Genomic DNA, 56,957 nt, shown 5'->3' with positions numbered 1-56,957 from the left:
TACTGTCTATGGTTGTAGTTTAAGGAACAGAAGCTAATGGTATTCTATCTAGAAATCAGTTGGAGGCTTTAGCCTCTAATGTAAATTAAGGAATAAGAAATTACTTACACTAAAATGAGAAATACAATAAAATAGGGGTAATTCCTGTAACTTACCCTTTTAACTAGCAGGTTTACTCAGAATGTATTTGTTTTGTGGACACTATCTTTTGGGTGGCCTCATCTGCTCCTCAGACAAAGTGGTGTTAGAGTTCCCTCAGGCACCCACTGCCAGAGAGATCCAGGCTTCACCACGTGTGTTTTGCTGTGGAAGATAAACCTGACAGGGCACAGTACTGAGAGACAGGCTCAATCAAGCAAAGTGTTTAACGCAGGTTGATTATCCCATGTAACATTCACCATCAATTTAAACGCTTCTTGTGACAGGCTTCTTTATGAACCTGAATCAAATGGTTTGGTCCCTTTCTTTAAGTCTGTTTCTGACATGCAGGAGGGTGTCTATCAGCACTGAGTTAAGGCAAGGAAAATCCTTTAAGAAAAATGTTTGTGGTTGTGGAACAGGCCAGGCTGTGCAGGACTGACTAGTGGCAAAGGCTCTCCTGAAGCTCAGGAAACGCTGTTGTGACCTGGCCTGTGAAAACTTGGCTTTTCTGGGAACTGATGGGATTCTTAACGCTCAGTTCAAGAAACTCACCAAGTCAGAAACATTAATGCTTACTCCAAACCAAGCACCGAACTTCAGTGGCCTTTTTGCAAATACTGCTCTGAGTGACTTTTGTATGGCTCTTCCTTAAGTCAGCAACAAAACTTTAAGTCAGCTCAGAAGCCTCTGTTCACTTCTGTGCTCCTGGTCGTCATGTATCATCCGTACCACCCCACTCCAAGGAGCATCAGCTGGAGTGTCAGCTCCTGCAAATGAGCACAGCCACACCAGTTCAAATAGAAACCTATCAGCTCAGCCTCTGAGGCCAGCTTTGCAAAGATGTTTAGCAGCTTAAAGACGTTGATGGAGTTATTGGGAATTAGGCACTTAACCTACTTAGATGCTGCTATAAATGCTGCTAGGCATGTTTAGGTACCTAAATACCTTAGTAAATCTTTCCCCTTACTGCTTGCAATGATAGCATACCAAAAATCAAATACTAATGAATAAAGCCTAACCTCTGTCTTCTGTAACCAGCTTTGCATTTCCCTGGGGATTGTTTTCATGTAATACTAAAAATACTAGCCATCTCACAGGTTGTATCATCCAGATTCTGTTCATATTTTTTTGTGGCTTGATTATTTTTTGCTCATTCTAGATTTTTTTTCCCCCAAACAGTGGATGATGTTGCCATGGATTTAATAGGTTGATATTTTCATAACACTCTTTTAAGATAAGTTATTTTATTATCAAGATAATAGCACTGAATTCTCTTCCCACAAAGATGCAATGAATTCTGTATCATTCATCATTAAGTCATAAAGCTGAAAAAAATTGAATGGTCTGAAATCTGTTACAAGTAGAGCCTCGTGTTTCCAAATATGAAGATGGGAAGTTGAAATCTAATAACCAATACTGATTCTGTCCCCATGGTACAGCATCTAAGTCAAACCCAAATTAGTTAAAGCTGTTCATTTAAAGAGAGTAGATGAACAAAAATTCTCATCCCTCCTGCTCCCAGTTGTTTTGGGAAATTGGTGTATCCCCTGCAAATTCTGTCCCTGAAGCCATAAGGCCATGTTTGATCTGATGTATACAATTTCCCTTTACAACTTCCAGGATTAGCTAAGCTTAAATATGTATAGGGTTAACCACTAAGGATATTTTCTTGCATTAGAGCATATATGAGCATATATAGAGATATATATATCTTCCAGGTTCAGCTACTCTCGGCATAATAGAAAGGACGATGATCTGTTCAGTAGTTACAGTGGTGCTCAAGACTCACAGAACTTAGTCCAGCATCTTTTCCAAAACATACATAAACTATGTTCTTCCTTCAAGTTATGAAGGATATCGAACACAGTTACTGAACTGCAACTATACGATGCCTTAGTACTCACTGGAGGCAGCAAACACGAGAATTTGCTGAAGTCATCACTCATCTTGACGAGGAAGAATCCAGTTTCTCAAGACAGTCATTACAGGGAGTATCAGTTTGATTGCTAGGCTTCTTGGCTAAAAGCAAACCATGAAAAATCAGTAGTTTTGACACTGCTTCAAATACGGCACGATTTTACCCTGACCCCCAAAAGCCACAGACCAATCAGAAATGTCTTAACCTCTTTTTAAATACCTGCTCTTTAGCTATTAAACAGTCAGTATTTCCCTGTGGCCCAATTATTATTATCATCAAGAACAATCCTTGCTCTTGTACATGAAGAGAACTCATTAAAACCTATGACTAAAATGGAAAAGAAATAAAATTATGTTTGTGGTCTAAATTAAAAATATAACAATAATAGCACTGATATGGGAAAGCCAAAGTATTTTAGGAAAGGTAAAGCATTGGGGTTCCTTCTAATGTTTTAATTTTTACTCCAAAGCCTGGTAATGCATCACCGTTCTTGCCCAATGCCAATGGCCTGAGAAAACCAAGAGCTCGCAGCTCTCCAGGGATGGGGAAGCTTTCAGTCCCCAAATAGCATGCTGAACTGCATTTTTTAATCTCTTGTCTGTGCCACTGGGGACCCTAAGGTTAGGTACTGTAATTAGTCACCATGGGGGTTACACGGTCCAAGTCAAAGACAGCTGTACATAATTGATGTCATGGCATGAGCAGGAGCAGAGAAGCCCATTAAGAAAGCTGTCTGTCACTCTCAGATCATATTATTTCTTCAAATTAAACACAGAAGTGTTGTAAATAATAAAGATACAGAGGAACAGGAAATAGGACACCAACAGCGTTAAAGTATGACGCTCTTGTTATTTGGCTATTTGAAAGATGCAACCAAAAGGAATCATTTTGTTATTAAACAAAAATGTGTAAATGCAATTAATCTCAACTTATTAATTGCTCTGTCTGCTCATCTTTGGGAATGTAGTCTAGTCACTTGAGCCTAAACTCTCTATGTATGTGCTTAACCCATTCTGATTTAGATGCTGAAGTAGCACTGTAATATAGGCTCTGATGTAATATAGACTCTAAATAACCATTTAGAGTCCTGCAGTGAATGATATTAAAAAAAAAAAAAAAATCAAAACAAAAAATCAAATCAATAGTAAATGTATGCTAACAGTAAAGTCCTGTGACTGGCTGAAGGTAATGGAAAAGTCAGTTTTACTGCTGTGCTCGCAGGTTGTTTGGTACAAAACTCTAAAGTCTCTTTCAGTCCAGGTTTGTTATCATTGCTTGTTCTGACTGTTACATATACACAAATTAACCTACTTATAAGTGAATATAGTTTCAGGAAAGCAGAGGAAAAAAGGCTCAGTAACTTATCCACATTCATAAAAATACAGATTCCCTCTTAGAAGAAAACTCATTAGCAATTGGGAATGAAGTTTTGCTACAGCACAAGTGGGCGCTACTAGAGGATTCCTCCAGGCAAGGGACAACTCTCACCCAAAGAGCAGCACAGCAGGGCAATTAGCAATCTGGTTTCTGATATGGCTGAGAGGAATTACTGCTCTCCAAGTAAGGAGAGGTACCTAGTTTCTTTTTTTGCTATAGCCAGAAGGCAAGCCAAGGGACTCTGCACCTGGGCGTGAAGACAGTGGTCGCAGTCAGGTGCATCATCATGTCCTTAAATCCACAGTGCATAAGAGCTGGCTCCTGAGAAAGGATCATTACAAAGTGAGCTCTTCCTTGCTCTAACAACTTTTATCTTATTGTAGTGGAATGTCCTCAATTCAAAAAAGAAGTTTGCTCTGTAAAGGTACTGGCAAACTCTAGCTCCAGGCAGGAAGCTTAAATGAGTGGAGACATGAACAGAAATGTCTGTAATTCCTTCTTAAAACCAAGACAACAGCACAGCCTCCTATCTCTTTTTGTACTAACTAGTAGTTGTTTACAGACCTGATGCCAACACAACATCCATCTATAGCTCTCCTCTTGCCCAGTTCTGATCACTCCACTAGAGTGAAGCAGTTCTCAGCTGCCCTTTCCCTGTCATCTACCATGTTTCCAAGGGAAAGACCGCAGCTCTGACAACTCCCAAGCAAGTAAATTGAGTTTGCAGTAATCCCAAATACCTAAGAAGCACAGCTCTGCCATGGGGGCTGAAGGCTTTAAGAGCAGGGAAGGACAGGGAGTCAGATGGACATCAGAAAGAAAATTATGAGTCTCATTTCAGCTTTTCCTCTGCCCCAGAAGGGGAGTAAAATGAAAACTTCAAACCAAAACTACTGCTTTAAAACAAATAAGAAGAGACGCAAAGCACAACTAGCAGATCTGCTGAATTCCTGGGTTCACTGAATAAAATCAGTCATGTGATAATGATTGGATTTTCTAGAACATCTTTTAGGCATGCAATTTCTGTATTAAATCTATTCAAACAACCCTAGAACATCTGTTTCTTCTATAAAATGGGAATAACAGCCACTTTTTACAGTGCATTGACAGCTACAGATAAAAGCATGGTAATTGCTAGTAGTGCCTACCACCTAACAAGAGATTTTCATGAAAGTTAACCTGTTGAGATTTTAAAGACTATTGCATATCTACATGCAGAGTCTGAATAAGAACCACGGCCATGACAGCCCTGTGCCAGTTCACACAATTTTGGGAGGTGGGGTATGTGTTAAAATTATAGAGTGGGATTCAAATAGATTCAAGCCTCTCTTGTAGCCAGATCACAAGTGAGCTGATATCTGGAGTAGAGGTAGTAGCGGGAGCAGAGCTCTCCCTCCAAGGCTGCCTATTCCCTCTGATTTACTGTTAATGTGATCTAAAATCAGTCGGAGCTGCTTTAGAGCACTGGTGCAATGGGCTGCTCTACCTCCCTTCAGGAAGACACTGAAACACCTGCTAAAATACCGGATAGCCCAGAAAGAGAGGAGCCAATTATAGCTAACACCTGGGAAGATCCACAGCTCTACAACAACATGGGTCCCAGCTGCTTTTCATCTAGCTCCCTCTTCCTCTATGTTTATTCATGAGCCAGGGCACAGAGAAGATGAAAAGTCTGCTAGCAGACTTCTCCCTGGAGTCACCACTTAAAATGGTACTGCAGTTCCAGGGAAGCCTTGCCTACCTTCATAACAAGACTGATACACACGGGAACATGGTAGTTCCTCTGTAGTTCTCAAGGCAAGTAAACATTATCCTTATTGTCTAAACACTGAAGTACAAGAAGTCACTAAACCTAATCTACTTTGGTAAGATCCCAGAGCTAGAGTGAAATTTTACCTCTCTTGGAAAACCCAGTAGCAATACTGTGATGGCTTTGCTTGGTGCTAGGCTGTTCTTCTGGTCTTCATGGCATCCACGTAAACAGCTGTAAAATTGTACCTAAAAAACAAGGGATAGGGAAATGTGGACTGCTTTTGTGCAGGGCTGTAGCAGAGCAAAATTCTGCTGCAGGAAAACTGGCTGATATCTTTTTTTCCAACAGGGAATGGCAGCTATTGGAGCAGAAAAAAAGAAAGCAAACATGCCTGAACTAAATCAAAGAGACTCTGGGAAGGCACCAATTCAGAATAGCTCCTGCCATCCTTTGTTACAGCCTCGCTCGTGAGCGGGGATGACCAGGAACAGGCTGTCAGGCTGCTCAGTACTCTGTATGCAGCATCCTCTGTTAAGAAATAGCAGTTACTCCCCTGAAGCACCTACAACCTGGAAAAAAGCTAAATCAGATGGATTTATTTTAATTTTGAGAGGAACTGTTATAAATATTGAAAGAAATCACATTTCCTGTTATCTATTACAAAACTGGAAAGCTTAAAATTATTTTTTTTCTCAGTTGATTTGTAGACTCTCCTTAGTGCTGTCTGTGCTGATGCCTTATAATAAGGGTGTCTCTGAGTGCTGAAATGTGTATTCTCTAAATGAACCAAAAGTGCAACATTTTGTGTCTAACTGCAATGTGTTAGAGCTACAAAATCCCCTCCTATGAACTTATGCATATTTTACTTTTTGTTAAAATTTACAAGCACCTTAACATGATAGTAAATCCTACATTTATAATAAAGCCAGTGTTACCTTTCCAGAAAAGACAGTGGCATGGACCATGATGGACTCTTTTCTGACCCTTACACCAGAAATGCAATGTTTCCATCAGTTTCTTTGATTTTAAAAACCAGTTGGTGTGGCAGTGAGGTACGGCACCTGAGAAATTTCAACAGCCTAGTGAGAGTGAATTGTTTTAGTAGAGATTAGTCATGAGCTACTAATCTTAGGATAATAAAGCCTTTGACTGACCTCCAAAGGACCTCAGTGCAACTCATAAGTAAACTAGTCTCACCTACTAGTAACCCAGAGTAATCAAGGTGTTTTCTTGTGGGACAGTATCTGGCACAGGTTCCCTGCCCAAGCCAGACTGGACCTGCAGCATGCCAAGTGCCTTGACCCACTCCGATCGGCTGAGGATGGCTCAGCTCTCAACAACCATTCAGCACCCACCTGGCAGGATCAAACCCTCAAAATCTAACAGATCTAAGCAGGTCATATTTCTTATGATAAGCAACTACTAGACTGTTTGTCTGTGCTAACAAAGTGCAGAAACCTGAAATAACTGAGATCAATACCAACTCTGTTACTAAGCAAGTGTCATCTCCCAACCTCTGAGCAGGTCATTAACAGGGCTTGAGAGAGCAACATGAGGATATTACTGTGAGGTTCAGAGAAATATAATGTACTGTGCCGTACTTATTACTGGAAACAACTAGCCAGCTGTCATGTACAAAAGGCTTCCAATCTCTCAATGTCATAATAGACCTTGTTATCTTATTTATATATGAAATCACATAACTAACCCCTGCAAATGCTCACCCGGGATACAGATGTTACTCTCAAGATCCTCCTACAGGAAAGAGAGACAAACAATGAGAGAAACAGCACTGACAGAAACTGAGAGACTTGTCCACTTCCAGCAAGTGGTGGCAGAGGCTGGAGAGATGAGCACTAGTCAGCAGCCTGGTGCTTTAACCCCTGTACTGAACCACACTGGCAAGTGAAGACTGCAGATCAGGTGTAAAGGTTTAAGTCAGAAGAAAATTTTATTCCTCAAACACAGTATTAAAAAAATGTTTCAGAACTTTTCCATCTGATTACACATGGAAGATCATTTCCAGTGATGAAAACTCCTGGACCGCATGTATGATAAACATCAGACACAGCTCTGTGCCTTTCAGTGTTGTTGCACAGCTCTTCCCACGAAGTTGGAGATTCAGTCTTGAGATGCCCTGAAGCTTAAAACCCAACCATTAAGGACTGTAAACAGACTGAGAGTGAATATGTTTCTCAGACCCACAACCAGGAGTACAGGATGCAGGCAGCTGTGAAAGCCCAGCACTCCAATGTCTCAGGTGTGCCTGGGTCTAATGCCTACTGCTCAAGGAAATTCAAATAATGAGACAATATGGCTGTGCTTGCAGAAGGGACAGCTTTTTCAAGGAAGAACTCACATAATACAACAGTTGACAAGTCAGATAACAACCAAGATAAAATAACAGTGCTGGATGCCTGAGCAAAGCGTCAGAGAACTGTTCCAAAAGTCTTGTCTGAACGTCTACAGCAGTCAAAGTTTTGTTTCTGTTGCACAGAAGCTTCTTGGCCATAGAGAGATTTCAAATGCCTCTTGGCTCCAGTTCTCGCCAGGACAGAGGAGGAGTGTCCTGAGGAGCAAAGCAATCACTCAGTTGTACAAGTGCAAGTGAAAAATATTGTGAAAAACTGCTTGTACTTAATGGAGTTAGCAGATAAAATGCTGTATCCATGGTATCTAAGAAGGTGACTCATGTCACCGCTATAAATACTAACTTGCTTGCAAAGAGTATATTCTAGTAAAATCTGCATTTGTACTGCATTTGCATAACAAGCTTGTGCTAAGGTTCCACTTTTTCCAATGATTACAGTGTATCTCTCAGGATGAGATACTAGTGTAAAACAGCCAGGCCCAAAGAGACCCATGCTCCACATGCTCGGCCTCCCCCGCTCTCAGCTGCCCGCCCTGCGGACCAGCAGGCAGTCCTCCCAGGCTGAGTGTGTCATCAAGCATTATTATGAGTGCCTCAAATCCATGAGGAAACATCGCTGTGCACATCTTCAAGAGTAACTGTAATTCAAAATGTTTGCGTCACACAGAAACAAGTCACTGGCTCCTCTCTGACGTTGTTAGTGTTTTCAGCCATTGACAATATAGTGATGCCACCTGGAAAGAAACGGAAATGGGATAACCATTAAAGCTGTGTGCCAGCTTACTTGGCTCTTTCCTGGGAAGCAAGAAAACTGCAGAAGAGTATCTGAAAGTTCCTAGAAGAAACAACAGTCCTCATAAGGTAAAAACATCAGGCAGAGCTCTACTGGCGATCTGGAATTCACATCAGCAAACAGATTTTGATGTTTGCACTTGGAGAAGAGACTGTAACTTGCCTCCCAGAGGAAAATGAGGAAAGAAAATAAAAGAACATAGCCTCTCTAAACTGACAGAAGTGCCATTCACTTCAGAGCTCAGTGCCACTGAAGTGAATGCAAAGATGTCTATGGATTTCAAAACATGCTGCTCCACTAGCTACTTTTATGAACACAGAGACACACTCCTCTCCTTTTCTGGTGAAATGTTGAGGGACATGAGTAAAGCAGTGGGGAAGAGAGGATTATATTTGTGGCTGCTCTGTAGTCAGAGGTCTTAAAGTGATATAAACAGGACTTTTTAAAAATAATATACTGAATTTTTAATGATTTTTAGGAGATACAAATAACTTGTTTAAATGTTCTCTAACTCAGTGAAGGTGGAAAAAAGTTGGAAAGCTGAGTTTGTTCAACAATATGAGGTTTTGAAAAAAATATTGATAGGCAAGCACTTCTCCTCCATCCTGGGTCTCAAAACAGTTGAAACTTAGCAGCTTTGGTAGTTCTTTGCATGTGTTATTTCATGCCTTGAAATTCTGATAAAATGGAAAGACAACCAAATTGGAATCCCATTACTATGTACCTTCCCTAAGATTAGTAATTTCACAGTATATTAATTTTTTCCTAGATTAATTTAAATTTGTAACAGCGTTTGATTTAACAGAGAAGCATGGGTAGACAGTATTCCAGCATTGCTGTGAACATCTGTTCTGAGTTACCAAAATTCCAGCTGAAAAACAAATATTTTCTCTATAAATCAACCAAAACATTATCCTGAGTGTTGTGACAGATGCAAAATTATTCTGGCTCACTCTGCCCTGTGGCTTGGCTCTTTCCTTAAAATTGCTGTGAATATATTTATTTACACACTTCAAGAAATACACATTTTAAATGGCTGTTTAAGCTCACTTAGAATATGATGATAGTTCAAAGCTAATGGTCAGTTGATATACTATCTTATTAACTACAGATGCTACCACTTAGCATAAACTCTAGTCACAGCTTTCCAGATAAACCTGGTCCGGAGCAAGACTCAAAGTCCTGCTCAAGTGTTCTGAACATTTCAATGCACTATTACTATAAATGATGACTGAGTTTCTGCAAGGGGGAGTCTTTGGTTTGGTTTTTATATTGGTTCTGTTCTAGTGTGCTTTGGTGGGTTTTTTAGTCCCATCATTACTGCTGCTATTTATCTTTAGTTTCATGAGCTAAATGAATCATAAGATATATGAATTTAGCTGGAATAAAGAAATTAGATTTGTCTGCTAAACATGAAATCTGGAAAAAGGCTTTGTAAGAGACTTCCTGGTTAACGGTTACAGTATGTGAATAAAATGGTCTGTTTAGGCAGAAGCTGCAGTTCTATACTTTCAGGTGTTTAATTGCATTAAGCTGCATCTAAGCAACTCTGATTAAAGATGCTTCCCTTTTTTGAAATATTTCATATGTAACAGATAAGCCAGACATGGAGAGAACTGAACTACAGTACCATAAATAACAACAAAATCTTGCACAGGGGAAAGAGAAAAGTCCTTTTGGTTTATCCCTCTTTGCATAAAATATATTTTGGAGGAAGAAACAACACTGTGTTTTGAGAATGATGTCTAGTTGTTAATCATTTTCTGTCTTAAATGCTTGGAGAAAAACAGTGTGTGTAAACTAAATATAACTATGCCTTTTGTGACGGTTGGGAAATGGGAGCTGCAGGCTAGTTATCCAGCCCACAAACAATAGGAACACATGGTCCGTCCAAAGATGGGGTGATGGCGAACGGAGCACTTACGGGAAGTAAAAAGGGCCGGTTCACACTGTCACTAAGACAGCGGCGTGAGTTGGACTGGGGTTTTCAGGAGTCTGTGTCAAAGTGAACAGGAATCGTGCAGGGGGGTTCAGCCAGAGGCACCTGCATTCCCCATCAGAGATGTCAAAGTTGTTATAAAACTCTAGGGCCACATTTTCTAAAGGCAATTTGTTAATTAAGGCATAACAGTTAAAAAAAAAAAATGCTGCATATATTTAAAACAACGTGTATTTTGTTCAACATTTCTATTTGTAAAGAGATTTAAACATATACTATATGCAGTATACATTATACATTTGCTTTATATATTGTTAATTAAACCTAATTTAGGCCTCAAAAACAAAAATCTCATTAAAATTCTGACTAGTGATGTTGGCAAGCAGCCAGCTAAAAAAGCCTCTATTTCTTCCTTTGGTAAGTTTGAAACAGCTATAATAAAGAGTAAAAATAAGATCACAGCCTTCTTTCTCATGCCAATCAACATAATATATTCTCCAGGTCAAAGCCATTTAAGGGAAAATACAGGAAGAAGACATCTTTATTTCCTTGTATACATGATGTCAGATGGCTACAGAAAACTGTAAGTATGTTTATGCCCTCCGGCAGTTTAAAAAAAAAAAAGAAAAAACACAACAAAAAACTGCCTATGAAGTTGCTAATTGTAAGCCTTCAAAACCAACTTATTCTGCAAAGCAATTAAAGATTTTTTTTTAAAGGCTTTAAAAATGAATGGGAATAAAAATAATATGAAGCTGGTTTAATATGAAACTACTTATGTCTGCTGTTTTCAGTATAACTTTCTGCCTGATGCTTTCAATATAGCTTATAGTCTAAATGCCTGGCCAGGAAACATATGGACAAGAATATCTTTAGTCCAGATACAGTCAATTATGCATCCACATTACCACAAATCAGAGCAGATAACTTTAAAAGAAAACATGACATTAAAAAAAAAAAAAGTCAAATGCAGAGTAAAGCAACAAATAATAGCAATGCTTCTATGCTTCCTTGTGTCTGTATGTATATAGAAGGGTTATTATGATACAGCTTCCAGCTATCATTGTATTCATCTCAATTAACTTAAACATTTCACTTCAGTGCATAAAAAGAACTTCACAAAGCTCACAGCATGAAGCCAAACATTGTCTGAAACAGCAAATATTGTGCATCTCTTTTAATGTACATCTTTTCTGTACACATCTGTCCTCGTAGGAAATGTGAGCATTTGGTCTAGTTTTTCAGAAGATAAAACAGGGAGCAGGACTTCTGCAGAGCTGCAGACTCCAGCAAAAAGGAGAGGTGGGAGGACTGGTGAACACTCCGAATGTGCTCCTTCCCCTCGGAGCAGTCCCCAGAGCACAGATGCTCCATCCTGCGTTGCAGCAGGTGGCAGCCCTGGACACTGGTAAGGCAAAGCCAACATATGATTATGGGAAAATACCTCCTTTTCCTTTTGATAAACACAGAGCCGTATAACTGAAATCCAGCGTTGGGATGATCTGTATCAGTAAAGCTGATTCTATGTTTGAATATACATTTAAAAAATCCAAGTTACTAATAGCCTGTTTTTTCCAAGCCCTTTTAAACTGTAATCTTTAGAGATCTAATCAGGCTTTCTGTATCAAATAAAGTAGAGATACACACCTGGAATCCAGGGTACATTTGCTTCTTAAACCAGTGTTCACTGTTACTGTCTCTGTGTTGCATTATGATATTTGCATAAGTAGGTTTCCAAAAACCTGGGAAGCCTGCTACACTGAGATTTAACATATTCAGTGTGCATATTCTGATACTGTGACAGCAACTAGTTTCCAACTTAAATTTCCAATGAGAGATTTAAACAGAATAAAATGGGCCATAAGAGAGATGATAATTTAGCAGAATCCCCTTGGCTGGGCTAACGAAGGATACTGCAGGCAGACATTACTACCGGGAACTTGTTCTGCTGCTGCATATAACTGAAAGTGGGAGCACATTAAAAAACAAGAAGGGGCAAAACCCCCCCAAAACCAAACCAGTCTCATCTGCAGACTTAATTAATCTAAATCTACAGGATAAACTGCATACAGATTAATAATGTGCGTTTCTGCACTAGTTGCTGCTCTTTTAAAATATGTGCAGTTACAATGATTGTTTCACAAAGAGACATAGCATGACAACAATGCCATTATGTTAGAAGCCTGCCAAAGATAAGAGAGGTTTACCATGTTTCTGGGTTCCTAATAATCTAAGGCCATGGGACTAAAATCTAGTTTGGGGTTTTGGCAATTTTTTTAAAAAATTTTTTTTAAGAGGGAAAGCTGGGAGCAAGGCGGATATTGCAGAAGTACAGGACAGAAAGAAATCCCATGCTTAGGACAGCCTTGCAAGCCTGAAGCCAAGGGTACTAGTCAATTCAGTGACTGTCACAGACCTCATTGAAGAACATGGGGCTTCAGTATCAAGTTCTACAGATCCAGATCTGATAAGCCTATGCACACAGAATACTTCAGGCTAAATTCTGCCTGACCTTCCCCAGCACCATGCCGCTGGCAAGCTCTCTGAAAACAGCCATCTGAAGTCAGAGAAATCTGGGTCATTGACTTCAATAGAAACTGAATAAAGAGGAGATGCTCAGCTCCTGCACCTTTCACTCCTCCCTTCTGTTACAGCTCTGCCTGGGGATGGGCTGTTTATTCTCTGCTCGTGGGTGCTCTTCTGTCTCCAGTAAAACCAATGCCAACTTCCAAAAATCAAACAGCCTGAGCATGTAAGAACAGCTATTTCTAACTGTCTTTCTGCAGCATACAAGCCAAAAGTGAGAAAGGAAGAGGAACGGGAGTGCAGAGGAATAAATGGAAGGATCAAGTTGTTTCTCCCATTGGCACCAGCTGGGAGTTGTCCTTATTCGGGGGAAGGTCTGACTGCAAAACAGGCCAGCTTTACTCCCTTATCGCTTGTCTCAATCCAATTCTGTCATCTGCCCATTTACACCTACTAGGTCTAAAGAATGCTCCAAGGCACCAAGGGCACAAGGTGCTTGAAACGGGCTTGAGTGGCTGGTTAATGCTTTACAAGGTTAAGGTCGCTTTAAAAAGCACAGCATAGTATTTGTTCCAGAAATGTAGTCATCATTGAGAGTAACACTTGCTGAGTTCAAACCAGGTCAGCTGCCCGGGCAACTACATGTATTTGATCTACTGTCATGGTAAAGGCTGACTGTAAACTTTGGCAGAGAAAATTACTAATCTTTCAACTCCTAGCATATAAGCAGAGACTAGTAATACCTATTTTTCTGAGAACTGGAATGCCTTTTGGAACCACCCCAGATTACTTAAGAGAAGTTCCTCTGCCATCATCCAAAAGCAGTTCTAAACCTGTCTCTCCCACATTCAATCAAAAAAAAAAAAAAAAAAAAAAAAAAAAAAAAGGCGGGGGCAGATCATGGTTCATTCAACAAGCATTTTTCCTCTTGTGAGGAGCCACAGCAGCTCACTCAGCTGTATACCACGTGGACAATAAACATCAATTTTTAAGTAATTCAGCGCTGCTGGTAGTGGCTTTCACTAGGAAAGCCAAGCCAACCTACTTCCAGAACCTGTACAATGGTGAAGGAAGTGGGGGATGGTGCTTCTCAATCTTGTCTTCAAAAGCCATTGCTTTTTAGCTCCAGTTAGGGTGTGGGTATCTGAACGTACTTGTAGCTTTTTACGTACCTCTGAATTATGCGTCACACAGTATAGCTGGAAATGTACCACTGTCTGAGACCAACTGGGGAATATTTCGCTGGTGTAGAACAAAGTAGAACTAAAACAAAGGCTGAATCTTAAATCCCTTCAAATTCTCCCGTTTTTTTGTGCATCTCATTCTATCCATCATCCATTGTTTTGGCTCCTAAAGGGCTGAGGTGGGGATCACTGTCAGTAAACCAGTAGGTGTTTAAGGTACTGTTAAACATTTGCTTTTCCAATCTGTCCTGTGCCTTGACCAAAAAGCCCGTTCTCCTGCATTATTTATCCTTTCTCCTCACCTCACCGCTTGTTGTCCTTCCCTCCTACTTTTCCAATTCTCTTCTCCAGACAAAACGTACTTAAGAGCAAGGAACCTAACAGAGGAATTAAGTGACACTGGCAGACTAGCTGCAATGCGTACCTGATCAGAGTAAGTTTTGCTCAAATTCAACAGATTTCTCAAATCGCACCTACAGTGCTTGGTCCTATTGAACCCTGAGACAGAGTAACATGGTCAAAGAAAAGGACTGGATTCTTCAGACCCATTCATATTTAAATAGCTGTGCGAGCTCTAGATTACAAACTGGCTGTGGTGTACCTGTCTTCCAGGCCAGGAGAGGGTATCTTTCCACCTATCAGTCTAGACATTTATGCTGAGCTGTGATTATTGCACAGTCCTGCTGGCCCGCGTTAATGGAAAAAATACAAGCAGGTCCCCAGGAAGATGGTGGTTAGATGTATCCCTGAAGAAAACTCTCCCTGAAGCTTTCTGTACGGGGAAGAACAACCGCAATCCTGTTTCCAGGAGATATTTCAGAAAAGAATTCCCCATTACCAATTAGCAAGCTGTGCAAATGCAAGAGGTAAAGAGGACCGGAGCCGGGGGCCGCTCCTAGGCCAGCGGACAGGCGGGCCGCGCGTCCCGGCGCCGCTGAGGGGAGGCGGCGGCACGAGCTGCCGGTGCGCGCGGGGGGGAACGCGCGTCCACCCGCGCCCCCGTGCCTCGCCATTGGCCCAAAGTAGGTCAGCCCGCGCGCTCACGTGACGGCCCTCGCGCGCCTTCTCCCCCCTTCTCCGCGTGACGGTGGCGTCCCTCGCCGTGGGCGCCCCGCCCCGCCCGCCCCCCCCTCAGCGCCGGCGGTCCCTGCGCCCCGCGGGCGTGGGGGCCGCGGTCAGCTCCCCCCGCGGGTGTCGGGGTACGGGCCCCTCCTGCCAGCGGGGTCCCGCGGGGGACGCTCGTCAGCCCGCCGTGGCGGTGGCAGCGGCCGGGCAGGATGCGGTGCCGGGGTGGAGCCCTGCACGTGCCGGTCGGTAACACTCCCTACTGCGGGAAAAAAAATAAAACAAAACCGCAAACAACCCGAGCTGGTCAGGGTGCGAACTGCGGTGCGTGAGCAGAGCGGTGCTGTGAGCTCCCGAGGCAACGCCGGTCCTGCTCGGGTGGCCCCAGGGCTGCGGTAACCGGCTTTCCCCGGGTTACGACACGGGTGTCCCGCCCTGGCGTGCGTGGCTTGTGGGTGGAAGGACCCTTTAAAAGTGTAAAGGTTTTTTTGAGTTTCCGGCTGACTGTTCAAATTGTCTTTGCTGAAGAAAATAATTACATTTTTAATAAAGATGATCTTGGGAAACGCTACGTTAATTTCAGTGTACTTCGTTTCAAAAAGAGGATCTTTGGACCATAAAACTGATTACATTTATGTGATGGAAACACCAGGGTCAGAAACATAAACATTGTCTGAGGTTTGGATTTTTTTAATTGGAGACCGATCAAGATATTTTCTATACAAAAACTAAGAAGCTGTCATAGTCCTTCATAAGCCATAAAGTAAACATTTTATGGGTGAATGCTAAACTAAGAATATATGCCAAGGTAGAAATCCAGTTAGCGTATCATTAGCTCTGTTTCGGTTGTGTTAGCCTAACCTGGAGTGTAGCGTGGGGGGCCAGCCAGTGGTCAGAAGAGCGTGAAGGTTTTGGGGGGACCACCTTTGGAAAAGTGTAGCCAGTAAAAATAGGTAACATAGGTACACACAACACTAGTGTCTAGAAACAACGTGGTGTCCTGACAGCCTGGCAGTTGAGGCTGCTTGGTGTGAAACCTGCCTGTGTGGCAAGGCTGGAGTTAAATTACTGCTCCTGTTGCAGCGTGGGACTGGAAACAACAGCTCCAGCACCTTACTAGGGTATTTTGCTCAGCTCTTCTGGCTGGTCCATGTACCTGGAAGAATTGTTTCGGCTTTCTCACCCAGGAAATTCCCAGCTCCTGCCTGTTGGGAATGCCGGGTCTGTAACTGTATGCAGTCCTCAGCATCTGGTTGTTTCATTTTGTTTTACACTTGCACAGATCTACACATAATTTATCCTATTCAATGTCAGGTAGTGAAACAGTGCAGTTTTCCTGTCATTCTGTAGCACTGAAAATGCTGTTCCTTTCTGTTCAGTCTTTTTTGTCTGTAATGGTCAATAACCATAAAAAGGTAAGTAGTTCTGCTTAAGTTGAGCTTTCATTACATCCCTAACTAATCTTGTTTCTTACAGATATTCCCCAGTATCCCCATCACTTTTACATCTTCTGTTTAGTCTACTTCATTGCTTACCAGATCTCCTAAAGGTATTTTTCTTTATACTGCATAGAAAAACATTCTGTACCACATCTGCATACGAATTGCCAATCATTGCCCTAATCTTTCTGTCACTCACTCTGTACCTCTGTAATTAAAGGTTTCCAGTAACTAGCAATTTGGCCGTCTGAGGCAATGTTGGTATGTGTACAATCATTTCATAATCTAGTGCTTATTTCTGGTTAGGTGACTTAAAAACTACTGTGCTGCCACTATCACATTCCTGCCTGAAGCCCCCCAGTCGTGAGCCGTGCTGCCTCGGTGGCATTTGAAGGTTCTTCCATAACCCCTGCACAGCCCTACCATAAATATGTCAATATTACGCTGTCTCTGGTTCTGAAGGGCCTGATGGTTACAGTTGCCAGTCTTCAGGTTTTGACTGAGCCAGTGCAATTTTACTGATTTAAATGTATTTTGGACTTTGATGAGTTGCTTGGTTTAGTCCAATTTGTCTAAATACTAGTCAGTGCACATTAATCACAGGCAGATACATAAGAGAACGTAACTGTTCAAGGCAGACTTTGTTCCTCAGACAGCTTTCATTTCTAAATGCTGGGCAATCCAACTAAAAGTTTATGCACATGATTTATCTTTATTTGCTTATGATTATTTATTGCTTAATGGTGAAAGAATGGACTTTTGAAGAAAGATTAAGAAATAAATGCAGATGGTAAAACTTTGCAAAATGCCATCCAAAAATGGCAAGGGAATACAAATGCCTGCAAGCAGCAAAGGGTGGAAGTTACTCCAGAGAGACTGCAGGTCTTGAAAAGCCTATGTGCATAGAGCTCAGCTCCCGAGAAGGCAGCTGAAGGCCTAAGCAGATAGAAAGTCAACCATACTTGCAACGAGTATTTTAGCAAGTAGGAAGGAAAGCCCCTTCCGACACAATTAGGACAAGATAGTGGGAACCCTGCTAGTGGTGACAGCTCTCTCGCCCTGGTTTATCTTGGCATCTGCTTACGGAAATGAGATGTATGGAAAATCTGTGCGGCTCCGAAACTGAACGCTCACAAGCCCAAGAACCGGTTCCCTTAGAAATGGATAAAAATACCACCCGCCTCGTCTCCGGGGCGGCAAGGCAGGCTCCCCCGCCGCGTCCCCCACAGCCGCCCTCAGCCCGCGGGGCTGGGCACGGCCCGGAGCCCTCAGGCCAAGGCGGCGGGGGTGCCCGCCCGCCCCGCTCCCCTCAGGGGTGCCGCCGCGCTCCCCGCTGCCCTCACGCTCGGATGCACCGAGCGAGGTCAAACATGCAAACTCATTAACATTCCTCCCGGTTACCGGGGAGACGGCTCCCCGCGGACCTGGGGGAGCGGAGCGGCCGCGCTCCCTGCCGCCCTCCCCCAAGCCCCCCCCCCCCCCCCCCCCGCGCTGTCCCCGTCCCGCCGCGGGTAACGGCCGCCGCGCGTGCCGGTGGCGGAGGGGGGGCGGGGGAGCGGGGCTGTCCACCGCGCCCCTACGCCAATGGCGGTGCCGCGCCGCGCCTGACGTCAGCGCCGGCAGCGACTGCACATGGGCGCGCGGCCGGGGCGCGCAGCGCAGAGCGGGCGGCGGGAGCGGCGCGGGTGGCGGTGGAGCTGCAGCTGCGCGGCGGTGGGGCCTTTCCCGCTCCCCTGCTCCGGCGGCCTCCAGGTGCCCCTCAGAGCCGGGCTCGGCTCCGCGCCCTTTGCACCGCACTCCGTAGCGGCGCCGCGAGAGGAAGGGGAAGGAACCGCTGCCGCGCAGCTGCCCCGAGGGAAAGCCCACCATGTCGCGGCCGCTCCCGCTGAACCCCACCTTCCTACCTCCCACCTACGGGGTGCTGAAGTCCCTGCTGGAAAACCCGCTCAAGCTGCCGCTCGCTCACGAAGACGGTGAGGCTTCCCCGGGCAGCCCTCGTTCCCTCGGCCCCGCGGGGCCGGCTCTGCCCCCCCGAGACCCCCCTTACAGCCCGGCCCGGTGAGGGCAGGCGCCCCGAAATGGCGGCCCCCACCCTGCCGCCACATCAGGGACCGCTGCTTTGCTTTCCCTTTCCCCCCCCCCCCCCCCCCCCTTTGACTCCCCCAAGGCGATTAAGTAATGGGATGATTTCGGTAAGGGCATTAGGCGGTAAGCGATGGGTTCAGTCGGCCTGACCTAACGGAAGGCGCTCGGTTTTTCCATCGCTTTTGCGGAGCTACAGCGGGGACGGCTCCGGCTGCCCGCAAAAAAAAAAATAAATTAAAGGGCTCGGTTTGCCTCGGGCGAAGTGTTGGGTAGAGAGAGCGGGTGGGGGGGCGCGCAGGGGGGCGGTGTGGAGCCCCCCTGGCCTGCGCCGAGGCTCCGCCAGAGCCTCCCCTCGGGGCGGCCAGCTGCTCCCGCCCGCCCGCCGCTTAAAAACCACCCTCCGTGAAACCTGGCCCCGTATGACTGAAAGGCGCTTTGACGGTAGAAAGTTTAAACTTTTCTGGAAAGCCGAGGAAGTGCAGACATAATTGCACGTTACATTTTTAACGAAGCAAATGCACGTTAAAAAGCTGTGAAAGGTCTTGCACAGCCAAGGTTTTTTGTGTCCTTAACTTTCTGAGTCGTAATGCAAAGCGACTCGCACGATTTCACGGGTGTTGTTGCGTGTGGTTAAAAAGAAAATGCTAAGAAGGCATGGTAGTTGACAGGAAGCTTTATTGGTTCAGATTCTTGCAAATCTTACAGGGAAATAGGTGTTTCCCTTCAAAAATGTACATTGAAATCAGTGGATATTGTAGGAATGAGTAGGAAGCATCATTTTAACTTCTCTTTTTGCTTTGCTTCTACCTTTGAAATTTTCATTTGCTCTTCTGCATGTCAGAATACATATTCTGTCAGACTGCACTGTTGTTGCAAGTTCCTAGCTTACAGCAATGTTGAGTACTGAATTTTAGGACTACTTTCCTTGTGTAAGGGCTAGCAAGACTGGGGCTTCAATTTTTAAGTATGAGAGGATAATAAATTATGGTGATGTTAGGTTAAGACTGTTCTCAACAGAATGCATAACATCTTCCAGTTTGCTTCCCCTGAAAGGCTTTTAAGTCTGACTACTTATTGAACCTGACATTCAAAGCCATGCATGCAGTGGAATTGTTAACTAAAAATAGAGGAAAATCTCAAAAATACGGTTGGATCCAGGAGAGGTGCTCAGTTGGCATGACCCTTCAATTCTCTACCAAATGGATTGCATCAGAGGAGATATTTTTTATGAAGGGAGTGTTGTTTTTTTACAACTGAGAGTGCAAGAGAAATAACTGAAGTAGTAGTAGCTGATCCTTTAATTGCTCAGCTCTTATATCTTTATTATGTGTTTTGTTTAAGCATTTGGTAAAGAAAAAGAAAAAGAGAAGAAGTTAGACGATGACAGCACCAGTACCACAGTCCCTCAGTCAGCTTTCTTGGGCCCAACATTATGGGACAAGACACTGCCATATGATGGAGACACTTTCCAGTTGGAATACATGGACCTGGAAGAATTCCTCTCAGAAAATGGCATTCCACCCAGCCCAAACCAGCACGAGCATAGCCCACATCAGTCAGGTCTCCAGCAAGCTACCTCAGCATCACCTTCTGTCATGGACCTCAGCAACAGGGCTTCTACTTCAGTCCATCCAGGCATGGTGTCGCAGAACTGCATGCAGAGCCCGGTCAGACCAGGTAAATCAGCCCTAAGACCTTGCTGTGGATTTTGATGTGAGCCTCCTCCCCAGTGTAAATCACTACTTCTCCCTGTATGGTTGTCAGGCAGCTTAGAGAGGGCTGATACAATTCAAGTCACTTACACTCCAACAAATAAAAATAATAGGTCTAGTTATTGCTAAGTTCCTACACGTTTTTTTTTTGTTTAATTTAAGGAAGCTGTGGGAATTTGAAGGAGACTTGCCTTCTTTTCTTCATTGATAGCCTAGCTATTAGCAAGAAAAAGACCACAAACAGAACAGTAATGCATAGATGCCACGGTGTTAAATGAACAGGGTGAGTTACTGTGAAAGAGAATATTCCTTTGCCCAATGCTTCATGTGAGAATACAGGAGTAGGCAACTATTTTGAAGTTAAAACTTAAAAGACAATACTTCCTTTTTGAAATACTGTCCATAATACTATTCTCTATTGAACAAAGTAAAATTTGTCACAGTATATGGGGCGGGAACTAGATTCTCGAACTGCATTATAGTCTTGCTTAAATCAGCATAAACTGAGTGTAACTCTGAGCTGAGTTGATAAATTACATCTATAGTCACCTTAAGCTGTAGGCAAAGAAAACATCATGGAGTCCAGTTTCTGATTGTAATGCATGATTCAAACCCGTTTGATGTCAGTGGAAGTCTTCTATTAGTTTATTAGCACTTGAGATAATCTCTTTAGAGACACAAGTACGAATCCAGAATAACTGCTCTGGCTTGACACCAGCATGGCTGAGATCATGGTCAGTGGAATAGTGTCAACATTGTCGTTTGGAAAAATGGTGCTTTGCCTTTTTTTTCTTATTAAAAAAAGAAAGACCAAGAATGACTTATTTATTGTGTTCTTCTGCTCACACAAGGTTTGCTAGAGCAAAGTGTGCTCTTGGGAGCAGGAAACCACTCCTCTCCCTTCTGCTTGATCATTTGCCATGCTCAGTGTGCGAAGTCATTGTCAGAAACATCTGATAAGGAGGCAAAATAAATAAATAGAAGGACAAAAGTTGTAGAGCAGGATGAAATAGAAAAGTCTTACAAGTCTGCAACATTCCTTTCTCATTAAAAAGAAATGTAATGCACCCCAAAATACCCCAAACCTGTCAACAGACTTGTTGGCCCCAAGTCAGATGTGTGTGTTTAGTCATGTGTTTCATTTTCTTCTACTTTATGTGGATTTGACTTTGTTTTGTATTTAATTTTCAAGTCATTTCATAGTTAACTAATAACTTAAACGGATTTCCAAAGTTAAAATACATTTGGAGTTGGCAAGAGCAGAATATAAAATACCCTTGCTTTTTCTGAGCCAGTTTTTAAAAATAGTGTGTATATGCTACCATTTTCTGTCACATATGCACCCATAAAATTAAAAGCAAATAATCTGTCCTTTTTTTTCAAAGGAGCCTGGTTATGAGCCAGGCTTTTAATGATCACCTGTCAGAATTTATTTGTAATCAGCTGTCCACATGACTTTTCAACTCATTGATTTTTTTTTTTTTTTTTTTTTGAGTTTTTCCCCAGCCATTTGAAGCTCAGGGTTACAAACTTTTCTCACTAGAAACTCTGTACACTTTTTACTGTTGTAAAAGAAGTCACATCTCTTAGGGAAGGATTAAATGTCTAAATTTGCAGGTATTTTTCTCCTTCGCCATCTTGCCTTAAGAATAATGTAATATTTTTGTTAAACGTGTTTCTTAAAAGGGAGCTCAGTCCACTTCTTAAAATAATATTTTCTTCCTTCCCTAACCTCCCACTCCCTTTACAGATAGGTACTATGAACTTTAATCTGGTTTACCATCAGGTGATTGAAATTTTTATTATGTTGTGTAAAAATCTTATTCTGACAATCTGTTTTGAAGAGGTCATCTTAGAGTTTAGCATTTGAGCAAGTTTTAAAATAGGACAGTATGTATTCTCAAAATCAGATTTTTAGTAAAAGTAAAAATAAGCATTTAAGGTTGTCATAAAAGTGCCAAGGGAAATGTGCTGCTTTGAAATATGTAAGTTAGTCTGGAGGTAAATGTTAAAATCATTATGATGGAGCCTTTTGGTTAATATATCTTAAGACTTCTAAAATACATTTTCTAAACTGTCACATGAAGAAAGATTTTTTTTAATTGGTGTGAGCTACAGTTACTGTATACATGGCTGTTGTGATTTGTATTATTGTAATAAACCGAAGAACAAATAGTACCATATACAGTTTCAATAAAAACTAATTCTATGTCATCCTACTGTTTATAGGAAAACTGAATTTTTAAGGTGATAGCAATTCTCCCAAAAATATTCAATTGTTGTCCTCTGAATTTTGTCTTATAATGGAAGCCTGTTTTGAGTGTGTGGACTCCGGCTGAAGGAAGGGTGAAATGCTGTACTGCTTATGTCCCTATGTTAAATGGCTCCGCAGCATTTAGCATCAGTGTATCACGTGCAGTTGCTCAAAAACTCCTATACCTGCATGTACTGCGTATGGGGGAGGATGTACACATGCACATGGAACACCAAATGTGACTCATGTAGGTACACGGTGTACCTCAGACGCAGAGGGTCTGCAGAACAGTGGCACAAGAAGATTTAATTTTGTGCCTGTGTTGAAATACAAGCCTTATCTGTCTTTAGAAGCTGATGGTATTGCCCAAATATGTATTTTTTACCATCTCTGGAAGAGATCTGGAAATCTGCATTGGCAGTCACTGCAAAGTGTCATCAGGCTCAGCAAAGCTGAGCTGATCCTGACTGTAAACATGACGTTACAAAAATTCTCACTGATGTTTGGGGTTTTTTTTGGGTTTATTTTGTTTTGTTTTACCTTTAAAAAAGAAGGTTCCTTATAAATTTAACTTAATTCGGTATTTTCAGCTCAGATTGTCTGGTCGACGGAAAAATGTTTATGTTCATGAGTTTATCATCTTTTCTCTGGACTCTATCAAAAAATACAGCAAGCACCTGCTTTCCCATAAATTTCTGTTCAGGGAATGCACATACAGCAAATACTGGTTTTCTTTTGAAGAGAAGGGACACAGGGTAATGGCTGTTGCAAGAGTGGAATTTGATGTATTCCTTTTTCACAGTACTGATTTTGTTAGTAAACAATAGTATTTTGATTTATTTTAGTGTTGCAGACCACCCTTCATTGTAACCTGTAGATGCATTTAAAACTTATCTTTTCTCTCTATTGGATGCTGGTTGGTTGGTTGAAATCTGTAGTCTACCTCAGGAGCACATATCTTATAAACCTAGCTTTTAAAGTGACCTGTTAACTGCAAATATATTTTTGTCGTTCTTCATGTGTTGCACACCTTGTGTTGTCTTCTGCCAATTTTTTGGTGGAATGTAAATCTCCATTTAACTGCAGAGTCCTTTAAGGAAATTCGGAGTATTTGTAGCTGTTTGTGTGTAGAGGGAGGTTCGTGTTTTGCAGGTAACTCGTTGGTGGTTGCTTTTTACCTGGTTCTTTTTCCTGTGTAGCCCTTATTTGGGTGAGTGGGATTACTACTGTAAAGGGTTTGAAGGGAGTGAATTGGAGTTCAGACGCGTCAGCTAAGTCTGGTGGAAGACCCTAATTAGAAGGGTTTGGGGATTTTGCGGTTTAAATCTGAATTCTGTTTGCCATCAAATCTTTGAATGTAAGGCTATGCCACAGGGATGCTGCTGATGATAGCTCATGTTCTGTTACTACCCTGCTCCTCAAGGATAGGGCTGTTGGAGGTTTTGAAAAAATTCCCTCTTTTCTTACATTCCTCTGACAGTGGTTTTCAGTCTGTGTTGCCTGGATGGCTGGGTGCTTTAGGCTACTTGCAAAGGATCTGCCAAAGATTATTTAAGGAAAGAAAAAAAGAAAAGCTTTATAATCTGCTGCAGAAATACACTGATGTGCAATATCTGCAAGTCTTCACTTCCAGTTTAAATTAAAAAAAAATAGAAATCTAGCGGTAGATTAATCAAAAAGCTGAAAACTGTTTCCATGTGATGTGTAGTTATACCTTCCACACACCCTCTCGGCCCCTCAAGAACACAGATTTTATTATAGGTTTTACTTACTCAGCTGAGAGATCTCATGTAGAGTGCAGTATTCATTACCTTTTGCTTCTTACGTAGATACTGAACTGTTATGATTGACATGAGGTGTGATTGGGTGGGTTTTGGCACTTTCCTTTAACTCTTCTTTGTGTGGCACAGCAGCCAGCTGGGAGAGGTTTGTTCTTGCTCCATCCAGCCTCTCAGCTGCATATTGGGGATGACTTGGTGAAGGGAGCAGCCCACAAAAGGGTGTGTGTGCAACACTCCCTTTATTGCAGTCTTCCTTCCCCTGTGTTTCTTAATGTGACCTCCTCTTCCAGCACAGCCTTTGTAGTGTGAAGGGCAGTGTTCCCAGCAGCCAGCTTGGATGTGGAATCCTCTCCTAAGCTTTAATCATTGTTTACAAGCAGTTACTAGGTGTTGCATGAGCTACAACGTGAGCCCCCTCTCTTAGTTGAAGGACTCTACCTCCAGCACCAAGAGGAGCTGGGAGTTTCCTGACCTTTGGTCTCCCACGTGACAGCATGGGAATGACCGGCTAAAGCGTCAGGCAGGCTGCTACCCAGAGCTGCTCTTCACATTGACTCTCACGTGAGACTCTGGATGGCTGTTGCCTGCATGACCATGTGCTTTAGGCACGTGGCAGTCCCCTGTGCAGCCTGCTCAGCATGGCTTTTTCTAGAGCAGCAGGCACGCACGCATGGTTGTGTGCTCCTGCCATAACCAGCCAATGCCGAAATTGCAGTGAAATGAAAAAGCTCTGCTCTGGACTGCTATGGCAAGGGAAATGCAATATGCAGACAAGCCTCACAAAACTGCTTCTGGATCAAAGGAAGATGCCAAATATATTCAGGCAAATATTAAAAATAGCCTGTCACATGATAACAGGGAAAAATTGCTGAACGCACAAGCCTTGTTAATGCTAGAAGCAAGAACACTGTGTCTCCTTCAAGAGATCTAATTTTAATATTCACTGTTAAATGTTGATTATTGGTTAAATAATTGCTTGACTGCATGAAAGAACTTGAGGTTAATTCAGAGTTCAAACAGTAAACAGCATGAAACATCTTGGGGTTTATGCTATACTTTTAAAATATACCCGGCCTGATGCTTCAGTTCTCATCAAATAGTGCTTTTCAAACAGATAGAGCTACTTAGGCAAGTAATGGCTAGCCAGTGCTAGGAAGAAGATACGCATAGGGAACAAGTAGGGGGTTTTGTCCCCTTAGAAAGTCATTTCAAGGATGTCTAAGTGTTGAACTTGTTGCAATAACCTAGAAAAAGCGCGGTGTCTTTCTTGGAGCCTTGCTTCCCATCTCCTAGTGTACTGGAGAGTGTTTGATTGAATGATTCTCTAGTGCAGTGATTGGATTTTTTTTTTAAAGAAGCGAGTACAGCCTGAAGTCTTTCATAAAACAATATGTTATAGTTGAGAGAAAACCTCATCAGGAGATGTATACAAAGATGACATTATCTGATTAGATGAAGCTACTAGGAAACACATTAAATTGTTCAATCTCTGCCTCTGCATATTTATATGACAGCAAATTGGCAATTGTGGGAGCTAGCAGTGGCCAGATTCTGCCCAATTAATCTCAGCAATGAGTACTTTACTCCTCATGTGGTCTTTCTGATTTAAGTATTGCTCAGCAGGCAAGCAGCTTGTTGACTGCTCTCCTTCAACTCCTAGGTGGAGCAGCAAAATGTCACCATTCACTCTCTTGTCATTCATCTTTCTGGATTATTATTTTTTTTTAAGGGGCAGGGGGCAGTAAGAACTCTTGGTGCACCCATGAAGTTTTCTCAGGATGAAAGGACATAGTCACCATCAGTAAAGAGGACTTTAGAGCATTATGAAATCAGAAACTTGGTTGGGTGGCAGTATACTATGGAGCTGTTTAGTTTTTATAGCATACAAACATGATCTTAAGTTTTCTTTTTTTTTGAAGTCTTACTTTCATAACAAATAAAATATATTTTCAATATTTTGTCTGAATTCCACAGAAGACTATGATGATCAGAAAAGAGTATTTCAGCAGTTATGTTTGAGAAAAACTGGTTTGATGTCTTCTACATTAAGTAGATAATGAAGGCTCTGAAAAAAAACATTTACTTAAACCTCAAATCTACTCCATTTACTGGAATAAGTTATACATAATGAGTTAGTATAGCAAATTAATGTAAAATGCATGACTGTGTCAAAATGAGTGCATGACAAACAGATTTTTGTAGCTTGTATACTTTTTTTCAAATGAACAAATAACATTAAAGAAGCTGTCTGTTTATCACAAAGCTGATTGTTGTCCTGAGAGCTTTGGAGCTAATGTGAGGAGAGCTAACACAGGCAGGTAAGGCAGCAGGTGTTGCAACATTTTTTTGTTGTTCTTTCTTTCTCTTTTTTTTTTTCCTTTTTTCTTTTCTGCTAGGACTCTTCACAGCACTTCAGCTTTGCATAACTGAGGTGCTATCCATCAGGTTCTAAACAAATACAAGTTTTTGTTCAACCTCTCACATTTCTGACACACTTGAAGCTGTTGTACAGTTCTGCTTTCCTGTCCCATTCTCTAAACTAAGTCTTGCCAGAACTAAATGTGGCCCAGATTTTCATTGTACACCATCCAAGATCATTGCTTAGCTTTTCTGATGTGGCGCGCTCTTGCTTCAGGGTTCTTGTGCTTAAACTTTCAGAGAAACAGCTTTAGCTCTTCATCTTACTGGTAGTATTCTCTTGTTCATATTATTTGCCGTTTAATGAAAACAGACATTGAGGATCTTGAAGCTCTTTGCTTGTGTTTTGGTGTATGGCCGTTTGTAAGAGAAAATAAAAAATCCAAATTGCATGAAAGACCTAGAAAACTCAGGTTCTTATTAAGTGGAACACAGATCTAGATCATTACCGAAACAAAACTTGACAGGAACCCAGAGATCAATGTATTAGTGTGCATTTACTACAAGCAGATGCTAGAATGAACTACAGCAGTAACTCATCTGTAACAAAATGTCATCCTTAGATACGTAGGTGTATAAGGAGAGAGGCAAAAATGCATAGTTTGTAAAAGATTTGTTGAGGATGGAGAATGATTTAAAAAAAAAAAAGTTCTTTTCCAATTAGCCTTAGGGAGCTCAGCTTGCTATAAATTCTTTGTTCTGGAACATGACTGTGGACAATAGGTCAAAGATTAAGTAATTCATTACAGAACTGGTTGGTACTCCCAAATTTAATAAACAAATGAATGAACAGGGTTCTCCGTCCATAGTAAGATCCATTACTTTGTCTGGCAGTGATTGGATCTTAAATTTTTTTAAACCGCTTGCAAGGGTCCCCATGTAATTCTTGCATGTGGACATTGCTGTGTTTGAGGTAACCTGGTAATTTAGCAATTGTGATACAGATGGAAACACTCAAAAGAGAAATTAAATGCTACCCCATTAATAACTGCTTATAACTTCAGATTCTGAGGAGGTGAGGAAGGAAACTGTAGATTGCATTTTGAAAAACTGAAGGGACAATAATGTGAAACTTCTAAACACAAAATACTCCTGCAGAACTCTGTTTGACAGAGCAATCAGTATTTTTATCATAGCGAGATTACTGAAAGAATAGCACTAAGGCTTCTTGTAGAAGAGTGCATTACTGCAGTCTGCAGAATATAAAACCCAGGTTCAAAGTGAGAGGGCTTCATTGAAACAGAGGAGGTGGCCTAAAACAATGTAGTCGTTTTTACAAACTTGCCATTTCAACATTTGGAAATGAGTCCTACTCCAGCAAGAAGTCTGCTTAAAAAACAGCCGTGTGTTTAGCTTCTAATGCTTAGTAGGGACTAAGCACTCAAAACCAAATCCTGTTCCTCATCAAAACAGAGAGGGTTAAACTGACTTAATTTGATGGACCCTGCAGCAATCAGACATACCACTGTTCCCGCTTTCTTTGTGCTGCATAGTGGAAATATAGATGTTACTGACGTCTGTAATCCCTGCAGCTGCGGCCTCTCATTACAGCATGGGGCATTTGGCCATTTTTTGTATGTAACTCTTGCAGCTCTGGTGCTTGCTGTCATAGATAAGCATTGGGGTATTTTTTTTTTTTCCTGGTTTGTAATGAAAACAAACTATATCCAGTCATGCTAGGTATGTGTGGCCTCTTGCATGTTCCTGCTTCATGATTTTTGAGTATATTGGCTGATTTTAACCAAATGAGGCAAGAAAGTTGTGATTCGGAAAGAAGAATTACATTCCTAAAATTTCATGGAAGTAGGTGAGTGGATAGGGTGGGAATACGTCATGGAGCAGGAAGAGCTGTAATGTAAATGTACATTTTCTACATCAGAAAATTTACATAAGACCTTAAAAATACCTGAGCGGTGTGAAATGCTTCTGGGAAAGCTGACACCCTTCCTTTTAGACGTCATGAGATATCAGTTCACTTTGAGAGATGAATCTGCAAGAAACCAGGTTTAATTGGTTTAGTGTGTGTTGAGGGATGGGTCATAAACCTTTTTCCACCATTACTCTTTCTTTGAAATCCTCAACTCCTGGAGTCTTGTGTTTATATGAGACTCTAAGGTTTCATTTAAAAGGAGAAGTTAGAAAACCAGTTGTAAGATTTGTAGGCAAGAGCTTGAAAGTGCTGAACCCAGGCAATGGAATGATCTTGTTCGTCACCAAAGTGACAATTACTTTACCTAAAAATTTTCTGAACTTCTATGCAACCTTGCTATATCCTGTTCCTCTTCTGCAGCAAAAGCACCCCAGCTCCACTGTCCTGTTTGAAACTTACCTTGCAGAACCCAACTTAAAATTTAAGGCCTGTTATCTTATCACAATTATTGCAGTATCACATGCCGGCAGGTGTCCAAGTGACCTTGTGTATGCCTCTTGCCATTCATTCTTTGCAGTGCGTTTTGGCTGGGGCACTGCGCACAAAGCTGCCTTTTACAGCTTCCTCTAATCAGTGTAACTTTCCACTCTGCCACCAGGGTCTAGGGTGGAGGTAGGTTAGAAGTGAATGAGAAACAGGGGAGAGTAGGCTAAAAATGTTGAGGGATCAAAGAGGAAAAGTAGGTCGTGGCAGAGTATGTGTTGGGAGGAGGACTAGGGGGAACACAAGCTAGTGGAAGATTTGTTTTCCTATTGGCTTTTCAAAGTTGTGCAATTTAAGAATTGGATTAACCTGATATGACTTTGTTTTTCTGCCAGATTAGATATGTTGAGTTTCTTGGCATTGTGAATTGTACAGTACATTGTGTGCTGTAAATATGGGTGTGTCGGGATAAAGCTGTAATGACACAACACGCTCACAGTATAATGCAGCGCTGCTGGGTGGACTCCCCTGCTCCCTTAGCGTCCCATTCCCTCTACCCCTGAACGCACATACTTGTTGGGGCATTCACAGATTTGTTAGAACCTCTCTACGTTCCTATGTTCTGTTTCCAGCAGAGCATCAAGACATTTTGATACCCTTTGTGGTAAGGTAGCATTCATCTGAGGCCTGAAAGCCCCTTTGGTCTGGCTGTGCAGTACATTATATGAAGTGTCATTTCATGCAGCTTTAAAAAAAAAAAAAAAAAAAAAAAGACACTGGAGTTTCTTCCTGCTTTCTCAGGATTAAGTTGGAGAAAGTTTACTAGGAAATGTTGCAATTTTTTTTTCTCTACATATTTTTAATTTTTAAACTGTGTCTAAGACATTGCCTTGAGCTTATCTTTGGAAGAGTAAAAAATGAGATACGGATCTGAAATAACTGCAAGTGCTGAGCTCACTGTTGTTTGGCTGAGCTCACTGTTTGAAGTACACCACAGCAGCATATCGATGTCAAAGAAATTGTCACAGCAGTAGATATTTGTTCAATTTTTTTTTGTTTTTTCTTTTTTTTGTGTGTGTGTGACATACATCCTGAAATTATTTTATTTGGTGTATCTGTTTTATATGCTGGGCTACCCCCATGGAGTAGCCCAGTTCTCTTTGCTTAGTGCAGAGTGAGGGTGGAGTAATGACTGACTGCAACTAGACAGCTAAAGAAAGGCAGCAAGAGTCAGAGCAGATGAGCTGGATGATCGCTGCTCTGAGGGCTAGTAAAATATGTGCAGGCTTTGGGGAGTGAAACTACGAATACCTTAAGGCACTGTTACTTAAGTTCCACTCTCGCTTTTCAGACTTCTCTGGGGACCACAGCTACCCAAGCAGGTTAGTCACAAGGGACTAACCATAGTATGGCCTTTGTCACCAACTGTCTTGGAGCCTGCCTTCTGTATCAGTACATGTGCATTGAAAACTGAGGAATTAATTCTCCTGCCTGTAGTGAAGATTATTTCTCTGGGAAGGGAAGAGCATAAGTAACAGATAACTTTAATAAGTCAGATATCAAGATGGTGTCATGTTCCTCAGCCATATCTTGTTACAATGCCTTACTCTTAATTCACATAGGCAAAAAACAATGGGGCTTGCTTGTTAGGTGAAGGGCTTTCTGAAGCGGTAAGTAATATCTGGTGATTGAACCATTTTTTGAGAGCAACACGAGTTGAATAAAATGGAGCAGGAGTCTGATTTTGTGAACACTTGCATCGCTCAGCTATATACTTTAATGAGAGAATTAGGAAAGAGTGCAGCATATTTAAAGTTAACCTGCATATCCACCTTTTGAGAACGTTAAACCACAAGCCTTCAGTTACAGATGTTGGACAGCTGCAATTTGGGCATCTGCTTAAAAACATCTAAGCTGTTGGTGTCTTGTCACTTAAAAAAAATCAGGGCATGCATTGTCCATATTCAAAGACCTGATGTTCATGCATCCATAATCACGTGGCTGCTCTCAGAAAGGCTGATCTTTCTGTTGGACTGGACTCATCACCAGGTTTAAGAAACACTTTTCCAAACTCTTACCTGTTCAATTTTCTCAATGCGACGTGATTGAAGTTATTGCTGAAAATTGTGGTAGTCTCTGTCTGGGAGCTGTTCTGAACACGTGAAAAGAAATCATTAGCCAAATAGAAGGAAAGAACTGGAGGTGTAATTGTCAGTTTATGTGTGTCTCAGATTTCACCAGCTGCTGCACGTGTCTAGGTTATCAATTTATTTCTGCTAGAAAGTAAACATATCTCACTTTTCTTAGGTACTCCCATGACTGTTTTATCTGAGTTGCTCTTATCTGCAGCAGGGATGTACATCTGAGGTCTTGTGTTTGGGGGCTTTTCTGCTTCCATATGTAACACGCTCTCACAAGTCACATGCATCTTTGATGCTGGTCAGGGGTGCTGTTTGGCTCTTCCTAAGTCAGTTATTTAAAAACATTATTATCACTACTATCAAAATATAATACCTTACAGTCAGGGCAGCTTTTTTCCTGATAGACCCTGTCTGTTTTTTTCAATTGAATCCTTGAGCTGAGTTCTGTCTCACTCCATGAATGTTTCTCTGTGTTCAGTAGTGCTACTTGGTGGCTATTTTAAGTACTGTCACCAGAATCTGAACCATATGGGATGTATACCACCGTCAAATTCATACTCTTCCTGTACCGGGCCACATCCTGAGAGGCCTAAGTACCTCTGATTCTCCTGAGTATGGAATTGGAAGTCATTCAGTCTTTTGCATTTTTGAGCCACTGATGGGAAGCTCTTATAATCTTCTGAAATTAAGAATTTACAGTGCCTTTTCCAAATCAGGTCCTTTCAGGGTCTGCATCCTTGAAGGAGCTGATGGTGTGTGACTCCTGTCAAAATGGTGCTCAGCACCACTGCCCAATGTGCTCAGCCCTATGAGGCTAGTTAACACCTGGTTAAATACAGCACTGGCAACACTAGCATTTACATAAATTTAGGTAATTTTTTGCTGCCCTTCAGCTTATAGCCAGTGTCTTGTTGTTTCCCACTTTCTCACGTTTTCCCAAAGCCGCTGGTGTGTACAGTCTGAAGATCACATTTAACCAACACAAGGAAATCAGCTTGGCCCGACGGGCTGCTTCATCACGTGGCTGAGAATGTGTTCACTCTGTTCTGCCAGACTGTGGCTAGCTGAGCAAAATACAGTGAAGCTCTGGGCTTATGGCCAAGCTTTTATTTCAGTTTGGAGCTTAGAGCCACATATTTGCTGTTTGGCAGGACATCCACTGGGGTATATTTGGATAGTAATCTAGCATTGTTTTGCTGCTTTTTCCTTTTTTTTTTTTTTTTTTTTTTTTTTTTTTTTTTTTAATGCACACACACACAGATAGTATAATCCCAACACTTACTTTGGCCAGTCTATGCAAGATTTCTCAGTGTGCACCGTTATGTATGTGCGCTCAGAACTTGTAGCTGTGACCTTTGATAAATATAAGTCAAAGCAATTAACTTTCTTTTATTGAAAAATTCTGGACGTCCTACTCTTTGCCCCCTATGTGCCGATAACAGAGCTATGTTGTTACTCTTTCCAAGATCAAAAGCCTCACTAGGGTTTGATTGAAGTCCAGTTATGGAAGGAAGTAGCTGTGCTGGAGCTCTGAAAATAGCAATAATTGTTAAAATAATAAAGTGTGTCCTTGTGTGTCTTTATAATATTTAAAACTTCTTCTGGGGGGAAGGGGGTGGCTTTCCTCTAGTTTTAAAATGAAAATATTAGCAAATGTCTTGGGAAAATAGGAGTGTGCTGTTAGAAGAGCAAGTATCCCTCTCTGGACTTCTACTTCAGTTCTGCTGTCCCCCCACCAAGCTTGCCTTCCTCTGAAGCTGTTTGTATGCAGCCTGACTCATGCAGGAAAATAAAGCTGGATTTGATTTTTAACTGTATGGGAGGCTTTGGGTTTGGGGGGATAAAGGCTTTATGATGCAAACTCATTTATTTCTCTGTGAAACAAAAATGGGCTTTTCAAAATACAGCGTGTTTTGGAAAGTTGGCTCGGTTTGAAACCCCAACATCTCTGAGGGCACCCTTGTAAGAAAAAATAGTACAAAAAGACATAACGCTTGGTGAGGGGGTACAAAACATGATTGCAAGCAGTAGTGTTTGAGAAGCAGTTCCTGTTATTTTTTGAAGGGATGTTTCTCTTGAAATGTGGGGGGGTTTAGTTGGTTTGTTTTATATGGACAGTACTGAGCCTGGAAGTCAGTTTTTATGGTAACTCTGTCAGACACTTTGAGCTGTGTCTGAGCAGATCAATACTGGCAAAAGATTAAATACTTTTCCCCAAATCTGTACCTTGTTCTTCAGGATATAAATTCACAGTTGCTTTCTCTTAGTCTTTCCTGCATCCACAGCAGGAAGAGAACCTGGGAGAAAGAGTCCAGTGGTGAGACTCTTGGCTGCTGTCGGCTGACAGAGCTTCAGGAATGGAGAGCTTGGTTCTCGGTGTTAAAACTCGGCATGTATAGATGTCCACTTATCAGTTGTGGGGTTTAGTTAATTGAAATATCAAGGTGACTAAATAGAAATGAAGGTGACAATATGGAGGGTTCTAAGTAAATCTTTTCCAATATTTTACACCGATTGCTATAGGTGCTGCTTTGGTGATTATACAGTTGTGACTCATTTGAACTTACAGTATGATTTTACCAAGGTTTGGTTTTGTTTTTTAAACTCATATGCTTGCTCATATATGTGAGCCCTCATATATATCAACCCTATGTGAAAAATCAACCTTTGTGTACTTTCTTTTTAGTCAACTGGATTCAAAATCACTAATTACTTGAGTAAAATCTTTGCATTATAGATAAATGGTATCAAGTAATAAGCCCAGAGGATTGTACAGATCCAGTGAAGCCCTTTGATTTGTCACATGAGCCTTCAGGACTGGAATTTCATAGCCCCTTAAATTACTAGGACAGAACCTGTTATTCATTCATTTGAACCTTACTGTTACGCTCTCTCCATTGCAGTGAGAATTACTTAATCTTTCTTCATTCACTTGAACATTTTTTTTAAATCATCTATTTATTCTGACCATAAGACAATTTTATGTATATAACATCTATAAAATATTCTGCCTAAAATAGTTCACTTCCCTAATCTTACTGGGTTTGGATTGATTTTTGCTATACAGCCTGCTTCATTGCCTTCTGGAAATTTTAGCTGTCAAAAAAACAACCTTAGCAAGGGGGTACCTCGTTGGTTGGCTTCAAGATGTTTATACAGTTGGCAGCTTTAGCTGCTCTCAGAAACAGCCTTGCCTGATCTCTAGGAGCTGCTGAAACTCATCAAGCAGGTTCCTGCTAACCAATTATCCAGTTAAGCAGAAAGAGGAAAGGTGTTTCTCTTGCTTGTTTTTGCTTTGCTAAGTTTAACCCGTTCTTCCCCAAGCTTCAGTAATTGTGGATGTTCACAATGATGAAATAACAGCAGTAGAAAGGGAGAGGGTTAGAAGGGACCTCTGATCTTACAAATACTGATCTCTGTGTTAGCAGGTATCCCTCAAATGGGCAGAAACATGCAATTTCCAGCATAAATCTGGAGCATGCCAGTTGTTAGCTATGAGTCCTACCGAACTCTCTATCTTGCATTTTAACAAAATTATTTTAAATTTTCTTTTGGTTGTTTGTTTTTTTTAAAAAAAAGGGCAAAAAACCCCTGCCCCCTCCAACCAAACCCCTCCCCACTCCAAACCCAATAATGAATGTTTCATTGCTGCCAGAGCAAATTTGTTGATTCTCCAACACTCCTACTGTGTCTTGGTTGGAAGACTTAAATTGCTTGCATAATAAGTGCTGCGGGTAATATAAAAAAGCTCTTTCTAGTAGAGCTCTGGTTTCCACTACATATTATAAGAATAATAAACGCTCAGATGATATCAGACAGCTGGGTTGTCCACATCTGACTGTCTTCTTCATTGATTTTTAAGACGGGACATGTGCATGACTGTTTTAATGGCTATCAATACCAGATGTGTTTGTGTGGAATTCAGAGAGATTTTCAAGCAACAGTGCAGTTGTCAAATAATTTTGCTCATGATTACAGGAAATAGTAAATGAGTGGGTGGGATAAAGTGAAAAAATAATCTCAATTCCAGTAGAGAATAAAGGGATTAAGTGACTTTCCTAACTGCCGTAACAAAAAATAACTTGGTGAATACTTTTCTTTTTTCCTTCTTACTACCTGCCCAAGGAAGCGGGCCCATGAGCAGCAAAATCTCTGTGGGTTCTCTGATGTGTAACGAGGCTCCTGCAGCCTTCCTTCAGACAGGGAGTTAAGAGCTTGTTTCATTTACATTTTCACAAAGCTTGTTAGTAAAACATATGGATACCTCTCTGCCAAATTTGAAATTGGCCAACAGTTTCAAAAGTCATTGGGAGGAGGCTAGACAGACATGTGCACAGCATGATTGCACAAAACTCATTTCTCTAGGAAACTGAGCTAAAGAATAACTGTCAAGTACAAGGGCACTGAAATTAAGTTTGCAAAGTAATTGAAAGAAATGAAAGGCCATTTGGTATCTTAATTGTGTACATAGCCTTTAACCAGGTACATAAGATACAGTTCTTGCCTACAGGTTAGATCCACGCAGGCAGCTTTCCATCTGCCCAGGACCTGTCTTCGCAGAAGTGAACTGTAATTTGGTGACTGCATCAACTGTTTTGAAAGTGACTGGAAATGCTTACAAAGAAGCAGATAGAAATACTCACCAGTTTAGGCTGTGCCTGTGGCAGAGCTTGATCTGGTGGTCTGAGCTGTGCTAGCAGCTGGGTGGGCTGTGCAGTAACCTTTGACTAGAGATAGGGCTTGCTTTCGTTTCCTGTGTAGCCTGAGGGTGTAACTGAATATTTACTACTGTTCCACATTGAATTTTTTTTATTTTTTTTAAAGGAAGATCTGTGAGTGCATGAGTTGGAATGCATGTTAATAACAAAAATTTAATAGAGCCTTTCTGTCGGCAGGATTTTATTGAGTTTTGTTTGTGCGTTGAGTCCTCAAAGACCTTATCCAGGCAGCAAAATGGACGCAATGGAGGTAGAGCTGAATTCTTAGGTTACTGAGCAAGGGAGCTGCAAAGCTGGATGGCCACCTCATCCGTAGCAGCTAGGATATACCTTCTGAAATAGGTAAAGATGGGTTGAGACTTCTGCTTCAGTAGATGCTTCTTCCAGGCTGTGGGGTTAGCGGGTGAGGTACACGAGTTGAACAGTGTGTTGTGTGCAGTGGATCGGCAGCATCATCTAAGCTGGGTGTGAATTGTGTGGAATGTATGTACATAAATTGTCTGGGCATGAGGAAGCAAGATGTTTTTACCTGTGAATAGACAAATCACTTCTGGTGAAGTGCGCCAGAACACAGGGTTAGCTTCTGTAGGAAGAACACATTAAAGGTGGCACAAAGCATCTTTATCATGAGACCAGCTCTTAATTAATTTCTGTAACTCTGGAGCACCATAAATCTGGTCAGTGCCGTTTTCTTTATTCCTTCTGCATTTGTAAAATAACATGTTAAAATGTTCTGTAAGCTTTGCTGCATTTTTAAAAAATATCATTTACATGGCATAGCTCTATTGTATAATTTTTTATATCCAAAATGTAGAGGGCTTTAGAATAGAAGAAGAAAAGCTGCATATCTGAGTTTAAGATAAAATAAGATGATCTCTGTGACAGAGACAGCAGAAATGATGTGATATGACAGTTGCTGTAGCAACACCACCTACTTCATGAAAATCAGAGTTAACAGGAGTGTAAAAGGTAAAGCCCACATAATTTTCCAAGCCTATGAATTGTTGCTGCCCTCAGTTTGCAGGGCTTTCCAACTCTCCAGCGTTTCTCCTTTCATTTGGGCACAGATACATCTTTTTCTACATGGCCAACTCCTGCAGACCCAATCCTGTATTCAGCAGAGGCACAGCATAGTGGGAGTTCTGCAGGAGCGATGAAGCCTGCAGTGTCTTTGCCTACAGGCAACCTGGTGAATAATTGGGAAATAACATGAAAGATTGTGTCATGTCCTGTCCTCCCCCCTAGATCCTCTCAAAAGCCTTGGACAACAAAATACTGTGAAGCCTATGCTGTCTCACAGGTATCCCCAATAGAGAATGGGATGACAACCATCGTAAAAAGGAAGCCAGACCAGCCAATTTACTTCTGTGGGAATCAGCTTTTAGTAAAGCACTGTTATATTTAATATAAATTGTTACGTATTGTAGAGACTGAAGGTGTCAGAGGTAAGCACATTGGCACTTCCCCCCCTCCAAATAAACCTGAAATAGTGGTGTTCCATACTAGTGATACATTGCCTATGAAAGTAGGAAAACACATTGTTTTAAATCAGAATGGTGTTGAGCTGGTTGTCTGTCTGCTGGAAAATGCCAAGTACAGCACAGCACGCAGAGGGCTTTGTTCCCAGGCGGACAGAGACTTCTACGAAATTCACTGTGTTCGAAGGGAGTAGAAGGGTCTCCATTACAGAAATGTTTCAGTGCCAAGACATTGTTTGAAAGTTATTTTGTACGTCTGGATTGACAACTAATTTTAAAAGTTGCAGCTATGGTTACTGGAAGAAAAACACTGTATTAAAAATACAGTTACTGTAAATAAGGCTGCTATTGGCTTACACTTTTCTTAATGATAATTTTCAGTGAACAGGGTCCTCTGTGTTTATGTATATTTATAAAATACAGACACGTATATTTAAAAGCTCCCATATGCAGTGAATTGGTAGGTGATTTGCCAGGTCACGTTGGCCTCAAACTTGCACACAAATATATTTTTATACTTAATGTATTGATTTTTAAAAAATATATTGATTTAATTGATAATATTTTTATCATTGATTGGCAATGCAAAGCCATGCTCTGAGTGATAGTAGAAGTAAAATCTCTATTACTTGTGATTTGGGGGAGCAGAGTTTGAAAGAAATGGCAGACAAGTTTCTTTTCACTGATCTGTTTAACTGAGATGCCTCCTGAAGGCATTGCAATAAATGCACTACTCAATAGATGGAAGGAGGTTTGACTTTTGTGTCTTGGGGCATTTTCGTTTCATTTTTGACATAGTTCAGAATCTTCACAGGTTCTGCATATCTGTTGTATTCAGAACATGCATACATAGTGTGTTCAGAGTTTCAGTTCAGGGCAGTGGACAGTTTGCAGAGGAGGTTGCGAGAAGGAAAATAAGTATTGGGATTCCAGGATTTCTTAAAGAAATATTCCATCACCAACCTTTTTCCCTGCTACTATTTTTAAAATATTAAAACAAAGATTTTGCTTTGTATTGCTTTTTCTGGTCGTGAGAATTTTTTCTCACTTTACCTTCATCTTTCTGTAAAGATGTGATTGTTATTTTTAGGGGCAGAAATCTCTGCAGGCACTAGTTTGGTTTTTGAGACAACTCAGCATAGTAGTTTCTTGCCATGTGCTGGTGCAAGATGACTTTTCAAGTTTAGAAGTGAATTTATAAGAATGTCTCACCCAGTGTTCAGTGTCATAATTTCTTTTAATCAGACTTGTGTTTTGAAGTTCCCAGTTTTTGTCTGTGTGTGATGTGCCATGACAACCTGTATTATGCAGCAGCAGTGAAGTTGTAGTTATGGACACATGGGTAATGTCTGTGTGCAACAGCCTGTTCTCCTGGAATTTTCCCTAAGCTGTGGTTACGTGTTCCCTTCTTCCTCTGACCTATTTTTCAGACTACCCGAGACTGATGCTTTTATATACTTTATAAATGAAGATAAATATATCAATAGAGCAAAAGGTACAAACACACACCCTTGTGCTTTCTTTGTGTGTGCTCACTGGGAATAAAACTAGTATGTAAAAGCAAATCAGACCTCTGCAGTTACTGGGCTGTAGTAAACCAAATATAAGTTTTCAGGTTTTGCTGATTTGGTTTTTTTCCAAAACATGTTAGAGGGTCCTAATTTAAGGCAGAGAGAAAAGAAAATGTAGTAAGTCTTACTTAGAAGGTTATGGGAACAGTGTATCCTGATTCTAGCATCTCTACTTCTTAAAATGTGATTATTTTATACAAATCACCCTCTATAAAACATCAATTTAGTTTTGTCACATAGGGAGAGTACTTTGTTTTAGTGAACAAAAAAAATGTAAAAAAGTAAAAATGAAAACATACTGCAACAGATAGTTCAGATTTGTGCATACAGATCAAAAGAGAACACGAGATTTGCAGGTTCCTGTAACTCTGCCCAGTGACCCCTTTTTCTGAAGGGATATATTCAGAGAGCAGCTGATAGCATCTGTTGTCTGTCTCTCAGGTTTGCCATGAGCTGATTGGGAGTTAGAGGAAATGTACCTGTTTCATATGGCTTTTCCATGCCGTTTGAAATCTCACTTGGCTGTGTTTTGATAACACACCCAAGCAAGATGGGCTTGGGTACCAGAACTGGGTAGTAGATACATGAGTCATGGGTGGCATGTGCTTTCAGGATTACACGATGGTTGTTTGCAAGACCTGTTTACTGACTTGAGACCGTGTTGTCCTGGATGTTCATTAGCCAAATAAATAGAACAATGTGAGAGGAATTTACTTGGTCTGGAGTCTTGCAGATCACACTGGCAGTGGCATGAATGCATCCTGAGGACAAGTGTTGTCTTTGTTTTGAGTGGTATTCCACGTGAGGGCATATTTATGGATGCCATATGAAGCTGTTACCTAAAGCAGGGGCTCCATCTAAAAATCTACTGTTTCAGATTGGTTTATTAAAGCTGGGTATGTAATTGTCCAAGGAAAGAAAAATGGATCTTTTTCTCTCCTTCAGAACATGTTAACAACTCTCATGCATCTCTAGAGCCTTCCCTTTAAGAAAAGAAAGAAGAATTGTACTTTTTGGGGAACCTCACTATATGTGAATTGACAATGAATGAAAATATACATAGGTATACCAAAGTGTGTTATGAAGCTCCAATGCACTAGAGAATATCAGCATCTTGAAGCGAAACGTGCTTGTAAGTAAATTAAAATTAAATACATGTCTAAATGTTCTTCCTTGCAGCTTCTCTTCAGGCCCTGACCCCACTGAATGCCATCTTGGTCTATCTTTGTAAGGAAAGCAGCACCCTACAAAAAAATCAGAGAAGCATTTAAGAGGGCTGTGGATTTCATGCTTTTCAAGAATTTGAAAATCCCTGTGCAGTGTCCTGGGAGTGGGATCAAACCCTCTGTTTCTGTGTGTAGCACTTCTGCAAGGGAATATTCAAAACAGGGACAACTACTTTCAGACATCTTGCAGAGGCTGGTTTGGGAGGGAAGAAAAGTTTGATTTCCCAGTAGCTTTTAGAAATGGGGCCTCATTGAACTAAGTGCTGCCTTCACACAGGTTATAGATGGAGTAAGGTTTTCAGAATATGGATCTTACTGAGGAGTAGAATCTTAAGTCCAGTAGACATAGCGGAAAATTTTACCTGGTGGTGCCTCGTATTTGTTTGTGTATTGCTTTTGAAGGGCAGAGTGTTACTGGCACAGCAGGCATAGCATATTACGTGCACGTTATGCTAACCACATGCAGGAGTTGCAAAGTCAAGCCCTCAAAAGCCTGCAAACACTCAACCAAAGGCCACGTGTGCAGCTTCAGATAGCAAACTCTCCCTCCCTTGTCTGCTTGGAGATACAGGCTTTAATTATATTATATCCCCTTTTTTCCCTTTTCCCTTTTGAATCAGAGGTCAGACCAGCTCTGGGTTGAATCAGGGCTGTATCAGGAAGGAAGCGGTTGTCTGTAGGATCTTGGATCTTGACCTCATTTACTGCAGATGTGAGAGGACGCGAGGAACGGCAGGAGAAGAAGGGAAAATCTGGCAGGAAGGACAGAAGGATTTTTGTCTAAAGAGACTGGATTTTGCCACAAAGTTTCAGCAGAATTCTGAGCAAGTGATTTGATTATGTGAGTTTGTCACACTGCGTGTTTGCTTCCCTTTTTGTGAGGAGCCCGGTTTGATACCTTGGGTCAGTGCACAGTCCCCAACCTGCAACAGAAGTCAGCGTGAGTTGATTTGAAATGCAGACAATGCCTGTAACGTTAGCAAACGTGAGAGGCTGGCTGTGTACTTTTGATTTAAAATGTCTGTACTTCTGTCCTTCACCTGCAAAGAGGAAGTGCTGGCCCTTCTTTCATGGGAGTTTTGTGGGGAAAAAAATTGTTTCTGTAAGGCACGCAGATGGAGTAGTCATCAATGCTGGAGGGAACTCCTGAAAAGTTGCTGATTGTGTCTCTACAGGAAGTTGGAATAATTTGTGGCAAATAATGTATGGGTCCATTTGGGTAAATCAAAATGGGTGAAACAAGTAACTCCTGAATGAGGAAAGAATCTGGAAAAAGTATGTGATTGAAACTTTGAAGATTGTTGCAACCATGACTGTGCTTCCAACCATGACCCAGCCTTAGCGTGCACACGGTCGATTTTAAGATGGCAAACAAAAGGGAAATACCATTGATCCAGGAGCTGCCCTCTCTTCCAGCGCACAGGCCACTAGCACAGTTTGGTGAAAAGTTTGCCAGAAATTTTTAACAGGTTCAAAACAAAAGTATTTTTGCTGAACCGTTTTTGGGAAACCCTAGAACCATTTTGGCAGAAACATAATTGGCATGCACAAATTCAAACAGAATGGTTGAAGTCTGGCAAAGGTCTAAGGAACTGAAGACAGCATCCTCTTAATGGGAAGTGTCAGATGATCTGAATAAGACTACCAGTCCTGCCTGTAATAATACTGTAGAGACCCAGAGCGGGAGGCACACAATGCTGAGAGGGGAAATGACAATTCTTTTATAATTAAATGCACAAGGTTTGTAAACAATGCTGATATCTTTAAAAAGTACATGTTCTAAAAACACTTCTATGTGCCAGTCTTTTAGTGTGTGTTAAAAGCAGCGAATATGTTGTAGTTGCATTGGATTAAGATCCTTCTTTCCACAGGAAGTGTTTGCAGTCACCCCATGTTCGACAGAATGAAGTTTGTGTAAGATAAGAAATAGAAGAATGTCTGTGCCAGGTTGGAGCACCGGTCAAAATACACTAATCTCTTGTTGCTTTAGAAGAAAATAAAGCTCCTTTAATAACTGCTTAAATAAATACACCCAGGGGTGAAGTGTCATCTTCACCCACACACAGAGTGGTTGGTTTTGTCCTGCCATGTGAGGGCTGGAAGATCATACAGTGTGGCTTGTCATTCCCTTTAGTGCTGTAGTATAGATAATGTTCTTATTATCCATGTAAGTGTTTTGGTTTCTGGAAGACACTAAAATACTAACAGTAAGGAAATTAGATGATGCTTATAATACTGTAACTGAGGAATTACAGTCTGATGAAACACTGTCTCTAGAGAATGCTCCTTTTACTTCACTGCCTGTGGGGATTTTTGCCTGTCTCAATTCCCGCCCACTGCCTTGTGTTCTGCATTGAGGTGACTTTTCCTAGAGGCTGAAGGGGTTAATGCAGAAATAGATGACAGATTAGTCTGGGGCAGGCTGTGATCTGGAGTAAGAGAGCTATCCCAAATAGCTGGCCAGCTGCCAAGCGGATAGATAATTTGGAAAACATATCAGCAGAGCAATGGGGTTCTCTGGAGCAGCTCTGGGTGAGGATTATCTGTCAATTTAAGTGCTCTACTACATAGTCTGACTGACATACCCAAAGTGCCTTTAGTTTATATAAGGAAAAATGAGTAGCAAACACATATTTTATCTCTGGGCTGCTAATAAATCGAAGGAGAAACTCCTCTTTTCTTTCCTTCCAATATATGTGTAAAAAATAGGGGAAAATATTTTGATTCAAACATTTCCGCTCCCTTTTCTTTTTCTTGTTGCTGTTCTCCAGACTGAGAACAGCTGAGTTGAGCTGATGAAAAGTGTGGAAGGGCTGTGAGAAGGGAGATTTTCTGAAAACCAGGCACATTTCTATGGGAGTTGAATGATTCAAAATTGAGTTGCACATAATTCACCGAGGATCTCTTGCAATACAGATAAGTAGTCTGTCAAGCAGTGGTGCAGTTGAAGAGGTTATTTCCGTCTTAACTCTCTCAGGCACAGCTGGTAGGTGGGATGTTTCAGAAGGGGGAAATTAAGAGTTGGGATACAGTGATTGAGCTCCCCACGATACCAGATCAGCATTTTGGTTTTGTAGGTGTATAAAAATGATACTGTACTTTCGAGTTGTGAATTTTAATTATTACGAGCAATTAAAAGCCACTATTTTTTTTTTAGCAGCCATTTGGGGACCTGGATGACACAAGTGAATGGCCTCAGTCCATTTCTCTTTGAACAAGGAACCACACTGAAAATACTGCCATTACGTTGGACTTCCTCACTGGCAGTCTCTGCTGGGAGGAGGAGGACTTGAAAGGGCAAGAACAGCCAATTTTCTTTCAATTCATTCTTTCTGGAAAATTTTCCACTTGCTAATATCTGCCAGAGCAACACCAAGAGCATTAGCAAAGGCAAGATGTTGGGGCAGCGCAGCCATAACCGCTGGGGTTGTCAAAACCTGCTGGTTTCTTTGCCAGGAGACACCTGGGGCTGTGTCTGTCCTGGCATACTCAGTGTTGCTTGAGTGGAGCTCTTACAAGTGGGAAAGTCTCCAGACAAAAGGCCAGTGTTGACATAGTTGTGGTCTCTTCAGGCCATGGTTGAGACACATCACTAGGGTGGTATGAGGGGAAGTTTCCATTAACCATTGTTCCCAGCTTGCATCCACCACCACCGTGGAGTTTTGCAGCTGGATTTCCAAAAGAGCTCGATGCTCAAGAGCTCTCATTTCAGCAACTTAAATAGAGGGGCTAGGTTCTTTCCAAAACACTTGGCAATTGTCAGCCCCCATTGAGAACAAAGCTAAGGGCATGAAACGGTCCAGCCACTTCACTGTTGTGAAAATTTGGCCGCTGTTGTGAGCGCAGAGCACTGAAATAATAGAGAGACTGGCAACAAAGGCATCTGGCTCCCGATGCTGAGCTTGTGAGGTGCTTTACCTTCGCCTGGCCTTGGTGGCTGCTGGTGTTGGCTTCCTTCTTGGCTGATTCCTTGTGCATCGCAGCCTCTGACTGGATCTTTCTCTGGATGTTGTGACAGCTGTGAAGCTTGCTGATGTGAGGATTAGTTGGCTGCTGGGCACATGACATTCAGATTGCTGTGCTTATTTGACCTACCTCTGATTGCGAGGAATTTAGTGCATAAAAATAACACCCTGAACAAATTTGGCAGAAGGATGCACAGCTAAAGTGCCATGCACACACAGGGAGAGGAGCTTGGAGAGCAATGTAACGTGCGGCCACATACTGTACTCCTGCAGTAAGAGCAGTGCCAAGTCCAGCACAGCCCACGCCGTCGTCTTGGGTTACGACGAGTTCCAGCCCCACATAATGGCCATGAGCCAGTAAACTAATGAAGACAGGTTCCTGGCTTGTATTATTGGCAAAACTTGATAGAATAAATAAAAAGATACCAAGTGCCAGGAGTTGCCTAACATAAAACTCTGGACAAGGAAATACTGCTTTTTCTATGTGGGGTTTTAGACACCCTTATTAACCCTGTTGTTCTCAGCTGAGTTCCTGATCACTTACAGGAGCGTGACAGAACGGGGAGTCAGCCCCTGTGGACTGAGAGGTGTGTGTGCAGTGTGCAGGTGGGAATATCTTACAGGGCAATAGTCTTCAGGCTCCTAGGTGATAATGTTTAGCTGTGTACATGATTTGTTCAGGCTTTGCATTAGTGAATAGCATTCACCTTGAATGAGCTTTTCATTGGCACCTGGGACATTTTGTCTTTGCTGAAGGGCCAGGTCTTCAGTAGTGAGAGCTCCTTAGACCAGGGGAGGTGAAACGTGTGCATGTGGGGAGCGAGGCAGGATCTGGATTGCTGTACGTTCTTCTCCCAAATCACCTCGAGGTACATCACTCTTTCCTTTATTTAGCTATTGCACTGGTAAGATGCAGCGTCTCGATTTCCCGTATTTAAAAGGAGCATTTTTGCCCTTTCCTTTTTCAGAGAGATACTGTAAAATTTCTTGAGGCCAGTGGTTACAAAGTTCAAGTAGTTGTGTAATATGACACATTATAGATAAATGATATGTAAACTGATACTGTCTATCTGGAACTTCAGCAATATTTAAATACAGGCTCCTTTGTTTAGGGCAATTAGAAAGCTGGGACAGATTTCACAATCCACTTGACTTTTAGAAACACCCTGCATGCTCACCAGAAATATTATAAAAGCTAGCATCTTGCTTCATTTTTATCTGTATTACAGAATTTGCAAGATTTGTACATGTGTATGTCTATGTATTTGTCTGCTTTAAAACGATACCTGGCTGCTCTGGCACAAGCATATGCACATCAAAGGAAGCTTTCCTGCATTTAAGCCTTTAAATAAGCCTGTTTCTGCCAGCCCATCTATCTGAAATGAGATTAGCCATCCATTTAAAGCAAGGCTCCAAGAATGCCTTGGTGCCCCGAGCCCTGGGGAATGGCTTTAAATGAGTTCCTGGCCAGGGTCTCCCCCCGCCACCGCCTTGGCAGACCCACAGCAGTTGTAAACACGCGTGCGTTCATCGCGGCTGGCCGCGGGGGGGATGTCAAACCCCGCCACGCAGACACAGCCCGGCAGGCTCTCCCCTCGCCTCCCCCTGCGATGCCGCTCCGCTGGCCCGAGCACGCGGGGCGTGGGCTGGGGAACGCGCCCCCGTCCCGTCCCACGCCGCGAGGCCGGGCGGGTGGGGGCAGAGCCGGGCCGGCAGCCGGGCAGGCCCGTGGTTTCCGATTTTATTGCCGAGGCGCAGCAGAAAACGTGAGGCTCTTGGCAGCGTCGGGCCGGGGGCAGAGGAGGAAGCGCTCAGCTGTTTGTGCGGTGTGGACAGCAGGATCCTTTCCTCTTGCTCCCTCTCCTATAGATGTATATACACTCTAATCATTGTGATCCTCCTTTTCACTTCTCCCAGGCCCTTACTAGCCTTTTCTGAAAGCTGATTTTATCAGTGCTGTTTTAAAATAGAAGTTACAAAAGACAAGCTCTTTGTTAGGAAGTCCTGATCTGTGCAATGCAATTCCCCAGTGCATTTTTCATGTAGTCCCAATATAGTTGCCACGACCATCTAGATTAAAATAAAAACTACGTTGTTAACACCGCCCTTTGTTTGGAATTAGAAATTACATTTAACATTTACCATTTTACACCTTAAATATTGCAGATGCAGGCACAAATGTGGAAATACTATGCAGTCACAGGATGTTTGTGTAGTAGTTATGAAAGCTGTTGTATCTCTAAAGTCAAAATGAATTAGCTAATAGCCAAAATTATAAAAGATTATCTGCTTCAATCAGAAGTCCTCCTTCTCAAGTCTGTGAGGCTTGTACTTCTGAGGCATGTGAAAACTTCTGAAAATTCTGCCCCTGGGGATAGTCCGTGTTTAGGCAGCTGACTTTAGGATCCTATTTTTGGAACCTTTAGTTGAGTTATTAAATTGGATTTTTAGTGGAAATGGTGCCTGAATTGGTGCTGTAGGATCTTGAAGGCTATATCTAAGATTAAAAAAGAAAAATGGGGGGGATATAATTATTTTCTCCAGATAGGCTCCTTTTTATTAGATTTTATATACCATAAGAGAGCAATGTGGCATAAATATGTGTTCTTTCATTTTTGCAGAGCAAGTTGTCATTGCAGCCTTTCGCGTTGCTACTTTCCTTCACTGTCTGTTAGAGTATCACCAGTAGGATTTCATAGAAGTGCTTCAGCACAGTTTGACAGTACATTTTCATGCGATATTATACTATACGCTGTTTGATTGTAAACTAAATGTACCCTCAAAGTACAAAATATGAAGAAATCTGTGTGTGAGGAAACTGGGAAGGATTACAGTGTGGTGGATAAGTTGGAGCTAAAAGACAGTAGTTATGATTTGTTCCCGAGGATGGGATCTTAATGAAGTGGCGCGGGTTGAAGCATTGCGCCTTCTGCCTGCAGTCTAGCGCAACTCCGTGTTGCAGTCAGTGATCTTACGTGGGCATCCAAGATTAGCAATCAGACTTAGGAACCCATTCTGAAAATAATGGCACGAGCAAGTCTGGATCTGCATTTGCACCCTATGAAACGGACAAGCTAATATTTAGCAAGAGTAGATGCCAAATTTGCGGTGCAAGCTTAAAGAATTGCCGCTTTTAGAGATTTCTAAAATCCATGTTTAGTGTCATTATTGTTATAATTTCTTCTAACATACATAGCTGAATTTATCCTTTATTTCTGTAGGTCAGATCTTGCCAGCAAACCGAAACACACCAAGTCCCATTGATCCTGAGACTATCCAAGTTCCTGTTGGCTACGAACCTGACCCTGCAGATCTTGCTCTTTCCAGTATTCCTGGCCAGGAGATGTTTGACCCTCGTAAGCGCAAATTCTCTGAAGAAGAGCTGAAACCACAGCCGATGATTAAGAAAGCTCGCAAAGTCTTCATTCCAGATGACCTGAAGGTAAATTGGAACTGGTGACAAGGTTGTTCCTACAGACTATGACAGTTACTTTCTGAGATACAGGTTTGGAGCATGAATCTGTTTTCTCATGTAAGGTAAATCTGCCCAGCTAAATATGACTTTGTTGTAGAATAAAACTGTTAATGGGTCTGAATAAGACTTGAGGGGAGGATGTCCCTGATTAGTTATGCAACAGTTGAAATTCATGAGATCAATATTCATTTCCTTTATATGACATAAACTTCCTGTGTGACCCTGGACAAGCTTACTTTGTCCTATATTTTCCACTTACGAAACACTCTGATCATGTTTCTTTTTCCTCCATTCTCTGTCTGTCTTTTCGGCACAGATTGTGAATTCTTCAAGGAAGAATCTGTCTCTTACAGGGTCCATGGAGGTCCCTGATAATGATGAAATTAAGTATATTGTGTCTTGTTTGGAAGTTGCTTTAGCTCTGTGTTTAATAATGAATGAGAACACTATAGTAAACACTTCTGATCTGGGTGAAAGAATCTGCACTAGTTGTAGGAAAACAGAACAAAATTATTCTGCTGAGAGGTGTATTTTAATACAATATTTAAAATACATTATAATACCACTACTACTACAATATCTAAAAAGCACCCTTGTCTATGTCTCTCGCTGCTTTCTGAGATGTAAAGAGGAAAGAGTATGAAGAGAGCAGGACAAATTAAGGAACTGATTCAGCTTCGCAAACAACTGTGAAAATTGACATTATTTGCAAAATTCTATTCCCAGTGTGTGATTTCCAAGAGGATCTTTCTTACCAGAGTTAGTGAGTGCAGAATTTCCTTCCAGTGTTGCTACTGCCCCCCAAGACACAGACTGAAAGTCTGTTGGAGTTGGTGGGAAACCCTGGCTGCGCATACAGAGAGACTGGGATGGCACGTGTTCACACCAGATTGATAGCATTAGGGAAAGAAGCTGATGCTATTCGCTGTTTTACTGTTGTGCAAGTTAAAAGTACACAAATCACAATTCCAGTAGTGTTCAGGGGATGCGTTGCTGTCACTTTGTTTGTAGCATCCTCAGCTTTTGTTTAGAAAGTGTTTGGAAAGGTTGATCTGCATGTTGCCATTACTTACCTGGGCAGATTTTACTGCCAGTGGTGCTTTGCGGGCACTGCAGAGTGCTGAGGTCTGCGTAAAGAGAAGTGTTTGATACAGCGGTGGCTGCATGGGTGTAAGGAAACTGGAGTTTGCTCCTTAGTGCCTTTCAGCATTTTGTGATACCTCATACGTATCCTTGTTTGCCAAAGCACACTTTTGGCAAAGATGCTGTTGGACTACTCCATGCCAGAGGTGGAAATACCAGTGTCTTGCATGCAGCAGTGGGACACATAAGTTTTCAGCCTAAGACTTGAATGTTCAGGGTCTCTCATTTCCCTGAGATATCACATCAGTTGTCCTTGACTCGTTTCAGAGCACTTGACCCAAGTGCTGCTTCTGCCCTGGCATGTGGAACGGCTGTTGAGTTCTGGGGGAGGGTAAGCAGATTAGACCAGTCAATCGTCTCTGGGTTGCATGTGATTTTGAAATGCCAGCCTTACCTCTTTCGGGTCTGGATTAAGAGATTTGCCATAGCAATTTGTTAAAATAAAGAGGGATGAAGCCTAGGTGGCACACTAATAAATTGCTTAAAGCTGATTTCTATGGTGTGGAATGAGATGGGAAATTATGACAAGATTTGGGTCATAGCTTTTTGCTGCTTGCCTATTTTTAAGCGGATTTTTGGGGGTCCCATCTAAGTACAGGTGAAGAGCAATTTAAAGATATGCTGGCTCCAAATTAATGTTGCTGCACACCTTGTTAAGCTAAACTAATAGAACGCAGTTCTAGAGTACTTCTAGCAGTTGTTTGCTCTTGTTTTGCCTTATTCAAGCAACAGGAGAAGATGCGGAGCGGCAGTATTTGGCCTGGCATGCTTCGTGCTGAAAGACAGAGCAGCGATGGGGCGGGTGGCTGCTCTGCCTCCTAGGGGATACGCTGCCGGGCTTGGTGAAACAAGAGAGGCAGACAAACAAGTGGAAGCCTGTAAAAATGGGGAGACAACTCTGGGAGGGGAAGTTTGAGCTATATGACTGACCAGGCAGTTTGAGGGTTGAATGGCTGCACCACTCTTACTCTGCAAGGGACTGAAATTCACTTTGCATGAGAGATTCTGCCCACTTTGTTTGTACTGAGTTGTTCCAAATTTCTAGAACTCAATTAAATTTCAAAGCAACATTGGAGCTGCCATTTCACGGAAAGCCACTTCATTGGAGGAGTGGAAAAATCAGGTAAAATTAAGTAATTACTTAGGTCCTTTGATGCATCAATGCAGTTAAAGTAAGCTCCTAGGGGCAAGTCTTTAGGGATAACACTTTGGGAATGTGTGAGCTTATGAAACTTCAGAGGTTAGTGGAACTATTTCTGGCAAACGCTTTTTTTTTTTTACGGTCAAAGCCTATTGTACTAATCTCTCTGCAGATGGTACCAAAGCAGCCATCGTTGTTGTGCCAAGGAATCCTCTCCCAGCGCCTTGCTGTTCTAGGGTGCAAACAGGAACGCTCTGGGGCTCTGTAGAGAAAGAGCTTTCGACAGAGAGAAAGAGCTGAATGGTAGGCGAGATGGATCACACCAACAGAGTGAACGAACCAGGTGTTGGCTGGCAAAGAGGAGGAGGAGGAGCAGAGCCATACAAGAAGTAATTAGTACTGCTCCAGCAATGGGTAGAGAGTGAGTCACCAGATGCGAAGGTGGATGTGCTAACTGGGTCAGCGTAGATGTGAGATGAATTGTACCACCGGAATATGGCTTCATTTTTCCTTGGAGGAATTCACAGTCAAGAGGATGAGGGGGTTAGCGTAAACATTTTGACAGAAACATGTGCAGGCATCTGTGCTCCCTGGATGCGCTATGCCGTGTAAATCTGTAAGGTTTGTCCCAGCAGTGCCTGGCCCTGTCGGGGCTGGCTGGGCCAGGCAAGCAAAGCGTGCGGAGTTCAGTCTTCGCCCGTCCGGAGGCTGTGGCTAAGAGCACATCCTGCCGGCTGCTCAGCTTACTGAAATCTAATATCTGCTTTGTTTCCTTCTGTGTTTAATGAGCAGGATGACAAATACTGGGCAAGGCGTAGAAAGAACAACATGGCTGCTAAGCGATCGAGGGATGCCCGCCGGCTGAAGGAGAACCAGATCGCCATCCGCGCCTCCTTCCTGGAGAAGGAGAACTCGGCTCTCCGCCAAGAGGTGGCTGACTTACGGAAAGAGCTGGGCAAATGCAAGAACGTCCTTGCAAAGTACGAAGCTCGACACGGCCCCCTGTAAATTCAAGGGGGGGAGTGGGGTTTTTTTTCTTTTTTCCTTTTTTTTTTTTTTTTTTTTTTTTTTGTTGCGGGTTGGCATTTGAATAGATGGACAATGTGTTTCCTGTTTGATAGCACCACGCCCAAACCAACCTTTCTGTCTTCAGCACTTTACCAGAAGCAGAAACAAAACTGACTTACGTTATTTTTTTTTTTGTTTGCGTATGCGTGTACCTGCGTATGTGTGCACGTGTGGTCACACGTCTGTGTATGTGTGTGTGTGTGTGTGTGTGTGCGCACGCATCTCAGCACTTCCCATTTTTATGAAGCCCTCTTCAAAGGGTGCCACATTTTTACCTGGACTGTTGAGAACCGCCATAGTAAGCTTTTTATTATATTTTTTCAGTGCTGCTTCAGAGTAGGGTTTTTATGTTATTGTAACCAGTTCCATCCTCCTGATTTACTTGGAAAGATCCCAGTATAAATTATAAAAAAAGGAAAAAAAAAAAAAAAGAAAAAAGAAAAAAAAGTAGATCTCAGTTTTTTCAAGAGTAACAAGCTATTGTTTAAGTATGTCTAATCAGAAAAGTAAACATGCTAATAAAGTGCACAAATAATAATTTAGTACTACACTGCAGAAATATTAATTTATAGATTGCTTTTGTTGTATTTTAAGTTTTGGTGATAATTGTCTTCAGATTTAAAGTGCTGTTAGACTGAGTTAGCTGTACTCATTCTAGATCCCCTCATGGCTTCTCTGTAGCTGTTAAGGTTCCCGTGTGTCCCCAGACCCCGGGTAGGTAGCAGGACTCTCCCTAGACCGCAGGGTGTGTATTTTGCACTGTCTGTACCTGAAGCAATAATCCTATTGTACGCTAGCGCGCATGCTGCCCGGATGTTCCTAGTGGACGTAGGATGGTTTCCCTACCCAACAGGAGTTTTAATGTCTTTAACAAAAAGTTAAAAAGTAAAAGACACATTAATGTGAGCATGCTAATTGTGTCCCTGCCAGAGGGAGCGCATGTATACGAAGCAGGATAATTAGTTGAAATGAGAACAAAAATAATGGTATCAAATCAGATCTGATGTCAAAATCAGAGGGGCTTTTCCGTTTTCAGTTAGTTATGCATTTCTTCAAGTTCCCTTTTGTGATTAAAAATTAAATAAATACCTAAATTCAGTTGTTTTTTCCCATGTTTTGTAATATATTTTCTGTGGATTATATCTTGCTGTTTTAAAAATCACTTTTATTCAGTTAGAAGTTGTCACTGGTTTGCAAAGCCCATTTTTCCTAGTGATTGTTGTTTTGAGTGTGACATGAACTGATGGTTCTGAACTTTATTGTTTTAAACTCTCTCTTTGCTTTTGAACACGTATGTTCTAATATAAAGTGGACTTCTGAAAAATGAATGTAAGAGACACTGGTGTATTTCAGAAGGGGATGGTGTTGTCATATACTGTGGTTAATCCAATCAATCTAAGTGTTTACTATAGACCAAAAGGATAGATATTATAAAATGTATAAAGTTTATACAGAATAATTATAGTATGTTCGTTTTGTACAGTATTTTTCAAGTACAAATACTGACAATGTATTTTGAAAGACATATATATAGCAAAAAGAAAAAGCTATTCCATGTTTAAAATATATAGCAAAGATATATATTCTCCATTATTGTACAGAAAGGAAATGCTTAGGGGTTTGTTGGTTGCTGTTTGTTTTTTTAAATCCTTAATATTTTAAGCCTACCACTGGCACACCGGCGTGTTCTGTGCTTTAAATTAAATTTTTATGGAAGTAATATGGCTTTCTAGGATGTTCCATATTACTGAAAAAGAGAGACTTTATTATTTTCCATCAGAAACACATAAAGAAACTCTTTAATAGGGACAAAGCACAACGTGGTTTTTAGTAAACTATTGATTGGACAATACAATATTTTGTAAAGGCAGAAAAATAATATATAACACAAAAAAAAAAACAACTCGTAATTTTTAATCTGCTGCTAGAATCTGGTTCCAGCTGAAATTTTTTTTATAAGTAGTTCTGTTCATTTATACAGTTGTACGTACTGCAAACGGTTACTAACATGTGAGGAAAATATGGTGCTACATGTCTTGCTCACAGTTTTCTAAGTGTTTTGACATTATTTTAAAATAAAAAGGTTGTTCATTCCATTAGATCACTGTTCATGCTTCAGGAGATTGTTACAAAATTCTCAACATTTTGTGCAGCATTTAAAATACCCTTGCATCAATGGCATTTTTCCAGTATTTTTCCTCAAATATACTCAACTGGTCAGTGTCCCTTGATGTGCAGTACTTGCCTGTGGACCATTTATTCGTCAAATTGAATTTCTGCGTGCTGCAGTAAAGTGTGGTAAGTTCTTTCCTAAAGGTCAGTATAAACCATCGGACGCATGGGTAGAGAAATGCGCCTGACAGTGTTTGGCACAAGTCAGTGTATAGCCACTATGAAATAAACTTTCTTTTTTTTCATTTTTCATTTGGAAAACACGTGGCCACGGCAGGGCTCAGGCAGGCTCAGCCAGGCGCTGCAGTGGATACCCTCTTGGCAGCAGCCCAGCGACTGGCACCAGTGTAGAGTCGCCCTCGGGCTGGTCGGGTGGGGGGGCGCTGGCCCAGCAGGAGCCCTGGGGTGAGACCCGTGGGTGCTGCACCTCCTAGAGCTGTCCTGGCTTGCCTTGAGACCACAAAACTCTCTTTAAAATGGAAAAGACAGCTTGGAAAGCAATTACTTTGTTGTTTGGGGGGCAGGGCAGGGTGGGAGGTGGTGGTTTTTATAGGCTGGATGTCAGATTTATGAGTCATGGCCACAGAGGAGCCGAGAGGTGCCCAACAGCCCCAGAGCTGGAGGGTGCTGGGCTGGCGGGCAGGCAGGTGCCGGCGGCTTCTCCTGCCCAAGGCTGAGGCACTCGCCCCTTGCTGTGGGAGTGAGGTACCCTGGCTCCTCTGAAAAGCCCGCGCTTAAAAAGAGAGCGAAGGGGAAAAAAAAAAAGGGGCAAAATATGTGGGCTAAAACTTGAAAAAAACCCCAGGCTCTCTAACCAGGCTGTCTCTCCAAAATGACAATAACTAAAGAAATTACAGTTTTGCTCATTTTCAGTTCCCAAGGACAGCTTAGCTGGGCTCGTCACACCTCTGATGGCTTTGTTGCTCATGAAGGAGCTTGTAGGTATATGAAATTGTAATTTTATAAAACTAGAAATATATATATTTGCAGAATAATTCATAGCGTGTCTAAATAATTCACTGACCTCTATGAAACCATAAGCATTGGTAAAGTGCTTGTCTTCTTTTGTTTGTTGTTTTATGCTGAAACTTAGAAGTGAATTCTTTCTTTTTAAAAAAGAATGCCCTCTCAAAAGAAATTGAATTTGAGACGTATATGTGAATATGAGCACCTTGGGGCTCTCCGTGGGAAAGCCCGTAGCAGAGGAAGCAGCGGGGGAATTATTTTTTTCCTTTTGAATGGTGCTGAAGTCACTAAACCTAGCACCATGGAAATAAAGTTCTGACTTGAATCCACAAAAGCAAGAAATTCAAAATGAAAGGAAGGTGCCTGAGCAGGGCTTCGTGCTTGACTTGCTCCATTGTGCCTACACGGCCCAGCAGAAACGCGCCCTGTAACTGCGAGCGTGAGTGGGTTGGGGTCAGCAGTGCCTGAAGGACCCTGAGCATTTGAATATCTTGCCTCTGTGGGTTTGTAATAACCCCAATTATTGCTTTAAAACTATTTTTGCATGTAATTTACAATAGAGCTGTGCAGTTTATTTTTATTTTGACTTTTTTTATGTGAAGAAAAAAAAAATGTATTAAAACTTACAAGTGATCAACCATTGTATTTCTGGCAACACCACAAGACAGCATCTGTTTAAATACAAGTTTAACAAATAAGATCAAATTAACTGTATGACATGAAATGGATTGCATCCTGTATGCTGTTTAGCCCAAATCTTTTTTTTTTTTTTTTTGTCTGTTATTCTTAATGTTTAATAAACTTTTAAATTTTTCTTCTCTGACATGTGTGCTTGCTTTGGTGTATCAGAGCATGGGCGAGGTCTTTGGGGAAGGACAGGGGTTAGATTTGTATTTTTCTCCCCACTAGTGCTGGGCTGTGCGTGGCCGTGGTGTCCAGCACAGGGCCCCAGGTAACTGGGGGTGTGAATGGGCCCTGGCCCCTCAGCCCTCTGCGCCCCCCCCCCAGCTGCTGCTGGACCCCAGAGCAAGTTGAGCACCTCCACCCACCACCTGTGGGTGGGTGGTTGGCAGAGTGGAGCTTGGAGCGGTATTCACTGTGTAAAAAGTTTTTAGGTAATTCGAGCGAGCGGTAAGTATTGACATGCTAGTTTGGAAGAGATTACAGCAGCGAGGTAGAGAGAGTGGGTGAGAGATTGGGAGAGAACAGAAGAGAGTAAGAACAGTGAGACACACAGACACTCGTGGTGTGAGAAAGAAGTTTTAGCAGTATAGGTTTAAGAATTTTATATTTGTATATATAAACTAGATTTCATTGGTAGAAGATGCCTGGATTTTATAAGATAGATATTATGTATTACACACAATATATATTTGTATAATTGGCTGTGCTCAGCAGTGTCGTGTGCCCCCATGACTGCAGGAAAGGAAAAAAAAGATAAATTCCTGGGGCTGTGCCCCATCATGAGTGGTGCCCTGAGCCCTGGGCACACAGGAACTAAACTGCATCGGGTACCAAGTCCCACTATGAAATAAAAGCCCCTCTAACCACACACTGCACCTGCGTAATGTGGTTTGTGCTTGTATATAAGGTGTAGATTTAGCAGCTTTCTATTATTTTTTTTTAATATAAAGCACATCACAACTAATATATATAAGCCGTGCTTTAGGAGGTAGGTCTGTTTTTTATATACACTATTCCAGCTAACAACAGTTTTTCACATTCAGTGAGCTATTCCTAGCATACACAATATGTGTATTGTATGTATAATATTTAAAAATTATTTTTAATGTAGCATAGTAGTATTTCAGTACTTCAGTATTTCAGCTACATAAGTATATAAAATAAACTATTTTAGGTCTGTAATGGGGATTATAGTGATAGCTATAACTTTTCAATATGCATGTAACTATCTGTAAAACTATGCATTGCTATATAGTTACAGATACATATTTACAGAGAAACAGAGCTTTATATGCACGCACACATACACACTCCCCCCACACCCTGTGCAGCCCCAGAACTCAGACCCAACTGAATCAAAGCAGCTTTTAACACCCTCCAGGCAGGTGCAGACCTGGCCCATGGCACCAAACCCAGAGACACGGCCACCAGGAACAGCCCGCGGCAGCGCCCAGGCCGGGTGCTGCAGAGGTTAACGGGGCCTGCGGCTCCTGAGGAGAAACAGAGCAGGGAGAGGGGATGGAGGGAGGGAGGGAGAGGGCAAGGAGGGAGGGAGAGGGGAAGGAGGGGCTGGCTCCTGTCACAGCCAGTTTATCCTTGGTTCCAGACTGAGCTGGGGATGGCTGGATACTTTCAGCCACCTGCTTGACGCTCCGTGTGGTGCAGCTCTTTTCCCAGCACTGAGCTGCTCAGGCACTGCCTGGGAAAAGCTGCTCCAGCCTGGGCTCAGCACCCAGGACCAGCTTTTCCTGCTCATCCTCTTCCCTACGCGCAGGCAATGCAAAACGAACACATCTGCACGCTGTGCAAAGACCAGGTTTCCGATTAGTGGCAGCGACACCAGGGTGTCACTTCTTCCTAGAGGTGCAAGCACTGCTTGCTGGGGGAGGCTGCGATGGCTTCAGAGACCCGGGCTGCAACGCAGCCGCGGCTCCGCATCGCTCCTGGAGCCTCAGAGACCTCCTGAACACCAGGACCCGCACCCAGGGGTAAAACCAGCCCATCCCTGAGGCGTCCCCTTTGCCGGGTGGCTCTTGGGCATCTATGAGAATCTAAGAATCTTTGAGACTCTTTAAACTCTCTATTATGGTTGCCCAGCCA

The 56,957-nt window shown here is 42.0% G+C and overlaps 1 protein-coding gene across 2 annotated transcripts; it reads left to right on the top strand.

Moving 5' to 3' along the window:
• Nucleotides 1–18,129: 18,129 nt before the first annotated feature.
• HLF (HLF transcription factor, PAR bZIP family member) lies at nucleotides 18,130–54,996 on the top strand. 2 transcript variants are annotated; one of them, XM_033002452.2, is made up of 4 exons: nucleotides 18,130–18,479; nucleotides 19,933–20,268; nucleotides 47,430–47,650; nucleotides 50,757–54,996. In XM_033002452.2, exons 1-4 carry the CDS (start codon nucleotides 18,374–18,376, stop codon nucleotides 50,973–50,975), a joined length of 882 nt encoding a protein of 293 aa, XP_032858343.2. In that variant the 5' UTR covers nucleotides 18,130–18,373; the 3' UTR covers nucleotides 50,976–54,996. The 2 variants fall into 2 exon arrangements, with proteins under 2 accessions (XP_032858343.2, XP_032858344.2); XM_033002453.2 differs by having other exon boundaries at nucleotides 18,133–18,479; nucleotides 50,760–54,996.
• The last annotated feature ends 1,961 nt before the right edge of the window (nucleotides 54,997–56,957 follow it).

Source organism: Tyto alba, unplaced genomic scaffold (genome assembly GCF_018691265.1).
Source record: "Tyto alba isolate M040663 unplaced genomic scaffold, T.alba_DEE_v4.0 Super-Scaffold_39, whole genome shotgun sequence".
NCBI lineage: Eukaryota > Metazoa > Chordata > Aves > Strigiformes > Tytonidae > Tyto > Tyto alba.
The sequence above is the reverse complement of the archived record's forward strand: the minus strand, read 5'-3'. Positions and strand labels throughout refer to the sequence as shown.

Excerpts from the sequence above, each read along its gene's own strand:
- HLF (XM_033002452.2), top strand. The coding sequence starts at position 18,374 with ATGTCGCGGCCGCTCCCGCTGAACCCCACCTTCCTACCTCCCACCTAC. Across the intron at positions 20,269-47,429 it reads GCAGAGCCCGGTCAGACCAG|GTCAGATCTTGCCAGCAAAC; the intron begins GTAAATCAGCCC and ends TTATTTCTGTAG. Across the intron at positions 47,651-50,756 it reads TCATTCCAGATGACCTGAAG|CAGGATGACAAATACTGGGC; the intron begins GTAAATTGGAAC and ends GTGTTTAATGAG.